The sequence below is a fragment of the Solanum lycopersicum genome, chromosome 11 (assembly GCF_036512215.1).
Source record: "Solanum lycopersicum chromosome 11, SLM_r2.1".
NCBI classification, from domain to species: domain Eukaryota; kingdom Viridiplantae; phylum Streptophyta; class Magnoliopsida; order Solanales; family Solanaceae; genus Solanum; species Solanum lycopersicum.
The window spans coordinates 1,134,915-1,185,992 of record NC_090810.1 but is presented as its reverse complement, the minus strand read 5'-3'; the positions used below and the strand labels follow the sequence as shown (position 1 = coordinate 1,185,992).

The following is a 51,078-nucleotide window of genomic DNA, read 5'->3' as shown; positions in this document are numbered from 1 at the left end:
AATTTTCGAATTATAAAAATTCCATGGACTATAGCACATGAAAGTCGGTAAAATTTATTTTTATCTGCTTTGATGCTCGTTTAAAATTGAAAATGTGATTGTTTCCCCGTGGGGTGATCTGAGTCCATGGCTAAGGTCTTAATGGACGTCCATGAAAAATTTCAGTCATGTTCTTTTGGGAATTTCGGATCATGATCATAGACTATAACATATAAAAATCGGCAAAGATCTATTTACCTGCTTTACGGTTGTTTGAACTTGAAATGCGCTTGTTTTCGCCACAGGATGAACTGTTTCCATACCCAAGATCTTAACAAGCGTCCATAAAAAAAATTTGGTCATTTTCTACCGAAAATCCGGATAACAAAAATTCCATGGACTATAACACATGAAAATTGACAAAATCTGCATTTATCTTCTTTGGAGCTTGTTTGAACTTGAAAATGCGTCCGTTTTCCATGCGGGAAGAACTGAGTCCATTGCTAAGGTCTTAAAGGACGTCCACGAAAAATTACAGCCATTTTCTTTTGAGAATTTCGAACCACAAAATTTATGGACTATAGCACATGAAAATCAAGAAAATTTGTGTTTACTTGCTTCAAGGCTCATTTGAATTTGATAATGCGCCATTTACCCCACGGGACAAACTAGGTCCATTGCTAGTTCTTAAGGGACGTCCATGAAAAATTTTGGGCATTTTCTTTAGGGAATTCTGAATCACAAAAATTTCACGGACTACAACACAAGAAAATCGACAAAATCTGCATTGGGGCTCATTTGAACTTGATAATGTGCATGTTGTCCCCGTGGAACGAATTGGGTCTATTGTTAAGGTATTAAGAGATGTTCATGAAAAGTTTCGGTCATTTTCTTTCGGAAATTTTGGATCACAAAAATTTTATAGACTATAGCACAAGAAAATTGACAAATATGTGTTTACCTGCTTAGGAACTCGTTTGAACTTGAAAATGTGCTCGTTTTCCCCGCGGAACGAACTGGGTTCATTACTAAGGTCTTACCGGACGTCAATGATTGATTTCAACCATTTTCTATTGGGAATTCTTGATCACAAAAATTTCGTAGATTATAGCACAAGAAAATTGACAAAATCTGTGTTTACCTGCTTTGGATTCGTTTGAACTTCAAAATGCGCCAGGTTGCTCCGCCAAATGAACTAGGTCCATTGCTAAGATCTTAATGGATGTCCATGAAAAATTTTGATATTTTTTTTTGAAAATTTCGAATCATAAAAACTTTATAGACAATAACACACAAAAATTAACAAAAATTGTATTTACCTGCTTTGTGGCTCATTTGATAACACAAACCACAAATAATTTTACATTAACTTTTAACTCAAGTCAAAAGCTTAATAAATATAGATGGAACTTTCTTGCTTTTTCCTATTAAAATTTTAAAAGACATATAATATGAATCAAAGTAGTAATATAATGTATGTCATTGGCTTCATGCCCATATGCCTATGATCTTATAGAGAAGTAGCTTCAGCAAAATGGCTGATAATGCAAGAGAAATATCTTGTAGTAAATGGCGTAACACAAATAAATGTTTGCACACGTTTATACATGAGGGTACCATGCCCTCACTCCTCACTTTAGACCCTTTTTTCAAAGTGGTGATACATAAATAAGCAAATACGTATACTTTGATGATATCAAACAATAAACGCATAATAATAATTTCCGTTTTGATAGAACTTAATAAGTATCCTTTTCCCTAAAGTTAATTGCAGACCATAAAAGTGCTTTATCATAAGAAAAATGGGCCGAGTAAGAGAACGAAATGGGTTGGGCCATAGTAGAAGTAGAGTTTATTGGGCCATTTTTTCGCTCTTTAATTGAAAAATAGCTATTATTATGAAGTCTAAAATTCTATCGAAGAAATTCTACAATAATATTCTCAAGTTTCATCTCTAGAACTTGAAAGCGAGAGTTCCTAATAATAATATCTATTTTCAATAACCATTGGTTCTATATATTGGCTCTTAAATTGGATCTTTTCGAGAAGGACATTGCTTGACCTTTTTTTCTTTTCGATAGGTGGTCTTAAATAGCTATTCTTAAATCGTTATTTAGCTTTTGTTTATTTTTAAATTTATCTATTTTTAAAAAAATATCAATCGTGAAATTAAAATTCGCGTGTGACTTTAGACGTTATTATCTAAAGTATAGCCTTGTGAAGGGTAAACATTAGAATTTATACGTACGATCGAAATCTCAAATCTTTTTCGATATCGAAAATTCTGTGTGTCTAGATCGATTAGAGGTTTGATTGTCGACATACTTGAGGCAACTCTGGGACATAGCCTCGCTAAATAAGAGTTCCAAGATGCACCTTGAAGAATTTGTCAAAGTATCTCACTTCGAGAGTAAAGTAAAATACACTTTAAAATATAAATACTATACAAGATAAATATAAAATGAATCATGATTAATAATATACTTAAACCAAAGTAAGTCAACTACTTTCTTGCTACCTTACTCTATCTTCACCTTCCACAAATCTAACATGTTCAATATCTATAAGTCAAATTAATTTACCTTCCCTAAATTATGTCCATATCCCATATTCAAGATTATCCAATCTTATAAACATCAATATATGATCTATATTCAATCTTCTAAACTCTATCAATATCAAATTTTTCATATGCTAAATTAGCGTTCAATTATCGATTTTAAATTCGAGAACTATATATAAACCATAACATATGATCATAAATTTTTAAATCAAAAGTATATGTGATAGTGTGAATTGAGACAAAAACACACACCAAATTGTATAGAAGTTATACATTTTCAAAATGAATTATATGCATGATGATGATACAAACCCAAAACCCCCTTTGTTGTTTTATTGTCCTCACATATTTGAGTTTTCATCTCATGCCATTTGCACCTATTTTATTAACCACTACTAATAGTTTAATTTGATCCCTAAGTTAAAAAGCAAATCAAAGCTTTTAATTTGATCCCTAATGGTCCACTACCTTAGCTCCCTAATCCCTAAACTAAAAGCTCTCATTTTTACGATAAGAAATATGTCGTTTAATTTGATTTTATTTAATATCGATAATTTATATTTTACTTAACATATATTATATATATACTCATAATTTTATCGATAAATATTTACTGAGATCAAGTTTATTAAACAATAAAAGGCACATTTTGCCGATGTCTAATCGAACACCGCCACTATTTTTTTCTTCTTCTTCCTCATTGCCATCACTGTTCACTATCCACTCCCGTGAACTTTCACTTTCGTCCAAATTCACCAAACCCCATTCTATATTCACACTGTAATTCAATTATCTTCTTGAAATTGTACAGTTTTTTGGCATTTACAGCCACAAATTTGTATAAAAGGGTACCTACAATGCACTTAAGAAAACCTGCAAAACCCACACTATTCCGAAAATTTAAGCTTCTGTTCATTTCCATGGCTTCCTTTTTCACACTCACTATCTTCTCCTTAATCCTCTTCTTCTCTATTTCCTCCGCCGCTCGCCACCATTCCTCCACATCCCCGTCAATTTCACTTCAGATCCGTGGTGCTTGTAAGGCTTCACGGGACCCACCAACATGTGAATCTGTATTGACGGATTCCGGTTACTTACCGTCTGAGCTAACGACGTCGTTGATCATCCAATCGGCTGTTAAAGTATCATCGAAGAACAACGATAAGGCGAAAGAGATGGTGCAGGCAATTATAGATGCGTCGACAGGGAATAATCAGAACCGTACGGACGCTGGGAAAGTGTGTATGGAGGTGCTCGGGTATGCGGAGTATCGGGTCGGGTTAACGGGTCAGGCAGTGATTAACGGCGGATACAAGAGCGCTCGTGCATGGATGAGCTCCGTTATGGTGTATCAATACGACTGCTGGTCCGCTTTGAAGTACGTTAATGGCACCTCCCAGGTATCTAAAACGATGTCGTTTATCAATTCCTTGATCGGATACAGCAGCAATGCATTGGGGATGATGGTGAATTTCGACCTTTACGGTGCTGATACCGGGTCATGGACCGTACCCAAAACAGAACGAGACGGGTTCTGGGAAGGTTCGGGTTCGGGTTCAAGCGGGTCGGGTCAGGTGAAGGGTGGAGTGCCGACCGGGTTGAAACCGGATGTAACGGTGTGTAAGGAAGGAGGATGTGACTATAAGACGGTGCAGGAGGCGGTGAATGCTGCACCGGAGAAGGAGCAAACCCGGAAGTTTGTGATATGGATCAAATCCGGGTTGTATGAGGAGAAGGTTCGGGTCGGGTTGGAGAAGATGAATGTGGTGTTTTTGGGTGATGGAATGGGTAAAACTGTCATTACGGGTTCGTTGAGTGTTGGTCTTGCTGGTGTTACTACTTATGAGACTGCAACTGTTGGTAAGTTTATTTGATTGAATTTGAATTTTAATACTTATGTTATGTTTATTACTATCTTATTCGTTATCATTACCTATGTTTACTTCATTTAGCATATTAGTATTTGTTATTGAACCTGTTATATGTTTTACCTTAGTCGAGGGTCTCGAGGAAACAATCCACATCAATCCCACTTGTATGGAATTACACTGATCATTGAGTAATATGACACCGTGCATTCATTACAAACCGTGGGATTGATTTTTCGTATGAAAAACGGAAGGCATAGTCCTTGCTCCATAGAAAACGCTAAGTTAGAATTTATTGTCGATGGGTTTGGAATGAGTATAATCTATACACATGTATACAATGAGCATTAACTTTGTGGTATGCGTATCCATAGATGGAGCGAAAAGCAATGGGCCTAGTGAACCTTTTTTGATCCGTCTCGGGATCATAGGGGTCTGTTAGAAGTGCAAAATGTTTGCATTTGTCATAAAACCTGCATTTGCTATTTGTTGTTGAAGACATACGGAGGACGTTTGTAGATTCGAGTCGTTCTAATGTTTAGTATTTGTAAAACAGGAGTTGTTGGTGATGGATTCATGGCTAGTGGTATCACCTTCCAAAACACAGCCGGTCCGGATGCTCACCAAGCCGTAGCATTCCGATCCGACAGTGATCTTTCCGCTGTAGAAAACTGTGAATTCATTGGCAATCAAGACACCCTATACGCCCACGCTTTGCGCCAATACTACAAGTCCTGCCGTATCCAAGGTAATGTAGACTTCATTTTCGGAAACTCAGCTTCTTTCTTTCAAGACTGTGACATCCTAATAGCACCTCGACAACTCCGTCCTGAAAAGGGAGAGACGAATGCTGTGACTGCTCATGGCAGGATAGACCCTGCACAATCAACTGGTTTCGTCTTCCAAAATTGTTTGATCAATGGAACTGATAAATACATGACCTTGTACTACAACAAACCCAAAGTCCACAAAAATTTTCTGGGAAGACCATGGAAGGAGTATTCTCGGACCGTGTTTCTAGATTGTACTTTAGAGGCTCTTATATCGCCTAACGGATGGTTGCCTTGGAGTGGTGATTTCGCGTTGAAGACTCTATACTACGGAGAATATAGAAATACTGGTGCCGGAGCTAATACAGCAGGACGAGTGTCGTGGAGTAGCCAAATCCCAGATGAACATGTTAACTCATACTCTATACAAAATTTCATTCAATGGATTTCGACTTCCTCTTGATTAACTTATAGTAATGTTTAATGTACATCGAGTAAGTCAAGCTCAATATATAACCGGGGAATCACAGTAGCTCAACTGGTTAGCTATCTGAACTCGCATCATATCGTTTCGATTCTCCACATTGTTATGTAATCCCCTCCCCCTATACCTACCCCGATCGTTTTTTTTTTCTTGAAAAAAATCAATATATAACCTCTTGTACCAAATTGTTGGAAAATTTTGAAACTTGTTATAATATGAGTTATATATTGCTAAAGTCTTATATTAATGTCTCATGTTTCTTGATATGTGGTTATTGCCTTCTTCTATGGAGGGGTCTAAAATAATGGGTGAAATTGTATTTAAAGTAATGTGGCAAGTTCTCAAATAAATATTAAGAAAAACGATTCCACCTCCCTCCCCCTTTTTCAATTTAGTAAAAGATTACCTGCTAACGAAAACGGAAAATATGTTTCATTTGTTAGACGATGAAGATATATATGAAATATTTTTTTAACGAGGATACATCACCTCTATATCGAATATTTGAGAGATATGACAAGCTCTTTTTCTTTTATTTAATTACAAGTGTCGTTCTTGCAACCAGAATAAGTAGCTTTTTAAATTGGGACATTCCAAAGCTAAAAAGTTTTTTTTTTAATGTTAAACAAAATAAAAAAGATAAAAGGCTAGCAACTTTGATCTTTAATGAAATACAAAAGCCTACAAAAAATTGAAGGGTATCATTGTAAATCAATTGTCTATATGAATTTAAGTTATATGTATTGTATATATGATAAAAAATTATCTTTCTATAACTATTAAGTTATTTTCGTACCAAATAACTTCTAAAAGTATAAAAGTCCGCTCTTGGGGGTAGTTATTGACATAAGGGACTTAGGTTGTTAATATTTTTCAATAATATATAGTTTGAGATAGGGTTTGATGAGCTACCATGGATTGTTGGTGAATAAGTTGTTACCATACGTAACATACTTTTAAAACATTAGAGTTGCATTTTTTTTCCCTAAAGTAGTTGAAGAGTTTGAAAGTTTTGTCAAGGCAATAATGAGCTAGAGACCATAGACATTTTACTATTTCTGTGATAAGATTCGATTTACGATATTACTCTTAATTATTATAAGAGATTTCAATTATTAAGAAATAATTGAAAATGACTAGTATCATAATTCAAAAATGATCTTTCTATCTTTAAGATAGTGGTATAATTTTTACATACATTATATTCTTTATAGACTCTACTTTATAGAATTATATTGAATTTGATATTGTTATTATAGTGCTTCTTGCGTCTCAAAATAAATACCATCGTAACAAATATGTTTCACTTTAATAAAATATTCAAAGTAGTACGTATATATATATATATATATATATATATATATATGTCCACTTTAATAGTGATAACTATTAGTGGTGTCCATTTGGTATTGCAATTTAATTATAGGATATATTTTTTTACTCTCAATTTCAATAACTCACTAGTGCTTTCATTTTTTTATTTTTTTTAATTCATTTAGTGATCTTTGGTTTTTTGTTTATGTAATCATTCAACTTTAAAGGGCACGAGTGTACGCCTTCTTTTTGATTCCTTTGCGTTAATGCTTTTCTATGTCACATAATATTGTGTACGCAAAATGGAGGGTACACCATTGCATTATCGATTACGTAAATACATAATTTAAGATATTATAATTTTTAAAAAGATATCACTTAAAAAAAAAATTAAAAGAAATTCTTTCGTATGTTTATCATTTCTCAAATATCTCCTTATCTCCTCTCAGATACATCTTCTAGGGGTGGCTCAACATAATCGATAGGATAAAAGTAAAATTTTAATTAGAAACCTAAACTAAACTTAAATTTGAGTAAAATAAAATAAAATATTTTGATAAAAGGAAGATTAATTAAAAATGAAGTCAAGAGTGCAAATAATCCCTCCATGTGTGATGCAGGTCCTAATAAATTAACATGTTATTGCATGTTACTTTTCCTTTGTTTGATTTAAAAATTGAGAAAATAAATTATTATCTTTTATCTACACAAGTATTATCGGAATATTTGTATAATTAGATCATTTTTAGAAACATTGTGTAGAATAGTAAATATTTATTCTATATTAGGTACTATAACTACAGTTTAAGAAAGTTGTAATTCGTAACTGTATTTCTTCTAATTCTTGCTATCCTAATTAGAATAATTCGCCTGATTTGTGTAAATACAGAATTTCTATAATTCGGTTCCTGATTGTATAAATACAAAATTTTGTATATGCTTATCTTAGCTATTTGTATATGATTATGAAAATCATAGTAAATTAATTGTCCGAAACAGACAGAAATACACAATTGCAGCCTTCGTATCTAATATAATTATATAGCTATAGAGCACAATTATCGAAACTATATTTATAGAGCTTTATTATATCTATTATGTTTGATATTTGCTCAATTTTCTTCTAGTGTTTCCATGTAATTATGTAGACCTCAAAGAAAGTGCCCCTTGGGCCTACTTTTGGGCCGGTCCAAGAAAGGAATTTTCAACCTTTCACTCAAATATTGGAATATAGGCCCATATATATATCAACAAAATGTTGTAACAAACAAAGGGAAAATGGAAAAAAAAAAGATGAAAAAATAAGATTGAAATAAAAAACTATTCTGTTTTTTCAAATTTTACAATGAAACATAGTCAAACGTCGACTTATACTTAACCACCTTTTACTATTTCTACTTCTGTTGAAAAAAATGTATATGATTATATTATATGTTTAAGACGATGAAACTTTGTAATAGTTAAGGTTATTATTGATATAATTATTCTTCTTATTGAAATAAAACAAGTCGTGACAAAAATATTAAGAAATTTGACAATGAATATTATCTAAAAATGGTAAAACTTAGAAAGGAGAAAGCTAAGTTTGGATTGTAAGAATCATCTGGTTAATACAAAGCCAAAAGATGAAAAAAAAAAATTGAAATAAGATAGCATGCATTGAGAAAGTTTGCTTTGCTTCTACTACAAAATACATTACCTTACTTATCTTTACAATTTATTTATTTTAATATCTTATCCTCATACACTAACATTAGTGAGGAAATTTATTTTTAATATAAAGTTCTGAATACATATATAGTGTCATATACATGCAATACTAAGAAAATTGATTTCAAGCTAGGGAGTGTTATGTAGATGAAAAATATGTTAGGCTTCTTACTTTTGACTAGAAATACTTCACTACCATATACACTATAACTTATGTTTTTAAAATATCGTGTATTTTATCACTAACTAAGAATTTTCTATCATATATATATATATATATATATATATGGAAAGAGACAAGTGAGATGGGGAGGGAGGGAGGCGATTCATTACATATCTCAGATACATGTGAATCATACACATATATATACATCTAGTGCAATTTGCATTTATCTGAGATACATAATATATTTCGCTCGCCTTTCTTCCTATATCTCACTCGCTTCTCTCCCTTTTTTAATATATCTGGTAGTAAAAATACAAGTATCAAATTTATATTTTTCAATATATGGTAGAAAACTTTTAATGAATGGTAAGATACGTAATATTTCAAAATACATGTAATAATTATATATATGATAGTAAAATATGGTTAATTATATAGTGTTAATTTCCTTTTAAACCTTTTTGTAACCAGTCGATTGTCAATTATTTCACCCAAATAGCTACTTATCTACTTGTCCCAATAATTAAAGTAGGTGATTAAGATGAGAAAAAAAGTCAATTTTTAACCCAAAAAAGATCATACACTCCCGTTGGTCTCAACTTGTACAAATGGTTAAATTTTCTCAATTCAAGCCAATTATTTCTGCAATTTTAATTTGTAATTGTGGTAATTTTGGCAAAGTTTATAAATTTTCAAACATTATTTTTTTCTAAAAAATGGTAAAAAAAAACCTTGATTATTAAGTTATATACGTAAGTACCTTGATTGTATTTAGAGATTTTTTATGCTATCAAGTAAGGTTTAGTTTGTTATAGCAAGTCTTATGACGTTATGAATTAATTAGGATAGGGGGCTTATCCAAATTCTTTTGACAAAAAAATTACAATATATATACAAAAATATCAAATTATATTGAATTTTCAAGTCTCTTCGTATGATTATCTTTTTATATCGTTGAAGTCTCCTATTGAAAATTCTAAACTCACCATAGCATATGTACCTATTACTACCTTATCAATGTAGATACTGAGTAGGCGTGTAACTCTTTCTATCAAAATTAGAGACATATATATATATATATATATATATATATATATATATATATATATATATATTCGTTGACGACTAGATTACACCCCATAAATGCTTGATATGAGTCTATTCATAAAAGTTAGTTAAAGTGTGTATATATATATTTGTTATACACGTAAATACACAGAGTGGGTGTGTGACAAAGTGATACGTAGCGATAGGTGCAAGGTTTCATTCACCAAATATTATTTGTATGTGTATGAAACAAAGACATTTGTAATTTGACAAAATGCCATGTAGATTGCTTCTTCTCCTTACTTTAGCACATACCTCATTTTCACTATCTTTTTTGCTCATCTTTCAAGCTTTCTAAATCAATATATATATTTTATCTCCGTGGTTATAACTAAGTCGAATCTGAGATCGAGAGAGTGTACACAGATTTTACTAGTTATCGTTATCTCATGGGGATAAAGAGAAAGAAGAAAATATAGTTATTAATAAGAAACAAAGTACAAATCTAAAAAAAAAAAAAAGGAATACTAACAAATATTAAAATAATGTGATAATTGAAAATACAGTAAATTAACTATATTTGTAATTATGTATAAAGAAACTAAAATTTTAAAATAATTAGTTGCACTATGTAATTACTTTTGAATACATGTAATTATTCATTTTTATAGATATAACTTAAAGTCTCCATTAAATTATTAATTATTGAGAGTGTATAACATATTACGATAGCTCCATTTTAGCAACTTTGGGAAATATTAACAGACATCCTAAGATGTAACTTTTGCCTTTTTCATGATGCAATTAAAGAGAAATGAAATAAATAATTAAGGAGAATTTAATTACTATTACTATTCTTTTATCATTAGAAATTATTCAGTGAATTTGTCAAAACATTAAACAGATACATTCACCACTTTTTTCATGGGAAAAAGCAATAAAAGGGAAAAAAAATATTTTCTTTGTAATGTTTTTATTAAAAAGGAAAAGAAAAAAAAAATTAGTCACAATATGATTCATCACCTTTTGACCAATAAATTGAGTAGATATTACTACAACAAAATGATTCACTATATGATTAAAATGGACCACTTTTTTTTTTTTTAAAAAAAAAAGCAAAATCAAATTTCATATTAAGACACTAATCAAATTAATTACTAGTTATAATTATGGGTATAATTGGGATTTATAAAAGAATTACCACCTTCTACAGACTCTTATTATTGTGATATATTCCAAAATTCACCTAATTGAAATGATTAATTATTGGTATAAGTCATTAATTAATTAGATATAACTTCCTAATCACCAATTTCACATCATAAACTAAACACATTGTTTTCATTGACCTAATTATCCATCTACTAGAACTATTCTCTTTTAAGTATATATTTATCCTACCTTCTACATCATGTGTACATAGACAACCATAATATATTTTTAAATTAAAAAATTATTGAAGAGAGTCCTTCTTTTTTTTCTTTTTTTTATTAAGTTGAAATTTGACCACTTCCTATTTCTCTATGAAGGGAATATAATAATTTTCTTAAATTTCCTTTTCCTCTCTAGATTTAAAATTTTCTAGTCTAACTTTGATAAGTGAACATATTACTAGATTATCTTATTGAAAAATCTAAGAAATATATTTAAATGGTGCACTTAGAATATATTTATCTATTCAGTTTATCTGGTACGATTCGAATTTTGAAAGTTAATTTTTAAAATTTTAAATGTGAATTGGAACATAAATCTTTAAGAGAATTTTTTTAAAATATCATACTTCAAGACTACATAAGAAAAATATTATAGATCATAACAATTAACAACTCGAAAATATTTGACATGAAAGTATCGCGATAAAAATTGTATATGGATTAAAGGTATGATTTGTACGAAAATAGTTTCCAAAAGAAAATTTGCCTTGCTATTTAAGCTCTAAAACTTATTATTTCAAATGCAGGATTTAAGAAAAATAAAATTAAAAGATCATTTACCCCCTTTTAGTAAACAATTTTTTTTTTGGAAAATAATTTCCCTATCTAGCTACTCCAAGAAAGCAAAAGAGTCCAAAGAGGAGAAAAAGGATTAAATAAAAATTTCCAAGAAAATATAATTTCCTAATATATAGAATGACTTATAAATTGTAATTAAGAGTCTAAAAAAGGAAGCATTAAAAAATAATGTCATTCATGTATTCCTTATTTTAAATTTGTAAGAAGAGACAATTCAAAAGCAAAGAAGTTGGTGAAAAAACTTGGTTCTTGCAATTGACTTGAAAAGACATTTCATAATAAAAAAATTATTTTTAATATTTTTTTATGGCCACCAGAAAATAGTTGGACATATCTCAAATAGCATATATTTTATTGTAGCTTCAAGAAAAATATATATAAATATTTACAAAAACTTTGAAGAATTATTCAATCATAGAAAGTGTTGTTTCTTGTATTGAGTGTGTCCTTTTTCTTTCTTCCTCCTCTCTTTCTCATACAAAATCTTAAAACCTTCAATTAACCAAAGATAAAAAAGAACAAAGAAGAAGAAGAAGAAAACAACAATATATATTTTCAATGTGGTAATTCTCATTGCCAAGTATTTGCAAATTAAAGGTAAGTTTGAATTATTTATTGTGCCATATAATTCTTATTGTTTTCTTTGAATTATATTGTGCTATATAATTCTTGTTCATCTTTTTTTTAAACCATATATGAGAGTAATTTTAATGTTTTAGTATGCTTAAGTGGTGGTGGATTAAGGATGTGGATTCAACTAATTCAAATTATTTTCTGCTTGAATTATGTAATTATATATGTATAAAACTGTCTTATTTTGAATAATTCAAAGAGCCTATTGGTTCAAAATTCCTTGTTTTGAAGCAATTGTTAATAAAAAAAAATATTTAAAAGTTATTTTACTAATTACACGATAGTTTTGAGTAAAAATATAACGAATGATAAAATTAATCTAGACTATATATTTTGAATATAGTAGTGAATAAGCAATGATATATTTTTTCTATTGTGAAGTAATCATGGTTTCCTTTTAGTTTTTTGTACTTTGAAAATCTATCTCTCTTTTTTTTTTCACTTTGTCTTTTTGATAGGCAATTATGATGATTGGTGCATAGGACATTTTTGATACTATTTTTCCATTGTAGCATGTCTTGTTGAAACTTATTGGATATTATAATTAATGTGTATGTATTTTCTTCATATGTTTTGGCAGATATCATGGAGGCTAGAAGATCAATGTAAGTTATTTATTGCTATATAATAAAATTATGCTATGGTTCTATGCATATTTGTTCCATTACTGATTTTCTATTAGTTGTAATATTTTCTTCATTGTTGTTTTTCCTCTTTTCTATTATTATACTTTGATCTGTTCATTTGAATTAAAGGTCTTTTGAAAATAGTCTCTTCATTTTCATGCGATCAAAATAAAGCTTATGTATACTTTATTCTACTTTATAAAATTTCACTGAGTATATTATTGTTGTGGTAATATATTATTGATATAGAAGCAAATAATATATTTTAGTTTGAACAAGCAATCTAGCATTTAGGGTGTTTTGGTAGGAAGGAAATTATTAATTCTTGTGAAATAATTTTTTTTTCCAAAAACCATCTTCTGAAAAATAATTGAGTAGAAAATATTATATTAAAAGCACTTGAAATGATATTTGTGTAATTTATTTTTCCTAATTTCATTAAGAAAGTCATTTTCTTCGTATTTATAGATAACATTAAAATACTTATAAAAATATTAGCCTTGCAATTTGTTGGAACCTTTTAAGCAAAGAACCCCAAAACTTAGAAAATAAGTTTTACTAGAAAATGTATCATACATTTTTTTTTTTTTGGTGGAAAAGTAGTTGTTCTCTAAAATAACAACACATAAGTAAGGGAAATAAAAACCATGTGAGACTGAAAAATTATTGGTTAAAAGATGGTAGAGTAGTTGTATAATCTTAATTTTATAATCTCACTTTAATTAGACTAAGCAACCTTTTAATTAATTGGAGATTTATTAGATTAATTAGTTTGTGGTGATCCAACATGTGGTAGGTGAACAATTAACTGTTCAACCTAGGTTTAAGAAATTATAATAATATTTTTAATATGTGGAATACTATTATTTGTTGAAGGACAGATTAGTTACTTGTTGAAGTAGCTAAGCAATGCCATCTACCTCTTTCTTAATTAGAAGTTTCGTATTTAGGTTTTAAAAATCAAAATCGATATTAATAAACATCATTTTCACCTTAAAATAAATTTCTTAGCGTGAATTAAAAATAATTGAAAAAAACAAATACTGAACACTAATGTAATGAGATGTTAAGGATATTAATTATCATTCTAATTACTTTTTTTTTAATTTAATATTTAAATCAACTTTTTTTATTTTTTTTACTACTTGTACATAATTTTCACAGAGAAGATGCATGCAAAAGGAGATTACAAAAAATAAAAGTGAAGGATGTTGGAGGTATAAAGCCTCTCCAAAACCCTTTTCAAGAGAAGAACACAAATTGCAAGTTTCATCCTCTAAAGCTTGTGTTATTTATCATTGTGATTGGTACTTTCTACATGATTCTATCTTCCCCTTCTGTTTGTCAACATAATAATGCTGACACTGTTTCAAGGTATGCTCTACTTCATATCTACTCTAATATATATTTATATCAGTTTAACTTCTCTATACTGATAACACAACATAAGAATTGCAAAAAAATGACAGAAATCACACCTTTAAGTACTCTTTTTATCATTATCTCCTATTAGTTTTACAAATTCCTAAAATCTTTCATTTTTCACACATCAGATTAGTGTATCAGCGCATCAAATTAATGTATCTCGCGCATCAGATTAGTGTATAATGTATAAAATGTACATCAGATTAGTGTATCATGTATAGAATGTAATATATCTTGCTTAACTATTAATGTATCTCGCGCATAAGATTAATGCATCATCGCTTATATTATTGTATCAGTTTGAGGAATTTGTGTGATTATAAACTTATAAGGAACAAATAATAATTTTACCTTAAAAGTATGTGATTTCTGTCAATTGCCCATAAGTTTAACGCAAAACTAGTTATTTATGAGAGGGCCTAGTCATATATTTATGGGCCTTCTTACAATAGGCCTTACTAGATTGTCAATAAGGCTTACATTACTATCAGTCCACATCATTACATCAAGTGATTTAGGTGCAATAAGGAGTCTCTGGAAACGGTAGAGTGTACGCAAATTTTATTTTTATCTCAATAGTAGAGAAATTGTTTCTGATATATCCTTAATGATAATTGGAGAAAATGGAGAAAAAACAAATTACTACTCCATCTACTTCATTTGTTGTATTATCTTTCTCTTCAGTTTGTTTAAAAATTTGATAACTTGTTAATATCGACTTTTCATCTGACATGTATGAGACCATAAGATTAAAAGATATTACGTTAAGATTCACATGATTCAAAAGGGTTCTTTACTTTCTTAAGCTCAACGTCAAGTCAGACCAGACAAACAAATTGAAACGAAGGGAGTACTTCACCGAATTGGTCATAGCTTAGTTTGTTTATTAATGTAAACAAATTATATAATGCAGGCAACATTTTGTGAACAGGTGGATATGGGGTGCCTCTGATCCTAGATACATATCAGATATAGACATTAGCTGGGAAGAAGTATCACAAGTTTTGGAACAATTGCCTAATCAAAACAAAGTTGTTGACAACATTGGCCTTCTTAATTTCAACAAAGATGAAATCAGTGAATGGACACAAGTTGTTCCTAATGTTAATCAAACAGTACTTCATCTTGATTACGTCGAAAAAAATGTGACTTGGGACACCTTGTATCCTGAATGGATTGATGAAGAACAAGAAAATGAAGTTCCAAGTTGTCCTACTTTCCCAAAACTTGAAGTCCCTAGGACACGATTCGATCTCATAGCTGTCAAATTACCGTGTAGGAATGAAGGGAATTGGTCTAGAGATGTTGCGCGATTACACTTACAACTTGCTGCTGCTGGTTTAGCTTCATCTGCTAAGGGTATACATCCTGTGCATTTGCTTTTCATAACCAAATGTTTCCCTATACCGAATCTTTATAGGTGCAACGAGCTCGTTGCTAGAAAAGGTAACGCGTGGTTGTACAAGCCAGACTTGAGTGTACTAAGAGAAAAAGTTCAACTTCCTGTTGGATCATGTGAACTTGCATTACCCTTTGGTACAACAGGTAAGATAGATATACTTTTACCCTTCTTTTGATGTAAACGCCACAAAAAAAATCGAGTCTTGATAGTGTTTATGTTATGGTAACAGAGGAAGTACATTCGGGGAACAAAAGACGCGAGGCATATGCAACCATCTTGCATTCAGCTCATGTATATGTATGTGGAGCTATAGCAGCAGCACAAAGTATTAGAATGTCAGGGTCTACGAGAGACCTCGTTATTCTTGTTGATGAATCGATTGGTGAATATCATCGAAGTGGACTCGAGGCAGCAGGTTGGCAAGTTAGGACTATACAGAGAATAAGAAATCCTAAAGCAGAGAAAGATGCCTACAATGAGTGGAACTATAGTAAATTTAGACTATGGCAGTTGACAGATTATGATAAAATCATTTTCATTGATGCTGATCTTCTTATACTTAGAAACATCGACATCTTATTTAGGATGCCACAGATTTCAGCCACGGGGAACAATGGGACGTTGTTTAACTCTGGTGTGATGGTGATCGAGCCATCAAATTGCACGTTCCAGCTATTGATGGATCATATAAATGAGATTGAGTCTTATAATGGAGGTGATCAAGGGTACCTAAACGAGATATTCACGTGGTGGCATCGTATACCAAAGCATATGAACTTCTTAAAGAACTTCTGGATTGGTGATGATGAAGTAGTGAAGGCAAAGAAAACAAACCTTTTCGGGGCTGACCCTCCTGTACTTTATGTACTTCACTACTTAGGATACAAACCATGGTTGTGTTTTCGCGACTATGATTGTAATTGGAATGTAGACATATTACAAGAATTCGCGAGTGATGTTGCCCATCACAAGTGGTGGAGAGTGCACGATGCAATGCCCGAGCAACTACAAGACTTTTGCTTGTTACGATCCAAGCAAAAGGCGCAATTGGAATGGGATAGAAGGGAAGCAGAGAAGGCTAAGTATGTTGATGGACATTGGAAGATGAAGATCAACGATCGACGACTTAAGAGATGCACAGACAGGTTATGCAATTGGAAAGGTATGTTGAAGCATTGGGGTGAAAAGAATTGGACAGATGATCCATTTTTTCACCCTTCACCACCAACCATAAAGACTAAGAAAACATCATCCATTTCTGTTATATAAACAAACATTTTGTTGCTTTACACTTTTGTTATGTATGTTGAGCAATTTTACACTTTTAAAATAATTTTAGTTCTGTGGCATAACAAGTTAGAGTCTCAGAGCATTATACTCTGTATATCCAAATTTCTAGCGAAGAAAACAAGCCGTTTAAGTTTATATAGTTTGAATTTTGAACATAATAAACCATCGATACAAATTTCAAAAAATTATTATCACTTACTACTATATACCTTTATATTCTATACCTATGACATATGTATAATCTTTTGTCATCCAAATTTAATGTAATTTGCCTCGTGTAAAACCAACCCTCCAACGGCCAATAACTCACGTAAACCATACACAACACCATTGTAATTATCTATAAATAATCCAATCCATTTTATTATTTCACAAAAAAAAGAAAAAAGATCTTTTCATTTCAAACAGAATGATATCTCAATATTTTTCTCTAGTATTTTTATCTCTTTTCCTTTTCTTCTTCTCTAGTTCGACGAAAAATTCAGCTACTCCCATTTCCTTCCCTCCGTCTCCGTCTCCGATTGAAATTCAATTAGCTTGTAAAGCTTCACCGGACCCGCCAACATGTGAATCCGCATTAACGGAATCTTCACACATTCCGTCAAATCTAACGGCGTTACAAATCATCCTCTCCGCGTTAAGCGTTTCATCTCACAACCTCACGAATGCTCAATCAATGGTGAAGAATCTCCTCGACTCCGCCGCCGCCGGAGACGTCAACCTCACCGGCGCCGCGAAAAATTGTTTACAAGGACTGGGTAATTCGGTGTACAGGTACAATCTGACGGCTGCTGCATTGCCACGTGGAGAAATCAAGGATGCTCGAGCATGGATGAGCGCCAGTTTGGGTTACCAAATCGGCTGCTCATCGAATTTACTGAGAGTAAACGGAACCCTACCGGTGGCGAAAACGTTAGAGGTGATAAAAGGTTTAATTGGATTTACTACAAATGCGTTATGGATGATGGTGAATTATGATATCCACGGGAATAAAACCGGCTCGTGGGCCCCACCTAAAACGGAGCGAAACGGGTTTTGGGAAGTTGTGTCAGGATCCGGATCCAGGTTTAGAGGTGGGGTGCCCTCGGGGTTGAGCCCAAATGTGACGGTTTGCAAAGATGGTAGTTGTAATTACAAGATGGTTCAAGAGGCAGTAAATGCAACCCCGGATAATTTGGGATCCGAGAAGTTTGTTATACGGATTAAAACCGGGTTATATGATGAGATAATTCGAATACCCTTGGAGAAGAGAAATGTGGTGTTTTTAGGTGACGGAATGGGTAAAACCGTCATTTCAGGATCGTTGAGTGTGGGCCAAACACCTGGAATGTCCACTTATGAATCTGCCACAGTTGGTAAGTGAATTATAGTTTATTAAATAAAAAATGATCACATAAATTAAAATACGAAGACGGGAAGAAAATTACTTGAAGAAGTCAACTTGTAGTTGATAGCTAAGTTTCACAAGTGATATTTAACGTCTGATTGATCGATTAATCTAATTTTTTTTCTAAAACAGGAGTAACTGGTGATGGATTCATGGCTAGTGGTTTAACAATCCAAAACGCAGCTGGTATAGGTGCAGGACAAGCAGTAGCTTTTCGGTCTGATAGCGACCATTCAGTAATTGAAAACTGTGAATTTCTTGGGAATCAAGACACACTCTACACACAATCATTACGACAGTACTATAAATCATGTCGAATTCAGGGGAACGTAGATTTTATTTTTGGTAACGCGGCTGCAATTTTTCAGGACTGTGAAATCCTAGTCACTCCCCGGGTAGTTAACCCCGAAAAAGGTGAAACTAATGCAGTAACTGCTCATGGTAGATTAGACCCTGGACAATCAACAGGATTCGTATTTCAAAATTGTTCGATCAACGGAACGAAAGAGTACATGATTTTGTATCGTAGTAATCCGAATGTGCATAAAAATTACCTCGGGAGGCCTTGGAAGGAGTATTCAAGGACAGTTTTTTTGAATTGTAATTTAGAAGTTCTGATCCGCCCTGAGGGCTGGATGCCATGGAGCGGCGAAGTTGCTCTCGCGACGCTCTATTATGGTGAATATAAAAGTAGTGGTAATGGAGGTAATGTAACAGGAAGAGTGCCATGGAGTAATCAAATTCCAACTGAACATGTTGAGTCTTACTCAGTTAAAAATTTTATTCAAGGGGATAAATGGATACCTCCATCTTCTTATTAAGAGGCTCTTCTATAGGCTTTTACAAATTTAGTGAACTTTCTTTTACATAAATTTAGGGTCCATATGGACATGATTTCAAGTCTTAATTTGAAATTAGATTGCTTAATTTGAAGTTAGAATTTTATTTGTATTTGTAATTTTTTTGTTTATATATAAACATGAAAACCTTATAAATAATGAATCGACGTTTATAAAATATTGCAAAGTAAACTATTTATAAATAATTGAAATGACCTAAGACAACATAATGTTGAATTAATATATCACATATTTTCATGTTTTCTTATAAACAAGAGCATATTGAGCTTAGGCCTTCAATGAAAATTTATCGTGTTTATATTTAATTAAAATTACTATATATATATATATATATATATATATATATATATATATATATATATATATATATATATATTTTAAAATATAAATAGTTGATGAACTAGTCGAAAGGTGTCAACATATACCCTCTTTAGAAATAGCAATAATTGTCGATCTAATTAAGAGGATGTTTGAATTGACTTAAACATTGGCAAAATTTACTTTTAAGTCAATTTTTTACTTTTAGAAGTGTTTGCCAAATAGAAAAATAGCTTAAAATAAGTTAGAAAATGTTTAGTCAGGTTAAAAATAAAATAAGTTACAATGACTTATAATAAAATAAAAATTAAAAGTAGATCTCCCTCTACTTTTTACTTGACTCAAAAGTCATTTTAGTTTGACTTTTTATTTTTGACTTAAAAGTCATTTCAGTTGACTTTTTATTTTTGATTTAGAAGTTAGTATGACTTTATATTTTTGACTCAAAAGTCATTCCAGACTTTTTACTGTTGACTCAAAAAATACCTTTTTAAGTCAATCCATACAAGCTCTAAATATGTTTGACTAGATTATGCAATTGTCCTTTTTACCGTTATTTATTGTATTATATCGTTAATTTAAGTACAATATTTATTTTTATTGCATCATCAAATTGATTATTAACTAACAACGTAAAATCTCATTTTGTGTAAGGATTTGATTCAGTGTAATAACATCGTTTTATAGTAAGTAATATAATTTTAAAATAGCTTAAAATAAGTTAGAAAGTGTTTAGTCAGGTTAAAAATAAAATAAGTTACAATGACTTATAATAAAATAAAAATCAAAAGTAGATCTCCCTTTACTTTTTACTTGACTCAAAAGTTATTTTAGTTTGACTTTTTATTTTTAATTTAAAAGTTATTTCAATTGACTTTTTATTTTGATTTAAAAGCTAGTTTGACTTTTTATTTTTGACTCAAAAGTCATTCCAGACTTTTTATTGTTGACTCAAAAAAATACTTTTTTAAGTCAATCCATACAAGCTCTAAGTATGTTTGACTAGATTATGTAATTGTCCTTTTTACCATTATTTATTGTACTGTACCGTTAATTTAAGTACAATATTTATTTTTATTGCATCATCAAATTGATTATTAACAAACAAAGTAAAATCTCATTTTGTGTAACGATTGATTCAGTGTAATAACACCGTTTATAGTAAGTAATATAATTTTAAAATAACTTAAAATAAGTTAGAAAGTGTTTAGTCAGGTTAAAAATAAAATAAATTGCAATGATTTATAATAAAATAAAAATCAAAAGTAGATCTCCCTTTACTTTTTACTTGACTCAAAAATCATTTTAAGTTTGATTTTTTATTTTTGACTTAAAAGTCATTTCAATTGACTTTTTATTTTGATTTAAAAGTCAGTTTGACTTTTTATTTTGACTCAAAAGTCTTAAATTTTTTATTGTTGACTCAAAAGAAATCTTTTTAAGTCAATTCATACGAGCTCTAAGTATGTTTGACTAGATTATATAATTGTCCTTCTTACCTTTCCGCTTATGAAAAAAAAAATCTTTGGTAAATCTCATTTTGTGTAACGTTAATTTAAGTACAACATTTATTTTTATTGTATGGTCAAATTGATTAGTAAACATAAAATCTCATTTTGTGTAACGATTGATTCAGTCTAATAACATCTTTTTATAGTTAGTAATATAATTTTAAAATACCTATTTTACCCTTAGTCCATGTACAACGTCCTTCTCCATTTCCTATAAATAGTTGCAAGAGCCACAAAGCAAGCAAAAGGACGCTAATGGATTCTTCTATATCTGTCTCTACTGTGGCTTCGGTAAAATTTAACTCTTGCATTTCACTTTTTATCTTTATTTTCGTAGTGGGTTGATTATTTCGCGTTTGTGCAAAAGTTCTTTTTTTTTTTTGTTAAAGAACTCATTTTTTTGTTTACATTTTCAATTTTTTCAATGAAGAGGGGTTTTGAAGGCGAAATCATCAATGGATTGTTATGGGTTTTATGCAAATGCGTATAACTGTGTTGCTATTTCTCTACTTTTTAAAATTTTTGATTTTTTGGTTTGTTTGTTTATAGTTGTTTGAGATATGGCGATGATAGACTCTGAGTATGTGTGTTCTGCTTCTGGAGTTTTAGAGTTTTATGATGTTTTTTAGGAACCCTTTTTGTTTTTTTTTGGTAAATTTGTTTGTTTTGACTGTTCGATTAGCAAAAAAAAATCATTTTTACACCCATTTTTGAGAGTGATGTGTTGCTCATTTGTTTTTTTTTGTCCCTTCATCTGTAACTTTTTGTATTAACATGAAAGTGGGATGTAGGGTTTAAGAAACGGTGGGGAGCGAAGACGGATTAAGGATTTAAAGTTTATGGGTTACTAGATCAAGCTCGAGTTAATGTATAATAATAATTGGTTTCAGAGTCAAACACTTATAGATATATAGTGAATTTCTTAATATAGATAGAGTAGGTTTAAGTAAAAGTTATTGAGTTCTCGAGAACCCATAGATTCTCTTCTACATCCGTCCCTGGTAGTAAGTGCTTTCGCCTCAAACTGCTTATTTAATGTTTTTAGAAGGTAATGTTGTGGACTTAGGGCTTACTCTTTCGAAGATACATTTAAAAAGCTCCTTGCTATGTTTTCCTCCTGAAACATACACCCAAGTGTCCAAACACATACCCTTGGGGAACCCAACATCCAACAATCGAGGCTTGTACGACTACTTTTGTGCAAGTTTTTAATTAGCCTTGTGACCTTCATCATTGCTTAACTAACCTCCTTGACTCGAAAGTCCCTTTATCGATCTTAGTTACAAGTTTGAGAAGATTGTAACTCAAAATTGGAATCCAGATTTATCTATATATGTTGTTGCTAGATGGTTTTCATTTTTTAGTTCTAGAGTGATGTCCGGGTTAGTTCATCCTTCCAAACTTCTACGAGTACATCTAAGAAAGAAAAATCAACTTCATAGAACTGTCAATCTAAGGTCACAAGGATTGGATTCTTGTCTAGAGATTTGACGGTGGAGAGCTAATGAGTCATGTTGTTGCAGTCAGATTCTATAGAAATGTGAGGATTCAGACATTATAACTTATAAATGTTTGAATACTATAAGATGAATTCATCAATTTGGCTATTAAAAGAGAGAGTTTTATCAGTACTTGTTCAACTCATTGTACAATTTCACAATTTAGTGCTCACTTGTGTTTTCTTTTTCTTTCTCAGGAAATTGTTTGTCTAACATGTGGGGATAAAGGAGATGTCAAGCTTCTTGTATACTGCTCACAATGTCGTGATTCTGCTGTACACCAGTATGTTTCATCAGTTACTTAATTAGTTTATGCAATATTCTTTATTTTGAGAATGAATTTCAAGTGGATATAAGCAATTGTAATAGTTTAATTTTGGATATAGTTTTTCCTAGGCATTTTTATTATTAAGCCGTATTCTTGCCTAGTAGAAAATCACATTTTTTCTTTTCCACTTTATGGAGTTTAGAAAAAGTACTGATGAATGTTTTAGTCTATATATTTCTATTTTGTTATCGCATGCACATGTACGTGTGCTTCTATTGGCTATAATATCGTTGATATTTTTAGTCTGTATATTGTTGTTCTATTATTGCTACGAGCATCTAAAAATGCCTATATTGACTTCAATATCACTTTACAAGCTCTGAAAAGATTATTAACTCGGCAGGTGTATTTCATTTTTCTTTTCCTTATTCTGCAGCTATTGCCAAGAGAAAATCACTGTTGATGATGACTATGCCGATTGGATATGTTGGGATTGCGCTCCCAAAGTTGCTAAGGATGATCAGGTCAGAAAGAGTGAACGGATAAGTGAGCGATTAAACCGTGCTTTTGATGTTCGAGCTGAATGGAGAAGAAAGCTTTACCATTGTAAAGTAAAAGCTCTAAGGTTAGATGAGGCTAGACATGACACAAGCGGAGAAGTTCAATCACCTACAGCCCATAGTCCTTTTCACGTTTTGCAAAAGGAGAAGCCTTCATTCGTTGATACTAAGAAACACAAAGACATTGGAGAAGAGTGTGCAGATGTATGCTATTCTGAACAGCATATTGAAATAGTAAAAGCAGGGATCACTCCACTAGTAGGTAAACGCCAGGAAGCTTATTGTTCAACATTGAACAACGAGGAAGGTGGAATGATAGAAAGAGCTCAAGTAAGAGGTGACTCTTCTGTGCAAGATTCAAAGAGTGCTCAGTCACTTGGTGAAATTGGAAAACAACAAGAGATGAGAAAGTCAAGCAGGAAGTTTGTAGTTTGTGATGATGACGGTGATTTTGAGGGAGAGGGTGGGGCAATTGGTGGAACTTTTTCTTCTTCATTCCCTGGTGAGCAAAATTTTCCACTTGACACTTTGTATGGTGATCCTCAAGTGGAATCTGTGAATTGTTTGTCAGCGGAGCCAGTTATTGATCCCATTTGGAGGTAAATACTTTTAACTTCCATTGCTTTAGATAGGCAATTACCTGTTCCAATTTAGATTTGGGATGCCTAAAAAGGCTTTTTCAGCGATTGCTACGAGCAATTCTCTCTGCTATTGCCTTTCTTCCCAACTTCTTGGTGGAAGGATTCTTTATTGAATATAGAAAAAAGAATTCTCTATTCACTGTCTTTATTTTTAACTGTAGGGGATGTTTAATCTTCAATACAGAGAGTCAAAGCAGTATTAATATCTTAGCTCATTTGTCAAACAAAGCCTGTGAAAAGGCGTGTATAGCAGCAACTAGGCTTCCTGTGAATCTTGATGTAAAACTTGTGTCCAAGAATGATGTATGGCCAAGGAGTTTCCAGAGGTTGCAACCAACAGACTGCAGTATTGCTGTGTATCTCTTTCCCGAGCTAGAAGAGTAATGTCATCTTATTATAATGCAGTCATTGAACATTATTATCCTGATGTTCTCGAATCTTATCTATTAATACTGTCTTTCAGGGATGAAAATTCTTATGATGCTCTATTGGAAGATGTTATTGAGAATGATCTTGCTATGAGCGCCACAATTGACGATGTGGAGCTTTTGATTTTTTCATCTTGTGTTCTGCCACAGAAACATTGGAGTAAGTAATGAATTCCTGCTTCCCAAGTCTTTTATTTTCTCCCACTGAACCGAGATATCAGTTGTATTGTATTCAATCAAACACTTATCAAACCTTCATCTTATACAGGGCTTCGTAGAAAGTACTATTTGTGGGGCGTGTTTAAACATAAGCCATCACGCTCAAGAATACCAACTTGTAACATTCTTGCACAAACTAGCAGCATTCAGAATGCAGCTACTAGTGATCTCCCAAATGAAGTCGAAGGTGCACATACAGGTAGTTCTCAGCAGGACCAGAGTTTCCCAAGTCCCTTGAGCATAGAGAAAGGCGTGGATTCTGGCAGTCCTCTAGGTCGCTTCCCAAGTCCCTTGAGCATCGTGAAAGGTGTGGATTCTGGCAGTCCTCCGGGTCGCTTCCCAAGTCCCTTGAGCATAGTGAAAGGTGTGGATTCTGCCAGTCCTCCGGGTTGCTTCCCAAGTCCCTTGAGCTCCTGTTGTGACATTACCTCTACAAAAGATTCTCCTTGCCATCATGAGAACTGAGGCTTCTCAATTAAGGGGTAGGCTTCTCGCCCCTCCATTGGTGACGGGCAGTTAAAGAAGATAGCTCATATTTTTTCGTGGTAAAATATTACTGAAATATCATTGAAAAACTTAGTATTTTGTTTGCAAACTTCTCAAAGTTGTTCATTTTTTGTGTTTGCATAATTTAAACTTGCATATGAAAGTATATTCTTTAGAGACACAAGGCATGTAAGGTCATTATTTTGGAAGTTGTATTTCATACACAATGCTTATAGGTTCTTGAAATAAGATATGGCTATTACTTATATTGATGACTTTCTACAAGTAGTTATCACATTTTTCTTTCTTCTGTTATAGGATCAGAGCCAGGTAGGATCAAGAGGTTCATTCGAACTTTTTCTGATGGAAAATTACATATTTATATATGTTTTTGAACTCTCTTTTAACTTCGTGTATTTACTTTTTCATTCATGGCTTCATCTTTAGATTGATGAAACATAAATTGTCTTTTAAACTTTCAAAATACATTACATCCTTTGGGCATGGATGGAAAATTTACTTATCAACATCAAAATACTTTTTCGAAGTATACATCTCGCGTTGTTTGCTACAAAGGATGAGATAAATAAAGTTATTTTACATATATTTGGGATGAAACATCTGGAGATTAATTAATAACCCTATTAAATGCAAAATAGGATAATCTAGCATTTTATCTTGAAACTATTATTGATTATTTCTCCTATCAAACGTAGTTGAATATGAAAGTTGACCTTTCAAATGCTTTAATGAGTTTGTTTATGAAAATTAGGGGTGTTTGTAATTCTGTTTGGATCGGTTTCTACCTTAAAGACGATAAAATCAATTTTTTAAATACAAGAAACAAATCAAATTATTTAAGTTATACATTGGTAGAGAAGTTTTCAACAGACTCTCGAGTCAAGGAAAAACAGTTCAAAGCAGCACGACAAAAGAAATAACTGGGGTCAAGAACTCATGGCAAAATACTACATAAAACATGAATTACAATAAAATAATACTATAATCAAAATGCTAGAAACAACCAAAATCGTGGACCAAGAAACTAAAACAATAATGCTACGACTCCTAATATGGAAAGGGTAATTGAGACAACGATGTACTATCTATGAACCTTCTATCCTAATATATATCATCTACGACCTTATACCTGTCGTAAAAAAAATAAAAAGTAAGATTATTAAGAGGGCAAACAAAATACCAAATCAATTAAACTTAGCCCAACAAATTGGTATTATATCAAAGCCCGTGGTGCGACTGGACATGCATGCAGATGGTGTAGAGGCAAAGAGAGGACTTGAAACGTATGAGTTTAGGAATTTAGTCAGTTTACACGACTAGGATCTAAATTAATAGTTTATACATATTCAATGGATTTCTTTTAATAACAATGGTGTCCACGCCAGTTTTGCGTGCACCTAGACTAGTATCTATCACTTTCGACCAGCAACAGATATCAGGTAACTCTGTCGACTAAACTAAAACAGACGGAAAGAAATCACCTAGCATTTTTGTCTCTACTGAGATTTGAAACTGAAAACTCATGGTTCTCAACTTACTTCATTATTCAATGGATTTGTTAATGCAAATACAAGATTTGAACCAAAGTCACCAGGTTCAACCGAATATATAATCTATACACTAGCTCCGTCCCCGGAGTGATGGCATGAACATGATAGTTTACTACCTTTGCCCATCCATTTCAAAAGTAGCTCTCATGTTAAGGCATGTGAAGAGCTGAGAAACAAGCCCACTAGATTGTGATAGCATGGGTTGGTTTACTATTTTTGTCCCATCAACTGATTGGTTTTCTACATTTATTCATAGCTTGGAAACATATACACAAGAAGAAGCATGAGCTTTGGTAGATTGTTGAGTACGCGAACAAAGTCTCAAATTGATAAGAAAAGAAAGGTACATATGAGGTGTAAAGATGTAAGACAAAGCTGAGAGCAGTGATAGAAGCTAAGAATTTGTGTAATGAACTATGTTGCTGGGACTCTCCAAAAATACTTTACGCCTGTGTCAGATCCCCCAAAAAGGATCAGGCACACACCTAGCTAGCAGTATTTTTGGAGAGTCCGTGAAACATAGATAATGAATTCTACTATTTGGTGAAACTGAAAATTGGTGATTGCAGCAAGATCAAGTTTTAGGAAGATTATGGTCTAGGCACACTTGTAAGGATGTAGACATGGGAAGGACCGAACCACAATGGTTGCATTTCTGCAACAACCTATTTCCACGGTTTGATCCTGTGACCTACTACTCACATTGAAACAACTTTACTAGTTATGTTGCAGCATTCAAAAGGTAACTAGACAGAGATGCTTTTACATTAATAACCAAAAAATAGGCAAAAATGGACAATAAAAGACAGAAGCATGCTATAGTAGTCACCTGTAAAATTCTGTAAAACAGATGCAATTTTGTTCTCAAAGCAATTACATAGGCTTTAAGGTCTACATATGTTAATGTATAAATGAAATTGACAAAGTTACCTAGTAACTTAAATCTCCGAAACTCATCGGACTTTGACCAAAAATTTTCTGCTGTGCTGTATCTTCTTCCATCTAAATGGCCAGCATTCACCTTGACACTAAGGGAAAAAAGGTTTTGATCTGAACTAGTTGTATAGTTATGAAGAAGAAAGATCTGCTGATCCTAAGCTCACTAGGAAAGCTACATACGACATTTTAAACAAAATGATGTGTTGGATATTCATGCTCGTATCCATTGTAATCATAGTACAGCCGCTCTCCCTTGGCGATATCACGAATTGTAACCAGAAGAACATGACATGCGCCCTTTACACTGTATCTCACACATTTCAGGTTCTGCTTCTTCTTACCCTCCCTGCAAAAATTGGAATAGCCTCAAGTACAGTAAGTTGGTTGTTTTCAATTTCTATAAGATCTCTTGATATGAAAAGTTTAGACATTCCGAAATTGATTGTAGGGGGTTGATGGAGCATATCATAAAAAGCAAAGACTTTAGAAAGCCAAAAGTTATGGAGGAAAAAAGATGGAGAAAAATCGAGTTTAAGAAGGAAAGATTGAGGTTACTAGCTTACGGTGAATGGTTATTTATGCCATTGATAAACCGAGAAATGTTTCCTCGCTTATCAGGGCAGATAACAAGACTTTTTGATGGATCTCTTGCTAAAAGAAGGGTCATCATGCTATCACAATCATCCTCCTGCCGATTCCTGATATAATCCACATCGCCTGTATATTCTGCTAATATTGTCAAGTCCTTTATAGGCCCATCAGCTTCTACAGTATAGCTGCATTAATACGATGCATGAGATTTCATGTAACAAACAGACGAGAAACTCACAACAATCTGAGGTGACTAGGCATACCCTTCACGAGAATCAAAAACTACCATCAGAGGAGGGCATTCCCCTCTTTTATACATAGCTCTACACTGCTCCAGGGTTTCAGTGTCTTCTTTTGAGAGAACCTAAAACAAAAGGAAAAAATTACGTGGTGATGTATGAGCTAACACCTTATAACATTCAAAGAGCAATAGAATAGACCGACTGACTGTGAGAACAATAGCAAACCTGCATTCCACCACTTTCAAAGTTGGCACTGTTAGCAGATTTACGAGCCATGCCAGGCATGTAAGTTAGCTCATCGCTGAATTCCATATCGAGAGCTGTCAGTGCAGAAGCAAGAGATGCCATTTGAACTAGCTTCCTGTGAGGATCTTCTGTTGGAATATATAGTGATAGCCTTCTGCGTCTCTTGTGGAAAACTAGTGAACGCTTCCGACGTTTTTTGATATCTACTGACAATGTTGACAGGTAAAAATGGAAAAATCAGAAACTAACGATACCTTCTTTTAAAAGTTTTAAGGAGAAAAATTCACTAGCTTGCAATGGATTACAAGGGTCTGGTAGCAAAATATATCTAAGGAAATCTCTGAGATTAGAAAGCGAATCTACTCATAATGAAATATAAATTCTCTTAAATACAAGTCATAAATTTACATTCCTAAAAACAGAATGATCAAAAATTGCAGCATATAACACAATATCAGGAAAATAGAAAAAGAAAACCAAGGGAGTAACCAGTGTTGTGAAAGGTGATCGCCTCGTTGCCAATGGGGAGAGGCGAGAGACGAGAAAGGCAATTGCCTTCTGTATTTTCTTAAAAAAAAAAAACTACCGATGTAGCAACAAAATCATATCAGTGAATTGACAAGCAAAAGTTCATATTTTACCGACAATTTTTGAGCTAACCAGTGCTATTACACTGCATAGATAGTTGCATAAATGTTTCTAGCAAGCTTAATACTTACCTCATAGGTGAGTGGTTTGATCAAAGCATATATTATTTAAGCCTCAATCCAAACTAGTTGCCGGATTTGGAAAAACCAGAATGCGTTGGTGCAAAAATTTGATCAAGCACATCGTCATTGAGACAGATTATTATTAAATTCCTTTCTTATGTACACAAGTATAACTCTATCACAATGGCAACAGTCGCTTTTTAGACGTTAGAACATTTAAGGAAGTGATCTTTTGTTAATTAAACCTTACTTAGCTTGAATTCTTTTTCTGAATGAAGAAACATTTTGTGTTCAAAAATCCAATTTCCTCATTAAGAAAGTAATGACTAAGTAAGATACAATTGAACAACCTTAATGTCCTACCAAACGACTGCAGAAAAGAAAGTATGTTAGATGGAGTTATTTGTTAACTAATGAGTTATCCAATTCAGTGGATAAATTAAGAGAAACTTATGGTTCATTAACATAATTCAGAGATTACTCTATTATTAATTATTTTGCTAGTAACTTTTGATTATCAAATGGCATCTGACAAAAGCTATACTGCAAAGACAGAAAGAAAAGTTATTAGCAAAACACATTTGATCACAATGATAAGTTAACTGCAGGATGTTGATTCTTCCATCAATTTTTGAGATAATGAATGTTGAACCTAAACATCAAGCACACTAAACTCATTGATCCACCAACTTTAAACTAAATATGGAAACAAAAGATAATGATTGGAAAACGTCAATCCATATTAAAAGAGAAAATAGCAAAAGTACTTTAGCAACCAAAACATAAATTTGCATAAATTGGAAAAGAAAAAGAAACACTCACTACTATATAAAGGGATGATCTTGCACTTCGCCAAAAAGATAAAGAAATGCTCGCGACTAAATAAAGGGATGATCTTGCACTTACCCAAAAAGATAAAGAAACACTCGCTACTATATAAAGGGATGATGTTGCACTTCTCCGAAAAGATAAAGAAACACTCGCTACTATATAAAGGGATGATCTTGCACTTACACAAAAAGATAAAGAAACACTAGCTACTATATAAAGGGATGATGTTGCACTTCTCCGAAAAGATAAAGAAACACTCGCTACTATATAAAGGGATGATCTTGCACTTCTCCAAGAAGATAAAGAAACACTCGCTACTATATAAAAGGATGATCTTGCACTTCTCCGAAAAGATAAAGAAACACTCACTTCTATATAAAGGGACGATCTTGCACTTCTCCAAGAAGATAAAGAAACATTCGCTACTATATAAAGGGATGATCTTGCACTTCTCCAAAAAGATAAAGAAACACTCACTTCTATATAAAAGGGATGATCTTGCACTTCTCTGAAAAGATAAAGAAACACTCGCTACTATATAAAGGGATTATCTTGCACTTCCCCGAAAAACACTCGCTACTATATAAAGGGATGATCTTGCACTTACCCGAAAAGATAAAGAAACACTCGCTACTATATAAAGGGATGAACTTGCACTTACCCGAAAAGATTAAGAAATGCTCGCTACTATATAAAGGTATGATCTTGCACTTCTCCTCTCTAGTTTTAAGAGGGAAAGATTCATGTCCGTTCCCCCCTTTGAGTATGCTCTCTCACGTTTAAGCTTGGCGGGCTTAGATTCTTAATCCGCTATATTAATCCTACGTCTTCCGCTCTAAACATAAGTTAGCATTACAAAAGGTACAGACATCAATCAATTAGCTCTAGTATATATAGATATTAAAACACCTAAACACTCGATTGTGATCTTGTGATCTCAATTGAGCTTACATTATAACCTTTCCCGATATAAAGATAACATTGCTTCGTTTACCTTGAGCAGATGAACATTTCACCACCATTTGACTCTCTTTCTGAATCCGAAAGAAATCAACTATCTTCTTTTGCGAAAAACCTAAACAACATACAAACACATTATTTATATAACTCATAATCAAAATTAGTATCTTTTTAAAATTCATTTCTTTATGTTCTTCCATACTTTTGATTACGCGATGTTGATCAGCAGAGCAATGAGGACAATGCCATAGTTTCATGGGAACACGAACTACAATAGGACTAAGGCATAACATATGAAACCCTTTGTTACATTCATCACACAGTAACAACTCATCTGGCCTTTCTCCAGAGCCACATTGTTCACATACAACTTCTTCATAATCATCTTCTTCCTCCGATTCCTCTGATTCCTCCGGTAACTCGACACGCGTCGCTACTTTCATGATCTCCACCATCGACCTGAATTTCTTCGGCGGCGGCGATACTGACATCCGCGGTCGACGACGGTAGTCAGCTGATGGATGAACCTTCCGTTGAGCTACCGGTCTCGATAAACCCGCCACTGGCGAAGCAGAGCTTGATGGAGCCATTAACAAAAATGAGGGACAGAATTGGAAAAATAAATATAATTACTGAAATTGGAATGTTAATTTTCAATTACGAATTTCATTTTATTTTATTTTTCTAATAAAATACTCCTTTTTTTAAAAAAAAATATATTTTGTTGCAGAGTGTGTTAATTAGAAGAAGAAACCCAAAAATGGAAGAAAAAATGGAGGAGACGATACCCACCCACCCACCCACGAAAACCACCCACCCTGAAACCCCCCTAGGGTAGGTGTGAGACGTGGCGGGAGGTGATTGCTAAAGTCTAAAATGCACCGTTTGAGCACACGGAAATTAATGTGCGCACTATATTGTTGTTGGGTGTTTGTTTCTAGTTCTTACACTATTAAGCCGTTAAAAAGGGGATTTTGCTTTTTAAAGGAAAAAAAAAATTGATAGTTTTGATATATACAGAAGATTCGTAAAAATTTTCACCCAAACTTAAATTGTTTTATTCTCGAAAAAATGAAAAGTCATATTTAAATTAAGACATGAAAAGTATTAATTTGATGTATCTATATATATATACATTTCTTTAATATCAAAGTTACATGTATCTGATATCGAATTGGTTATATATATAATGTATATGGCATAGATACATACATGGAAGACTAAGAAACAGAAAATACCACATACATGCCTTTCAATGACTATTTGGTATCAATTATAAGTTTATCAAATTTAATAAAATAAAAGAACTTTCAATTTATCCAATAAGAAAAGATGGAATTTGTTGGAATTCGTCCGTTTTATTGACATCTCTAGGTCATGAGAGAGACGTAAAAAAAAAAAAAATTTGTGTAATATCTAGAAAATTTGAAGTAACGTGTGATTGTGTAATTATTTAAAGTGGCGTTTGATTTTGTAGTTACACTAGGATGTTTGTTTAGTTTTTGTAGTGTGTGATTTAGTAGTTGTACTAGTTGAGATCTAATCTATGATATTAGTGACTTAATTTTTATTTTAAAATATTACTCTTTTAGAGCAGATTTAATTTTGGGTGATTATGTTAATCATATTAAGAAAAATACTTCAAATTATAAATATTATTTGCAAAAAAGTATATAACACACAAGTTGTTAAATATCATTTTTTGTATAATGTCTTAGGTTTAATCTGAAATTTATCAAAATAATTCTGATGATAGTGTTAAATTAATCTTATCACAAAGGATTTTTGAGTATATTTAGTGCAAAAAGAAATTTGATTAGTGTTTTTCATTTCATCTATGTTTAGCAATAAATTTTAAGATTCTTAATTGATTTAATTTTACATAGAATCAAATGAAAATCTTGCACACTCCAAATCTTTCATTGATGAAGTGAGAAACTATTATAAGCATGGTGTATTAGGGTCGTTTGGATGGGCTTAATAAAAGCAGCTTTAAAAAAGTACTTTTGAAAGTGGTGAAACTTGTTTTTAAAATAAGCAGTTATGCGTTTGGATAAAAGTGCTGAAGTTGTTATGTCAAACGTGAAAAGGGAAAAATAGAAGAAAGAGATGTTATGGTTATATGGGTAATTTGAAGATTATATAAAAATATTAAGGGAAAAAACATAAAAATGTGGTCAACTTAAAACAGCTTATAAGCTAAAAAAAAAGCACCCCTACCCCAGCTTTTAACTTTTGGCTTAAAATAAGTTTTTTTTAACTTAAAATAAGCTATTTTACGTATTGCCAAACAGTTAAATAAGTCAAAAACTAGCTTTTAAGTCAGTTTGACCAGCTTTTAAGCTGAGCCAAAGAGGCTCTTAGTGTCAAACTTTATTCGTCTAAGGTAGAGAGAGTTTGATTTCAAATTCTGTAATTCATCGACCTATAAATTTGTTCACCTACGCAACGCATCCTTTTCCGCAAAATCTCTAGAAACATATATTTGTGCAAGTTGCTAGAAAAAATGAGTTGCAAATAGGTGCAAATTTGGTAAATAAGAAAAAAACAATGGCATATCTAAATTTTACTTTTCAAATATCTAAACTTGTTCACGTTTATATCCTGTTGTATTTTCTAATTTTATTTTCTTTATTATAGGTCAGCATTTGAACTTTTATATTTAATTGATTTGTATGATAATATTGACTAAATACTTTAGATTTTCTAACTCACTATATGTCTTATATAGGCATGCATTATTAGATTATTTTAAATGTTAGTAAAATTTACCATGCAATACTTTAGATTTAGTGTAAAAATACTATCCAAAGAACATTCAATTTTAAGTATATTTAGGCTAATAATTAAGGCATGTAGTTTATTAAACTTGACATAAAATAGACCAAATGCAAATGCTTGGAATATTAAACTACTAATGATTTTCATTGTGCTTAGTACATACATTGTTAAGGTTCTTAGCTAACATAATTAACAAAATGTGCTTAGGTAACACTAATTCTTCCTGCTTTATAACTTTTTGTTCGCATTTATAAAATAAAGTAGGGGTCATGTCAAATTCTTTAACACACTACGTCAAAAATGATTTTTAGCGATAATTAATTAAAATAATAGCTCAATTATCGATAAAATATGTACTTTTAGCAGCAATTAACACTCGTTGTATTGGATCTAATGTCACTTGACTAATACCAGTAAAGAATTTAGCACTCTTTATTAATGTGTTCAATTTATTGTCACTAAAAATTGTTTTTGTTATAGTAACGTTATATTCGTGAAATAATGATGATAGCACAAGAACTTTGTGTACGTTCCCTTTATGTATTGAATCACGAAATCAACATAATATGATTTTATTATCGATATATTTTAAACATATACTTTATTTTTTAGCGAAAAAATATTTTTCTCCACATCAAATACAAACATATAGTAGATTAAGCTACGTACACACGTTTAAGAAGAGCAATATTGTTTTGTCTTTGTCCAAGCAAGTTGAGAGCACCTTTTCTTTACACCTTATATATAATATGTCTCAATTCTCCAACGAGATAAACAATGTTCTATTACTTTTCTATCAAACTCCTGAGTAGTCAAGATATCAAAAATTAAATAAAATGTCAAAAAATATTATAGAGAAAATTTCACAAATAGCTACTAAAAATAACTTAATTAGATTTTATAACTATAATTTGCTAATTATAATTCGTGATTATTTGTTAGAAAGTGAAGATAGACGAGCGAGTTGGGAGAGGGAACATATATATATATAGCAATCGAAATTTGAAGAGGAAGGAGAGAGACGTGCGAGAGAAGACAGAGTATAAATTAGATGATAATTAATAGGGCTGCATTAAGTTGAATGATTAGCATTTAGCAAGTCTAAAGTTTTAGACTAATCATAGTAGTACTACATTAAACAAAATATTAACCGGTTATTTAATACACGTTTTTCAACTAATTGGTTATCTTTTACTTTACCTTTTTTTTTTGTTTATAATAATCATACAATCTGAAATAACTTTATCTAAATCATTAACAAAGGAAACAAATTATACAATATTGTAAAATTATGATTATGAAACATTATCAAACAATTTTACTTTCAAATTAAAAAATTTATGCATCATTTACAAAAAGTAAGACAATTACGTATTAAATGTACAATTATATATGGCCAAATGAGCCTTCTTTTTTATTTTTATTATATCAATTGGTGAACCTTTTTGTGGTGAAGTGAACAAACAACTAATTTTGGGACTTATCATTTAAACTATATTTAATTTATAAAATCTTTGTAATTAAGTTCAGTATCTTGAAATAATTTTTAATATATGTGTCTGAAGTTGCCAAAATCTTGATAATTGCTTCTGAAATCTGAAGTCTGTTTTACCTAGTCCAAAAATCAAATAAGTGTTTCTTAATTTTGACTTGCCAAAATATATTTGAAATTTATATATGAATATTGAAATTCAGAAATTGAAAAATAAGGAAATTATTGCATTTGTAAATTAGTGTTTATATATCACCAAAAAGCATATGATTAAGTTCTTAGGAAGGTTCTATAGAGATGTTTGGAATTAAGAGGGCGTAGATATAGTTTGGGTGATCAAGAAAATGTATGGTAGAGTCAAATATCGATTTAGAAAAGTGAGGAATGATTGAGTATTCTTTCTATTTATGATGGGGTGACAATAGAGATTACCCTTGCCAACTTTTATTTGCTATAGTGATAGAAAAATTAACGTTCTATATTCAAGTAGAGGTGTATGATGTATGTTACTCATATATGACATAATATTGATCAATATGACAGTGTTGTAGCATTAACGATATAATGAAAGATAGGAGACAAATCCTCAAATGTAAACTTTTCAATTTAAGCAAGACTAAATAGAGTACTTTGGGTGCAAGTTCGGTATCGTGACATACAAAGCAAAGGTGAAAGTGAAGATTAAAGATCAATAACAAGTTTCAAGTATTTTGGATATATAATTAAAGAAAATGAGGAGATTCATGATGATGTCGCACATCATATTAGACCACAGTAGATGAAATGGAAGTTCACGTTCGAGGTATCGCGTGATATGAATGTGTCACCAAGGCTAAGAGTGAATTCTACAAAATGGTAGTATTGTTGAATATACAAAATCCTAGCCCGTGAAAAATGAACACATATAGAAAATGAAGACAGTAGAGGTTATCAATTAGATATGTGAGGGAGAGATAAGATTATTAACGAGGTAATACGGGACAAGGCTAAAGTGACCTCCGTAGTTGATAATGTGAGAAAAATAAGGCTAAGACCATGGTTCGGAGTTGTGATAAAAAAATCTTAGATGCAATAGTAAGAGATCTAAAAGGTTGAGTATAGTAGATTTTAAAAGAAGAAGAGGTAGGTCTAAGAAGAACTAGATGAATGTGATATTACAAAACATAATACATCTTCAATTAATTGAGGACATGATCCTAAATATGAAGGGTTGATAAGGTTGAGGATAGACATTGAAGAATAATAGCTAGGTAGTCGAGCATCGGAATATTAGCTAGCATACATGTGGTATGCTCCTAATTATCATACTTTGATTACATTTTTTTCTTTTAAGTCTATCATAAATAATCTCTCCACTCGACAAGATAATAATAACATTTGTCTACATTATATCATTTCAAAATTTCACTAATATATAATTATTCTATTATTATAATTATATATACTACCACTCCATTTATTATAAAATTAGTTTCACTATTTTAGATATTCTTTTAGCACTTGCTCCATACAAGGTAATTAACTATCACATGTCAAATTAAGAATAGTGATTAACTTATGCCAAGTTGGTGACCACTAATTTTTTTTCTTATTTTTTAATAAAATGATATTTAGTAGTACTAATTTTATATTTTAAATATAAATAGTTTAGAACATGTTAAAAAGAAATATAATAGTCAAAAAAAAGATTTTGGTTTGCTATTTCCATTCATGTTCCATTTTTTCCCCATTTCATAGGCTATTATTTCCTATTACCACTCGTATATCATTTCTACAAATATCCACAAATAATAATTTTTGCCCAAATGGATTTTCCACCACCGGACTTTTTCGCCGGCGTTTCCGACGGAAGACCATCTCCGACCCGGAGAGAACTACAAGGTCCTCGTCCAGCTCCTCTTAAAGTCAACAAAGATTCCTACAAGATCAAAAAACCTCCGGTCGCTCCTCCGCCGCATCCTCCACCACATACCGCCGCGGTAGCCCCGGCGGCAACGACCCAAAACCCCCAAACGGTGATTATCTACGCTGTTTCGCCGAAAGTGTATCACACGACGGTTAGTGACTTTATGAGTGTTGTACAAAGACTTACTGGATCTACTACTTCCTCGATGGAAACATCGACATCTGGGTCGGGTTCGGGTTCTGCTGATGGGAACTTATCGCCGGCGGCGAAATTGGCATCTATGGAAAAAGCTAGTAGTCCATCTACTACAGTTCCTCCGCCTGCTGCTGCTGCTGTTGGTATGGAAACATTTGATTCGATGGATATTTTGGATATACTCGGAAATTCAAGCGTAGAAATGTGTCAGATCCCGGGGATTTTATCGCCGGCGCCGGCGACTTTACCGCCAGTATCGCCGCCGGGATTATTTTCTCCGTTTCCGACGGATCCGTTTATGATTATGTTAAGTCCAAGTCCGTCAACGTTGTTTTCAGCTCCGTTGATTTCGCCGTCTCCGTCAGCTTCTGATCTATTCCATCCATTCTTTGACTTTTAGGTAGTTAATTTAATTTTTTTTATTTTACTTTATCAAAAAAAAAATTATTTTTATTTTGGAGGTTCAAGTAAAATTAATGTAAGTTTTTAGAATATGATGAGGTTTAACTTTTTTTTATTTTATTTGCTCATAAAAACATTGTTGTTTGTACAATAATGTAAATTTTTCCACAATTTTAGTGGGGATTCAATGACAATTGTATCATAGTTGAAAATTTTCTTTTATGTTCACATTGTAGCTTTCCAATTGGGAGCTTAGTTGGTTTCGCAAATATTCTATTGGTTCGTAACAAGTTATTCAAGATTAATTATCTTGTAATAATTTATCGCATTATTTATTTGTTATAACTTATTGTATCACTATGATAGAAACGGTATGATAAATTAAACCTATTCATAACAATCAAACAAATACAAAAATTTTATTCCATCACTATTCTCTAATTCTGTTTTTAGTTATTTTTTTATTTCTCACGTCAAACGACCCCGACCCCTAAGAGTCACTATTCTAGTACATTTTTTATTTTTATTTTATATAACATTGTTGGGAGGTGAGAATAATTAAATAGTATAATTGATTTCGCTTGTTTGACATTAAGACATAGTTATTAGTTAGTATTAAATTTTTTATAATGACTTAAATTTTATCGAGTTAAAGTTTATATCTAAAGTATCATAGACAAATTTATGAAGGCAAAACATAAAGAATATGATTGAAATTGTTTAAAACTCACTTAAGAAAGATCAACAACACAAAAACAAAATAAAAAATGAACCTTTACAATTCAAACATGGTCATCATCAAAACATAATAATAACAATAAAAGTCATTTATTTAACGAGAAGAACATCAAACACTTTATAGTTCAAACTCTTAATTATTAGTTATTTATGACAAAACAAACATTTATTGAAATAAATATGGGGTAAATCATGCATAGATTCTAATTGAGCTCATCATTTCAAAGACATAAATTAGTATAACAACTCATAAATATTTTCAAAGTTTCACGTACCCATCAAAATTTATTCTGATACTAGAGAATCGAATACATCACTCGAAACAAAACGTATTAAGGCCCCGTTTGGATGAGTTTGACAAAAATAGTTTTAAAAAAGTACTTTTAAAAGTGCTGAAACTTATTTTTAAAATAAACAGTTATGTGTTTGGATAAAAGTGCTGAAGTTAAAAAAAAAAGTTATTGATGTGTTTGGCAAATAAGTGCTGATAAACAGCTTTTTAAATCAAAATGTCTTAAATACCCTTAAAAGTTGTTTACATGATAAAAGTTAATTAATTTATATTTTACAGCCATAAATAATTATATTTTGCTATCATTCACATATTTCTTTCTCATCACAAATTATTTATAAGAGGAATATAAACTTATTATAGATTTTAAAGATATATAATTTGAATAGATCAAAGAACGATTTAAGATTTATCTTAGTTTCATCCATAGGTAATAATAATTGTCTATCATTCACATATTTCTTTATTATCACAAATTATTTATAAGAGGAATATAAATTTTTATTTAAGTTATATGTGCAATTTATTTTACATTTTAATAATATATAATTTGAATAGATCACTTGAAAGATTTAAGATTTATTTTATTTTCATTCATTAGTAATAGTAATTGTCTATCATCCACATATTATCGGCATCAATCGAGAGAAAAGGAAGAAAGCTAATAAAAAATTAATCAAAAAAACTTACTTCAAGGTTTATCTTCACTTCAAATTGGAAGAACAGGAAGAAGTTTAGCAGCTATGCCAAACGTGAAAAGGGAAAAATGGAAGAAAGGGATGTTAGAATTATGTGGGTAATTTGGAGATTGTATAAAAATATTAAGGGCAAAAAGGTAAAAATATGGTCAACTTAAAATAGCTTATAAGCTAAAAAAAAAAATACCCCTATCCCAGCTTTTAACTTTTAGCTTAAAATAAGTTTTTTTAAACTTAAAATAAGTTATTTTGAATATTGTCAAACAGCTAAATAAGTCAAAAATTAACTTTTAAGTCAGTTTGATCAGCTTTTAAGCTGAGCCAAACATGCTCTAAAGCTACTCAATATCATAATGGTATTTATGAAAAATTAGGACTCCATGGAATAGTCAAAGTATGTTAAACACATGGAAAACACGCTTTGTTTAAACAACACATCTTTGACTTTCATCCTTCTTTGACCTTTTCTTCTCCTTCCCCTTTTAGCTTTCACAGTGAAGCTTGATTTAAATTTGAATTTGCGTTGGAATATTTCACGTTGAAGGTATAATGTTTCCTAACAAAGGCAATTCTGTATTCAAGGGAACTCGAATTCGATACCACTAGGTTAAGAACGAAAGAGTATTTATCACTCAACTTCAACTTCTCTTATTTCATACTCTAATTTTTTGGTATTCGGATTAAATTTTGTGCACCTCAAATAATTTTACGGATTATCAGTCACCTCCTACCAGCAACAGGTATCATGTAACTCTGTCCATTAAGATTAAAATAAAAATCACCTACTTTTTTAAAATTTCTTCTATAATTGTGGTGAGGGCGAAGTGTGTTTTGAATTAAGAAGGAAAAGCATAGTGAAGGGAATTATGGCCCAAAATTAAGCCCATGTACAATTGATTATCCATAAATTAAGCTCAAAATTGTGGCAATTTTCGTGGATTGTTAAAAGCCCAAATATAATACATTGTAATATATTGTGAGAGGGTTAGACTGAATTTGAACGGGTGAAATAGGTTGAGTTAATAAATAGAAAAAATTACGTAATTATCCAAAAAAAGTTCTTGCCGGTCATAACTTAAACACATATATTTTCGTATCGTAATATTGTGAGTAGCATGTATCTAACTTGAAATGTGATATGAAATTACAAAAAAGTGAGATAATATGTAATTATATTTTATTATAGAGAGAATTAATAAATATGATAGAAATGTTTGTGGAATTAGATAGTTTCTCCATAAAAATTTCCAATTTAGTGTCACATGTTTAATCGAGTTTTTCGGAAATAGTCTCTCTAATCAATGAGGTAGTAGTAAGATCAACATATACTCTACATTTCCGAGACTCCACTTTGTGTGATTTCACTTGATTTTATTGAGTTGAGAAGAATTTAACAAAGTATATGAAGTCCTTTCTGAATCATTTTCATTAAAAAAATATTCTATCTTTACACTGTTGAATATTCACAAATTACAATATGATCAGTCAAAAAAATTAATCTGAGTACCATGTTCTAGCTTAAAGAACAGAAGAGGATGAAACAATTAACTATACAACTTCACAAGGAAACAAAAATTAGTCTTGTAAAGATTCATCGAGTTCATTTCTATGGCGGTTTCTATCTGCAGATGAGCTCTTCTGAGTCATCCAAAAGGTGCAGCCACACCCGTGTCAGATCCTCCCAATACTCTACATTTCTCAAAGATCCGACACAGATGTTGCAACATTTTTAGAAGAATTCAAACATGTCCGAGCTGTGGAAAAATGCTTGAATCTCTTAAACCCGGACAGGCAATCCATAGTTGTGGAATGTCCGAATCTTACCATCCCAACCAGCTGTCACAATGACAAGGCCCCATGCCGGGGACAACGCTCTGTAGTTCAGGTTCTTGTTATGTTGATGAAGATGATCATCATTGGAAGTGCAAAGGTGTTCATCATTTTCAGCGATGGGTGGATCGTCTGGAAGAAGCATTTCTTCTGGCCATGTTACGGAGCCCCTAAATGACACGTCCATAGAAAACCAGTTTCCTACAGAAAATCGTCTTGAATCTCGAGTCTTAGAAGAAACCTCTTGATGTTCACCCCTCCTTAGTGGATCAAAGTTGGAACTGATAGAATTTTCTGAATCCCCTACTGTTGTTGCCTGCCCTGACCACGGTATTGCAACAGAAATGCCTTCCGAGAGGAAATGCTCACAGGATCGTATGGATTTTGTTTGTTTGGATGCTTGGATGTTTATATCAGCATTGTCCCAGAGATAGACACGTGAGTCTTCCCCGACTGATACTATGTGTTTTCCAGTTGAGCTAAATGTAGCAGATGTATGGCTTCCTGATTTCGATAGACCTGTTATATCCAAGATAAGAGCTAATTAGCACTAGGAGTGAGACTCTTCTAAAATGATATGTATGATCATTCACAGGCCTTTTTTAAGGATTTACGAATCAAAACAATCCTATACCTTTATATTTATGCACAATCTCGACCCCATCAAGAATATGGATTTTGGAATCCTCTGATGTTATCATAACTCTTCGGGAGTCATTTTCGAAAAACTGCAAGAGATATCCTTGTGTCAAAAAGACTGCTTACAGTAATGTGCAAGCATATGTTAAGTCAAGAGTTTCGAGAGTAAAAACCTGAATGCCGGTGATTCTGCTACCAGAAGATTTCTTCCTTCTATGAAGATGTACTTGTGTGTTCAAGGAAAGTACGCTTTCTGCATGATAAGAAAAACAAAGATTAACTAACTTTCTCACGATCAAGTACCATAACGAAAGAACTGAATTTATTAAGTGCAAAGAACTACTCACCGTTTAATTCATAGAAGCGGCAAGTACCAGATATACAACCAACTATAAAGCCCTGTTTCATCCAAAGATATACACATCAGTCAGTTTCTTGAGTCGAGATAGTAGCATCATTAGTCATTTTGAAATCAAACAAAATTAACACATACTTGGCCATTTGGCTGATAAGCTACCGCAGTTACAATATCATGAGCATCGGCCCATTCCAGAACTCGTTTTCCTGGAACTCCCCAAATACGAACTTTTCCATCTATGGAGCCACTGATGAAGATGTTCTCATCAACAGGATTGAACTGGATGCATGTCACTGATCAAATTCAAATGAAACTCAAATTAAACTTCTTAACTATCAATAAAATAGTGAAATAGCAAAACATCTATCAATCAGTTGAACAAAATAAAATTTTCAGATATGTACCATAATTTTTGTGATGAAAAACTCCTTGACATCCATCCAAACCAACTTTCCATAGACGAACAGTTTTATCTTTGGATGACGATAGAACACACTGCATTAAAGGATCGATTCAGTTCCAAAGCAAGTTAGTCATAAGCACGATTTGAGTTGGATACATGGCGAGTAAATAAGTGATGCAAAAGGTAGTTAAAAAGTTGACTCACGTTAGATGAGGACCAAGCAAGGTCCAATATGCCAGCAGTATGGCCATGAAATTCATGCAGCGGCGACTCATCGATTTTGAATGTATTCTTAGGAACAATAACAGGGGTATAACAAGACTTGTTCTTTTTATGTCCGTGCTTGCCTTTGACACTGTGACTGCTTAAACTGAAGTTAGGTGATTCACTTGATGAATCAACTGTGACTAGCCAAATCCGAACAACCCCATCTTCACCAGCACTAGCCAAATATTTCCCATCAGGGCTAAACTTCATTGTCCAAATAAGGCCACTGTGAGCACTGATTTCTTGTCCACAGTAAATCGCACTAAACTCATTAATTTTCTTCTTGTTCAGGTGCACTTTCTTTGGAGTTACTTTCTGCTTTTCAGTGAATATCTCATTAGAAGTCTTAAATGCATCAGTAATTTGACTTTTACTCATCTTTAGGCTAAATTGTTTCCACCACTTCTTCATTTTCTTGTTTTTCAAGTTACTATCCTTACCGTGTGCGTGATCGGAAGTAGCATCAAAACAAGTATGTTGTTCATCTGTAGAACGCGAAGAAGTGCAATCATCATCAAACCAAGTCTGATCTGGTTCATCGGTCAATGAATTCGCATTACCACTAGATTCCCTTTCATTACACATAAACTCTTCCTCTGAAGCAGAACTACAAACTGCTTCACTACTCTCCACAATCCTGTTCAACCCCATTGAATCAAATTCATCACTGGCTGCACTAGGTAGGCAGTCAAGTCCAACAAATCCCATTTCATTCAAAAACTTCCCTCGTCGACTCGTCACACTTTCTGGCTCCATCAACCATACGTCATACCCCAAATTCTTTTTCCCACAACCTAGTTCCTCTTCCTCCAACACCAAAGAATCAGCAGAATCAAAGAAAACTTCTTCTACTTGCATTGTTTTCATCATCACAACTACACATCAAAATCCTCAGTAACCCTCTCACCACATATATAAACAACCACCCATGACTCTTTAAATACCACACGCCAATTCCCGAGTTTTAGGACCGAGTTTCACTCCCTATAAACAATTAAAAAAACCACAATCAATCCTAACAATGCAAATTCCACTAATAAAGTAAGTTAAAAAACTAACACACCATGTCTTCATACAAAGTATCAGTCACCAACCCTACACTAGTTTTGTCAAACATGAAGTTTCCTTAATCATACAGCAAACTCACTAAACAATTGAAAAAGAATCAAACAAAAGATTTGTTTTTTGTACCTTAAGTTCCTCCAAGACAACAGAATAATCCCAACAAGTTTCACCGTCCTGCCGATGATTATGGATACTATGCCACCTTTCAAAATGGTCAACTATTAAACCATATAATATAAGTAACAAACTCAATAACAAGTCTTTTCTCCTTCAAAGTTCTCTGTATTGAACCCAAGTACAGTTTTGCTCCAATGGTTAAAACCAATGCACACAAATGAGAAAATGGCGGATCAAGGAAAGGTGAAAATGCTTAATATAATCTTTTTTCACCAATCACAAAACACCAAATCTCACAATTATAGCTGTCTAATCTTTAATGGCCACGAGCGGCGCTTGCAGAGAATATAAATAGTTGTTTGCCTCCTTCTACGCAAATTTCAAGAATCAGCTTTCAGCTGTAAACTGTGAAGAAGAAAAAAACCATTTTAGATAACTCAAAATCGACGATAACAATAACATATTCAGTGAAATTTAGCTCGGAGAGACTAACTCAAACCCACAATCCACACAAACGAACACCATTTCCCCAAAAGAATTATAACACTAAAAAGTTATAAACTTTAGCTCAAATTTTACAGTTTAAACAAATCCCATTTCAGAAAACTCAAATTCCTCGTAAAATTTAGCTACTTTAAACAAAACCCATTTCAGATAAACAATAAAAAAAAGCACATTTCCATCCAAATTTCATCAAATTGTACAATTCAAGCAAACCCCATTTCAGATAACTCATAAAAAACCCATAATTTCCATATCAAATACCAATTACTACAGAAAAAACGACAAATTTGGCTAACAAGAATCAAAACTAAACAGCAAAACCAAGAGAACAAACATTTAGTAGCGTAGCAGAGGGACAGGTAACATACAGGCTGTAGTATTGAATCGCTGAGGAATAAATGAAAAACAATTCTCTTTCTTTTGTGAGCTGAAAACTCTACTATAGTGTAGCTGTTGTCTATAAAGAAAGAGAAAGTGATGGCTCAGTTACTCAATTTACAAACTGCAAATGGAGAATTTATATATAGGAAGAACCAAAGCATTCCCATTTTACAGTAACAATGAATAATTAGAAGATTCTTCTTGTCCTCTTTTTCCTTCTTTTCTCTTTCGATGATTACGTTTTATTTCATAATGTATTTATAATATATATCGTTTAGTTTTAATGAATATAATGTGGGGAATAAATTTTACTATTCTCGTATCACTTAAATCATACCACATATATATAAAAAAAAAAAAGACATATAAGATAAAAGTACTATGAAAAAATTAGGTAAAAATAAAATATAATTATTAAATATAAGTAAAGATAAAATGAGAAAATAAGATCATACCAAATAAATAGTTATATAAAATAAGTCTTTATTTTCATGATTGAATAACTAACTCTATAGAAATAATACCTAACTAATTTATGTAATATTAATATATAACAAATGACTAAATTATAACAAAAATTATGATTAAATGAGAAGTATTTTTTTATTGTGATATAATTGAAAGCAATATGAATATTAGGTTATGGAACTTAAAAAATAAAGCACTTTTTTAGAAGTTAATTTATTTTATTTATTAAAAACAGTGAAGATTAGGATGTAAAATAATTTTATTTCTATTTTAGTTGTCAAATACTGAAGTTTAAATTTTACAATTAATTTTCCATTGCTTGCTTTGAGCCAATGAAAATTCTTGTCTTGCCAACTCCTCATCCACTCAAAACAATCATTTTTTACGTATTCCAATGAGTTCAATAATTTTTATTTTATAATTTAAAATATATTAAATATCAAATTTATAAGTTTTAAATTTTAATTTTGTGTCTTTTTTCATTGATGTCCCATTATTGATCCATTTCTAAAATAAAAATAAAAAAAACTTTTGGATTCTTCGATTGGAATGTTTATATTGGCGCATATGATTGAGCTACAAACAAATGGAAGAAAAACATTTAAGCCACAGAAATTTTAATTTATGACCTCAGTATATATTATGTTGCGATGGTAGAATTGTTCAATTTATTTCGAGTTTAAATTTAGATATGAAACGTTTTTTATTAGGAATATCATCTTCGAATAATTTTGCTATACACGATTTAAATTCAATCGAAGTTTCAATACATATCTCTAAATACTGAGTGAAGAATAAAAAAGGAAAAATCTATAAATGAAATTTTCTTTTATCCTAACATTTTCTATGTCAAGAACAACCCTCGATAGATGGAAAAATCTCAAGTTCGATTCATTATGAATAAAAAAGTCTCTAATTTGACCCCCCTACTAATTAAAAAAATCTCGTTGAGAGTATCACTCTAAAATATGATTCCCTAATGATGCAAAATTATATTTAATAAAACAAAATTGTGAAAGCAAAGATATACAAATGGATGATAAGTGAAAATTATTAGGTGCCGTCCAAAAATATTTATAGACCCCTTATATTTATGTTAATTTAATAAGTTTACTTATCAATAAAACATATATCATTTAATTAATTTACAGAAGTATAGAAATTATTAATATTTAATATCATTGATTCTCTACAGACACTAAAAATTGCTCGAATGATAAATATCATTCACCCCGACTCTGAGGTCATGGCATCGATGCATCGAAAAAGTAAAAATAAGAAGAAGAAAAGAACACATCTACGGCACAAAAATGTATAAATAAGAAAAAAGAACTTTTTATACGATAAAATGTTTTTTTTATATTTATTTAAAATAAGATAATCTTAGTATAGAGTAGCATTTTTATTATTTTATTTACAAAAAATTAGTGTATGTATCTAAATTTTAGAAATTCGATAAAGAACAGTCTGTAAAGCACATGATGCTTATATTAATTATTAATTAATAATTAAAATGATATAAGAATAAATGTATGCAAAGGACTGCATGTGTCTGGTTACAATTCACTAATTAAATAATTAATTAATTTAATATAATCAAGGATTATGCATTACACGAGTGTTTGATAAAAATATGGATTCGACATTATCTTAATTAGTACGGACTCTATTTTAAAAGAGTTTGATAAAAGCAAATTTTGTGTCTCAAAGCTTTTTTTCAGTCGAGTTTATCATATAATTTTATGTCATTTACAAACTATTTTATTATACATGAATATATTAATTCAAATAATTCTTATAAGCTCTAGAAATTGTTAAAGAATATACAATCGTACCAAATAAAATATTGCTAATTTCAAATTATACATAACTTGTAGATAACATTTATTTTTGTCATCAATATAATATATATACAGATAAATTTGACACAAAATTATTTTTTATAAAATGAAAAATATATTATTCTAAAACTATATATGATATTCTAATTAAAACTACTTATAATTAACATAGTAACTACAAAAGTTCTTTATATATATATATATATATATATATAAGCTCAAGGACAAGGTTTTTTAAAATTTTGAAATAGGTCAACGTTATATTTTTGGTCAAAAAAAGTCTGAATTAAATTTCAAATTTAATTTTAAATTTTTTCAAAAATTAAATAAATTTATAATCAAATAAATATTGCTTTCGAAATCTATAACCAAACGACAAAGCTTAGGCCATGTTGTATTATATTATGTCATGGAAAATTGATTTTTCCTAATTTTTCCATCGTCAAATCTTTATAATAATTTCCACATACTATAGTCACCATTTTATATTTGTTTATCGAGTTGATAAGACCTTGAAAAAACAAAAAAATTATTTAGTTGCTAACTTATAAAGTAAGCTTGTTAGTAAAATATGTTGTAGATTTTAGATAAGTATTCTTCTAATTAGTTTTATTAGAGTAATTATACCTTATTTGTCTTAGGGCATTTTTAGACTTATCTTTATGAGTTGAAATTTGCTATTAAGATGAATCAACTTTATAAACTCAATAAACTCATATTTATGATTAGATTTGCAGCAAGCTAATTCAAAAATAACTTACTAATAAGATAATTTGTTGTAAATCGATATAATTTTATTCCCGATCTTAACAATAAAAAAAGAAATAAAATTGCAAAACTAGACATTCTTTTGTTAGAAATTTTACTTTTTCAATAACTCCACTTGATATTGCGAATCGAATTAGTTAAATTAGTAAATATTGGAATATGAAATGGTTAAAAAATAAAGTAAATATGTGAGTAGTATTGTACGTGGATGCTTTCTTATTTTAAGAGATAAAGTTTTATGTTAATATATTTCATTCACTTTTAATATAATTTAATGAAGATATATTAAGTAGCCACCAAAGCAACATTTGGAAACACTTGTTTAGTATAGTTGTTAAATTAATATATTAATAAGTAATCAATAGTTGTTATGATAAACAAATCTCTACTCAATCCTCTTGATTTTGCAAAAAGGTTGTTTTAATTTTTTATTGTCAAATATTTGTTATACTTTTGGTATATATTAATAGTCACCATTTTACAATTCATGAAAAAAAAATTATTTAGTTGTTAACACGTCCCTATAAGTGTGTGGTCCTCTCAAACTTATGCAAAATACTAAAATTTGCTAACAATCGTAACTAAAAAAAACCTTTTTCTATTTATTTTCACTTATTCATGATTATTAATTATTAATATCCAAAAGAAAATAAAGATATTTTTAGCTTATATGATGATGAAGTACTTTACTGATTATAATTTTTTAAAAAAAATATTATATCTAGGAAGGGGCGAGGAAAAGAAAAAGAAATATTCTGCTATTGTTTGTTAGGGTTTGAATTTGAACTTTTTATTCGACTGTAAAATACGTGAAACTCATCAAGTGAACTAGTCTTCAAACTCGTGACGATTAAACTAGCTAGTTATAAGAATTGCCTTTATACCAAACAAATTATTTCATTTTATTTTATAGTTTTTGAAGATTTAGGAGAAGAAAAGGATCATTATGTTTAATTTCATAAAGCTAATGATAAGATTAAAGTTAGTTAGGAGACAACCTTTGCCATCTAAGCATGCAATATGACTTGTTGTTGCTATATAATTGTATCAATAATTAAGAAATTAAAGGCATATCTAGATCTAATTTATTTGGTAAAAAGGCATATCTCCATAAAAATCTTGATCTAATTATTCTAATTGACACTAGACAAATGAAAATTTCTTGATTGATGTGTGTAATTAAGACAATAATTGTCATAAACTCCAAAAGGTATGTAATGTTCTTTGCTGTGCTAATTATTTAATAATCTCTATTTGGTGTATCTTTGTGCTTCCCACTTTCATGGGAACTACAAATTATTAGGGTCAAATTAGACAAAAATAAATAATTAAATAAGTAATTTTAGGTGGCCTCTAAAAGGTGAGAAAAATTGTGGACAATAGTTTTGCTACGACATTTTGAAGATATTGAATATAATATTTTTGTGATTTGATATAATTTTGTTTTGAAAAAAATTTATACTCACTTTTACTTGCTTATGAAGTAAAAAGTGTGTCGAATGCACTAAATTTCTCATGTATTATTAGGGGCGGATTTAAAGAAGAGTCTAGTCGCACTAAATTTTATGTATGTAGATTTATTCTGTATTTCATAATGATTATTATCAAATTTCGTCTTTAAAAGAGTTGCAATTGTTTTTTTTTTCTTTGGAAATGTCATATCATGTTTTGAAAAATAAGAATTAATGGAAGAATCGAATAATTGAAATGGGACAAAACAAGCATGCAGAAAAGAGAAGTAAAATCATTCAAACTAAACTTGTATGCATTTGTATAATATATATTATGTGTAATGTAATGAATCCTACGTCAATTCTTTTATAACGAGTGATCTCTTTAATTTTAACTTTTTTGAGTCAGCTTTTAAGGTTAAGCTACATTTATATTATCAGATCAACATAACTTATTTCAATTCTCATTTTTGATGTCACAGAAAATGTCTAGTCATGCATGAATTATGAATCCTAGCTTATTGAATAGCTTTGAGGATTGAATTAAACTCATGATTCATTTTTCGCATAATATTATCATTTTTAATAATAATGTCGTGTGTGTATATATATATATATATGAAGAAGAAAAAGGAAAGCAAAATAAGTTTTCCTTAGCTTTTAAAATATTCAATATTTATTGAATTTTTTCCCATAATACTACCATCTAGATAATAAAATAACAATAATAATTATTATAATCTTTTATATATAGAAAAATAGGATAAGTTTTTCTTAGCTTTAAAAAGTATTAAAATCCATTGAATTTCGAACTTTATGCACGTTATAGTCTTTAAAAAGTTTCTGTATTATGACTAAGAATTGTATGCATCCAATATAATTGAACACCTAGTAGTACTTTATATATATGATCATATAAAAATAAT

At 31.2% G+C, this 51,078-nt stretch overlaps 7 protein-coding genes across 10 annotated transcripts; 5 read left to right on the top strand and 2 right to left on the bottom strand.

Moving 5' to 3' along the window:
• Positions 1–3,207: 3,207 nt before the first annotated feature.
• LOC101245713 (pectinesterase family protein) lies at positions 3,208–5,905 on the top strand. Its single transcript, NM_001324463.1, has 2 exons — positions 3,208–4,402; positions 4,967–5,905. The coding sequence occupies exons 1-2, from the start codon at positions 3,400–3,402 to the stop codon at positions 5,641–5,643; spliced, it is 1,680 nt and encodes a 559-aa protein (NP_001311392.1). The 5' UTR covers positions 3,208–3,399; the 3' UTR covers positions 5,644–5,905.
• A 6,230-nt stretch (positions 5,906–12,135) lies between these two features.
• Positions 12,136–17,354, top strand: LOC101245416 (UDP-glucuronate:xylan alpha-glucuronosyltransferase 1). 2 transcript variants are annotated; one of them, XM_010314173.4, is made up of 5 exons: positions 12,136–12,510; positions 13,127–13,151; positions 14,337–14,546; positions 15,529–16,142; positions 16,229–17,354. In XM_010314173.4, the coding sequence occupies exons 2-5, from the start codon at positions 13,132–13,134 to the stop codon at positions 17,266–17,268; spliced, it is 1,884 nt and encodes a 627-aa protein (XP_010312475.1). In that variant the 5' UTR covers positions 12,136–12,510; positions 13,127–13,131; the 3' UTR covers positions 17,269–17,354. The 2 variants fall into 2 exon arrangements, with proteins under 2 accessions (XP_010312475.1, XP_004249893.1); XM_004249845.5 differs by having other exon boundaries at positions 15,511–16,142.
• A 277-nt stretch (positions 17,355–17,631) lies between these two features.
• Positions 17,632–19,678, top strand: LOC101245115 (probable pectinesterase/pectinesterase inhibitor 51). Its single transcript, XM_004249844.5, has 2 exons — positions 17,632–18,644; positions 18,809–19,678. The coding sequence occupies exons 1-2, from the start codon at positions 17,699–17,701 to the stop codon at positions 19,495–19,497; spliced, it is 1,635 nt and encodes a 544-aa protein (XP_004249892.1). The 5' UTR covers positions 17,632–17,698; the 3' UTR covers positions 19,498–19,678.
• Positions 19,679–21,511: 1,833 nt separating this feature from the next.
• Positions 21,512–25,732, top strand: LOC101263371 (PHD finger-containing protein 1-like). 2 transcript variants are annotated; one of them, XM_010314171.4, is made up of 6 exons: positions 21,512–21,656; positions 23,062–23,147; positions 23,569–24,291; positions 24,495–24,713; positions 24,797–24,921; positions 25,030–25,581. In XM_010314171.4, the coding sequence occupies exons 1-6, from the start codon at positions 21,621–21,623 to the stop codon at positions 25,443–25,445; spliced, it is 1,605 nt and encodes a 534-aa protein (XP_010312473.1). In that variant the 5' UTR covers positions 21,512–21,620; the 3' UTR covers positions 25,446–25,581. The 2 variants fall into 2 exon arrangements, with proteins under 2 accessions (XP_010312473.1, XP_010312472.1); XM_010314170.4 differs by lacking the exon at positions 21,512–21,656 and adding an exon at positions 21,898–22,905 and having other exon boundaries at positions 25,030–25,732.
• Positions 25,733–27,829: 2,097 nt separating this feature from the next.
• LOC101244542 (probable Histone-lysine N-methyltransferase ATXR5) lies at positions 27,830–32,412 on the bottom strand. 2 transcript variants are annotated; one of them, XM_004249843.5, is made up of 6 exons: positions 31,759–32,412; positions 31,591–31,671; positions 29,035–29,261; positions 28,831–28,931; positions 28,540–28,752; positions 27,830–28,322 (listed from the first exon to the last, which is right to left on the bottom strand). In XM_004249843.5, exons 1-6 carry the CDS (start codon positions 32,144–32,146, stop codon positions 28,163–28,165), a joined length of 1,170 nt encoding a protein of 389 aa, XP_004249891.1. In that variant the 5' UTR covers positions 32,147–32,412; the 3' UTR covers positions 27,830–28,162. The 2 variants fall into 2 exon arrangements, with proteins under 2 accessions (XP_004249891.1, XP_010312470.1); XM_010314168.4 differs by having other exon boundaries at positions 29,035–29,258; positions 31,759–32,392.
• A 4,865-nt stretch (positions 32,413–37,277) lies between these two features.
• Positions 37,278–38,544, top strand: LOC101244245 (protein MKS1). The gene has a single exon (XM_004249842.5). The coding sequence runs from the start codon at positions 37,635–37,637 to the stop codon at positions 38,328–38,330; it is 696 nt and encodes a 231-aa protein (XP_004249890.1). The 5' UTR covers positions 37,278–37,634; the 3' UTR covers positions 38,331–38,544.
• A 2,905-nt stretch (positions 38,545–41,449) lies between these two features.
• Positions 41,450–45,854, bottom strand: LOC101263074 (uncharacterized WD repeat-containing protein C18H10.05). Its single transcript, XM_010314167.4, has 9 exons — positions 45,612–45,854; positions 44,749–45,144; positions 43,495–44,541; positions 43,292–43,382; positions 43,023–43,180; positions 42,877–42,928; positions 42,703–42,782; positions 42,525–42,618; positions 41,450–42,409 (listed from the first exon to the last, which is right to left on the bottom strand). Exons 3-9 carry the CDS (start codon positions 44,425–44,427, stop codon positions 41,838–41,840), a joined length of 1,980 nt encoding a protein of 659 aa, XP_010312469.1. The 5' UTR covers positions 44,428–44,541; positions 44,749–45,144; positions 45,612–45,854; the 3' UTR covers positions 41,450–41,837.
• Between the last annotated feature and the right edge of the window lie 5,224 nt (positions 45,855–51,078).

Bases quoted from the DNA above. Each gene is read 5' to 3' on its own strand.
- LOC101244542 (XM_004249843.5), bottom strand. From the start codon at position 32,146: ATGGCTCCATCAAGCTCTGCTTCGCCAGTGGCGGGTTTATCGAGACCG. The intron at 29,262-31,590 runs GTAAACGAAGCA...CAACATTGTCAG, and splicing joins GAAATGTTCATCTGCTCAAG to TAGATATCAAAAAACGTCGG. The intron at 28,323-28,539 runs GTAAGCTAGTAA...CAATTTTTGCAG, and splicing joins GGCATAAATAACCATTCACC to GGAGGGTAAGAAGAAGCAGA.
- LOC101263074 (XM_010314167.4), bottom strand. From the start codon at position 44,427: ATGATGAAAACAATGCAAGTAGAAGAAGTTTTCTTTGATTCTGCTGAT. The intron at 43,383-43,494 runs GTGAGTCAACTT...CCTTTAATGCAG, and splicing joins TTGCTTGGTCCTCATCTAAC to TGTGTTCTATCGTCATCCAA. The intron at 43,181-43,291 runs GTACATATCTGA...GAATTTGATCAG, and splicing joins TTTTCATCACAAAAATTATG to TGACATGCATCCAGTTCAAT.
- LOC101245416 (XM_004249845.5), top strand. From the start codon at position 13,132: ATGGAGGCTAGAAGATCAAT. The intron at 13,152-14,336 runs GTAAGTTATTTA...TAATTTTCACAG, and splicing joins ATGGAGGCTAGAAGATCAAT to AGAAGATGCATGCAAAAGGA. The intron at 14,547-15,510 runs GTATGCTCTACT...TATATAATGCAG, and splicing joins AATGCTGACACTGTTTCAAG to GCAACATTTTGTGAACAGGT.
- LOC101244245 (XM_004249842.5), top strand. From the start codon at position 37,635: ATGGATTTTCCACCACCGGACTTTTTCGCCGGCGTTTCCGACGGAAGA.
- LOC101245115 (XM_004249844.5), top strand. From the start codon at position 17,699: ATGATATCTCAATATTTTTCTCTAGTATTTTTATCTCTTTTCCTTTTC. The intron at 18,645-18,808 runs GTAAGTGAATTA...TTTCTAAAACAG, and splicing joins TTATGAATCTGCCACAGTTG to GAGTAACTGGTGATGGATTC.
- LOC101263371 (XM_010314170.4), top strand. From the start codon at position 22,870: ATGAGTCATGTTGTTGCAGTCAGATTCTATAGAAAT. The intron at 23,148-23,568 runs GTATGTTTCATC...CTTATTCTGCAG, and splicing joins CGTGATTCTGCTGTACACCA to CTATTGCCAAGAGAAAATCA. The intron at 24,292-24,494 runs GTAAATACTTTT...TTTTAACTGTAG, and splicing joins GTTATTGATCCCATTTGGAG to GGGATGTTTAATCTTCAATA.
- LOC101245713 (NM_001324463.1), top strand. From the start codon at position 3,400: ATGCACTTAAGAAAACCTGCAAAACCCACACTATTCCGAAAATTTAAG. The intron at 4,403-4,966 runs GTAAGTTTATTT...TTTGTAAAACAG, and splicing joins TTATGAGACTGCAACTGTTG to GAGTTGTTGGTGATGGATTC.